At 31.3% G+C, this 55984-nt stretch overlaps 9 protein-coding genes and 1 pseudogene across 16 annotated transcripts; 7 read left to right on the top strand and 3 right to left on the bottom strand.

The window, feature by feature from the left end:
- The first annotated feature begins 14933 nt into the window (after nt 1-14933).
- LOC111295883 (putative prolyl 4-hydroxylase 9) lies at nt 14934-19176 on the top strand. Of its 2 annotated transcripts, none has more exons than XM_022889690.2 (8): nt 14934-15310; nt 15386-15511; nt 16134-16291; nt 16568-16670; nt 17575-17670; nt 18322-18387; nt 18486-18602; nt 18860-19176. In XM_022889690.2, the coding sequence occupies exons 1-8, from the start codon at nt 15200-15202 to the stop codon at nt 18896-18898; spliced, it is 816 nt and encodes a 271-aa protein (XP_022745425.2). In that variant the 5' UTR covers nt 14934-15199; the 3' UTR covers nt 18899-19176. The 2 variants fall into 2 exon arrangements, with proteins under 2 accessions (XP_022745425.2, XP_022745418.2); XM_022889683.2 differs by having other exon boundaries at nt 14948-15310; nt 18871-19176.
- Nucleotides 19177-21404: 2228 nt separating this feature from the next.
- On the top strand, nt 21405-24600 carry LOC111295858 (uncharacterized; annotated as a pseudogene). Its single transcript, XR_016328735.1, has 4 exons — nt 21405-22143; nt 22220-22393; nt 22473-24244; nt 24337-24600. The product of XR_016328735.1 is annotated as an uncharacterized LOC111295858 (transcript).
- A 638-nt stretch (nt 24601-25238) lies between these two features.
- On the top strand, nt 25239-27144 carry LOC111295851 (uncharacterized protein At2g23090-like). The gene is made up of 3 exons (XM_022889618.2): nt 25239-25493; nt 25639-25679; nt 26842-27144. The coding sequence occupies exons 1-3, from the start codon at nt 25418-25420 to the stop codon at nt 26959-26961; spliced, it is 237 nt and encodes a 78-aa protein (XP_022745353.2). The 5' UTR covers nt 25239-25417; the 3' UTR covers nt 26962-27144.
- Nucleotides 27145-27454: 310 nt separating this feature from the next.
- Nucleotides 27455-30738, top strand: LOC111295845 (leucine-rich repeat protein 2-like). The gene is made up of 7 exons (XM_022889608.2): nt 27455-28190; nt 28480-28612; nt 28786-28857; nt 29218-29361; nt 29447-29518; nt 29653-29724; nt 30409-30738. The coding sequence occupies exons 1-7, from the start codon at nt 28112-28114 to the stop codon at nt 30476-30478; spliced, it is 642 nt and encodes a 213-aa protein (XP_022745343.2). The 5' UTR covers nt 27455-28111; the 3' UTR covers nt 30479-30738.
- A 141-nt stretch (nt 30739-30879) lies between these two features.
- Nucleotides 30880-34225, top strand: LOC111295836 (uncharacterized). The gene is made up of 4 exons (XM_022889596.2): nt 30880-31968; nt 32957-33185; nt 33548-33672; nt 33809-34225. Exons 1-4 carry the CDS (start codon nt 31645-31647, stop codon nt 33896-33898), a joined length of 768 nt encoding a protein of 255 aa, XP_022745331.2. The 5' UTR covers nt 30880-31644; the 3' UTR covers nt 33899-34225.
- A 1062-nt stretch (nt 34226-35287) lies between these two features.
- On the bottom strand, nt 35288-37197 carry LOC111295827 (transcriptional regulator of RNA polII, SAGA, subunit). Of its 2 annotated transcripts, none has more exons than XM_022889576.2 (2): nt 36952-37197; nt 35288-36593 (listed from the first exon to the last, which is right to left on the bottom strand). In XM_022889576.2, the coding sequence occupies exon 2, from the start codon at nt 36420-36422 to the stop codon at nt 35400-35402; it is 1023 nt and encodes a 340-aa protein (XP_022745311.2). In that variant the 5' UTR covers nt 36423-36593; nt 36952-37197; the 3' UTR covers nt 35288-35399. The 2 variants fall into 2 exon arrangements, with proteins under 2 accessions (XP_022745311.2, XP_022745319.2); XM_022889584.2 differs by lacking the exon at nt 36952-37197 and adding an exon at nt 36875-36908.
- Nucleotides 37198-39436: 2239 nt separating this feature from the next.
- LOC111295815 (putative polyamine transporter At3g19553) lies at nt 39437-42091 on the bottom strand. The gene is made up of 3 exons (XM_022889548.2): nt 41834-42091; nt 40681-41719; nt 39437-40215 (listed from the first exon to the last, which is right to left on the bottom strand). The coding sequence occupies exons 2-3, from the start codon at nt 41652-41654 to the stop codon at nt 39708-39710; spliced, it is 1482 nt and encodes a 493-aa protein (XP_022745283.2). The 5' UTR covers nt 41655-41719; nt 41834-42091; the 3' UTR covers nt 39437-39707.
- Nucleotides 42092-42226: 135 nt separating this feature from the next.
- On the top strand, nt 42227-44612 carry ERV1 (Erv1/Alr family protein). 5 transcript variants are annotated; one of them, XR_016328733.1, is made up of 8 exons: nt 42227-42637; nt 42886-42960; nt 43089-43136; nt 43458-43522; nt 43605-43763; nt 43865-43903; nt 44082-44159; nt 44357-44420. XR_016328733.1 is itself a non-coding variant. In XM_022889561.2 (6 exons), the coding sequence occupies exons 1-6, from the start codon at nt 42440-42442 to the stop codon at nt 44469-44471; spliced, it is 579 nt and encodes a 192-aa protein (XP_022745296.2). In that variant the 5' UTR covers nt 42227-42439; the 3' UTR covers nt 44472-44612. The 5 variants fall into 5 exon arrangements, 2 of the variants coding, with proteins under 2 accessions (XP_022745296.2, XP_089601581.1); XR_016328732.1 differs by having other exon boundaries at nt 43865-43907; nt 44357-44416; XR_016328734.1 differs by lacking the exon at nt 43865-43903 and having other exon boundaries at nt 44357-44418.
- Nucleotides 44613-49582: 4970 nt separating this feature from the next.
- On the top strand, nt 49583-51310 carry LOC111298384 (uncharacterized). The gene is made up of 9 exons (XM_022893114.2): nt 49583-49684; nt 49768-49872; nt 49989-50098; nt 50298-50514; nt 50594-50671; nt 50751-50804; nt 50892-50981; nt 51065-51142; nt 51227-51310. Exons 1-9 carry the CDS (start codon nt 49583-49585, stop codon nt 51308-51310), a joined length of 918 nt encoding a protein of 305 aa, XP_022748849.2.
- A 777-nt stretch (nt 51311-52087) lies between these two features.
- Nucleotides 52088-53468, bottom strand: LOC111298688 (histone deacetylase-like protein). Its single transcript, XM_022893414.2, has 4 exons — nt 53317-53468; nt 52997-53151; nt 52662-52787; nt 52088-52554 (listed from the first exon to the last, which is right to left on the bottom strand). Exons 1-4 carry the CDS (start codon nt 53350-53352, stop codon nt 52374-52376), a joined length of 498 nt encoding a protein of 165 aa, XP_022749149.2. The 5' UTR covers nt 53353-53468; the 3' UTR covers nt 52088-52373.
- Nucleotides 53469-55984: the final 2516 nt, after the last annotated feature.

The raw sequence follows: 55984 nt of genomic DNA, 5'->3' as shown, positions 1-55984 counted from the left end.
TTGTTTGATGTTATTTAAAAAAAAAAAGTAATATAAATTAATTGAGTTAAGTTTGATTTAAATTTTTTCAATATAAATTTTAGTTTAACAATAAGAAAAAAAATTACAAACATTAAAATTTAAATTTTTAAATATATTAAATGTCATATAGTTACATGAAATAGTTGAATTAAATAGAATATTTTTTCTTTTTAAATATACGTTGTTCGTCCAATACTTTTTGCTGTTCAAAGTTTGAAATCTCTTGCTCATTCGCCATGACTGAATAAATTAAAGTAGAAAGATTAAACAAGCAGATTAACAGAAGATCGTGAGAATTTAGCAAAAGTATCTCTTGTCTTATCATATCTACTTTAATATATATATATATATATATATATTTATTTATTTATCTATCTATCAATCAAGTCTTGGAAACAGGTTGATATGGAGCTGGCTTGTCATCTTTTAAATTCAGACAAAAGGGTTAATTTTTATAGGGGAAATGTTAGTCTGTCTATTGGTTAAAGTGGTATTTATATATAAAAAAAAAAATATTAATATAATTTTTTGCTTTAAAGTAGGTAAAAATAATATATTAAATATATATAAATAATCTAAATAATAATTATGGATATATATGATAATAGATTTTAGCTTGTATACAAAGCAAGAGGTTGTGTTCTTGTTTTTAACTTCATTTTTCCATTATTTTTATTCGAAAAAAATGAGATTCGAATTCTATCAAAAAATTTTATAATAATTAATTGAATTAAGTATTCGAATGTGATTTTTCCAAATTTGATATGCCATATGAAAAATGAAAAATGCAATATAAAAAAAAATTCTTTACCTCTAACATATAAGATCTAAATGTAGAAAGTTGTTACTTCAAAATTATTGGAAAATTAATGAAACTTAAAGTTTCTCTTGTGATCATATTAAAGATCCAACAACCTTCATGGACATAATTTTGCATAACTTTTATCCATTTTTGCTAATTGAAGACTAAGTTTTAACCATTGATGAATTTTAAGATAAAAAAAGGAACACATTAGTTAAGCAAAGCTGAAAACCATAAGTTTTTTCTATATCAGATATTGGGATGATGAGGACTTTACATTTTATGGTTATAAGGTTGTGCCATTGACTTGATATTTAATTTTAGAGGGATTGACTAATGATATATAATATATTTTATTTTATTTTTTTAAAAGAAATATTCTATCATACTTATTAATGTAAATAATATATTAATAAAAATATGATGAGTTTACAAAATTATAAAATAAAAATATTATCATAATAATATTATATTTTTAACCAATGGCAAAGTTGGGGGTAGACAGGGCCACGACCCCCCAAAAAAATTTTACCTCTTATGCGACACTACTTACCCACCAAAATATTACTTTGGTCTCCCTTTCTCCTTTGAAATTATTATTTGGCACCTCTTTACCTAATTTCTATCTTACTCTCTGTTTTTAACAATAACAAAATTTACGAATAATGGTAGAATTATTAATTACACAATTTATCAATGAATTATGTGAGCTTTTTTATTTTTTGGTAATTTAAAGTGAAAATAAAAAGGAGATACAAATAAATCAATCATTAAACATTTTATCAAAGCAAGAAAATTAAATATATTCTTAAAAGAATAATGATAAAATTTTGAGATTTAAAGTTATAATTTTTTTTATCCTTTTGTAAAGTAATTCCAATATAATTTTTTTGTTAGAAAAAAAATTACAACAACATGAGATTTAGATCTAAACTAAAAGTGGAAAATGATAGGAGAGGAAAAGTTGAAGCAAGCTAAAATGAAAAATAGAGTTCAATTCTTAAACCTTGAAAATTTTCGTTTCCTAAATCTCCTAGGTTTGGTCTCTCTTGTACCAAACAAAATGAAAAGAAAAAAAAAAAAAAAAAAACTCATTTGATACTTATCGAAAATTTAGAGTCTTACGAGAGAATAAAAAATTTAATTTAACTTATATTAAATTTACATGATTGTGATTTAAAAGGTTAGTCTTTTAATTTTAAGAATTTATAAATAATGATATTTGAGTATAATAAACAAACAAACACCTATATAATTTTTAACATCTCTTAAATTGTAATATATAGATTAAATAATGAAACCACAAAAAATTCATAATTTTAATTTAAATACAAATTTAAATGTATTTAATATAAATATATATATATATATATATATATATATATATACATATACTAAAGGAATAAGGGATTTTTAAAAATTTTTGGGAGGCAAGGGCCTCACTGGCTGTTATTACCCACCGCCCTTGGTTGTGCCTAAACAAGTGAATATAACTGCAAAATTTATAAACCCTAGTGTGAAATTAACATTGCTTTAGAAGCAAAACTTTTCCATCTTAAGGACTAAACTGAAAAGAATCCAATACCCTCCATTTTTTGCAAAGAAATGAAATAATGATCGGATAAAATTTCACTATCCCATTCCCACCCCTCGGTTTTCATTCCCGCCCCTTGTTTTCCATAATCAAATTTCTAGTTCCATCAACTAAAATAGATTTTGGTAGATTTGGTAATTTTTTTTAATTATGTTGTGTTTATTTTGTATTAAATATATGTAAAATATAAAAAATATCATGTTATAATTTGTATGTTCACACCAAATACTAAATATAATTTTGTTTTTACCGTATCATAATTAAAGTTGCATAGGATTCAGTAATTTTTTTTTAATAAATGAATGTGATTTTATTCATTTGAAAAATGCAAAAAAATTTAATTTATATAATCATAACTTTTAAGAAACAATGTAAGTCTGGGTTTGGATTGCACTACACTACGAGTTGAATTAAAATGTTAAATTTCAATGAGATCTATTTAGTATAATTTTTTTATTGAATTTTTTTTATTACAGCTATAATAATTTTCTTTCAAACACAGTTATAATAACTTTTATTACTATTTTCAATATCATTAGAACTAATTTCATTATCTATCTAAATGAAGCTTATGAAATAAATCAATTAAATATTAACTCATCAAAATTTCAATTACTATAAAAAGACTGATTAATAGAATTATCAATTAGGTGTTGAATTCCGTGAAGCCGGTTACAAACAACATCTTTGATGAAATGCAAGATGGTTGTAACACTAACAGCCTGCTTTCCAAATATTCTTTTATTTGTATCCATCTAGACTCCATAAATAAAGACATTCCAAACAAGTTTAAGAATACTAGCGAAATGGGATTTATCCTTGGATCTAGTATTATGTTGAGGGCATTTTATGATCAAAAGGGTATAATAATCTTTTTTCCTTATTAGCAGCTTTTAGCAGACAACTAGGGATAATTTCGATAGTTATGTCAATCTAACATATTAGATTGATCTGACAAATTTAGTGTCACATTAGCTTGGCACTATCCTTATTGTCCCTTAATGTTCCCCCGTTGCTTATTTATACATATAAAGGTCTAAACACCATTAAGGCAAGTTCATACTACTCTTATTTCTCCTTATAACTCTCTTTCCAACCTTACTCATTCTAACTTATGCGTCAGAGTGCAAACATAAAAAATACTCCCTGTCTTTACCTCTAATTGCTCTTATCTTCTGTGATTCCAAGATCACCTTAAGATTAAAGCTCGACATAAATATTTGGAGCATCAAATATGGGCCTTTTTCACTCACTAACCGAGCATGAAATAATGCCACTGAGGAAAAAAATTGTAGAGGAAGGATAGATAGCTATCCCGACAAGAACAGAAACGCATAATAGCCAACACTCAGAATGACCTGTCCTTCCACATGCAGGTCTAACCATGAAACAATTTCAAGCCTTGATGGAACAAATACAAGCCTTTAAACAAATGTTATAGACCATAATCTCATCACAAGCTTTAAAAGTACTCGATTTAATCACTCTTAATCAAGGAGCCATGGTAAGACAACTAAGCTATGAAGAGCTAGAAGCCTCATTGGCCTTCAGAGAAAAAGAGTATAACACTTCAGTTCGTCATTACCCCAGTCACAATTCGACACATACCATAACCTAAAAATCCAAATAAATGAACCTTAAACCCTAACCAAATAAGGACTAGGAAGCTCAAATGCAAGCTATAGAGAAAGAACTAAAAATAAAAACAATGGCATTTAAGGACAAGATTAAGTTCCTAGAAACTTCACCCTTCACCGAATAAATTGATAGAGCCATGCCTCCTAAAGGGTTCAAAATGCTGACCTTAGAAACATACGGTAGTACTTCTGACCTTTGCGATTATTTAAAATTTTATAGGACTAACATGATTATGCAGGACGCAGACATAGCTCTAATATACAAAGACCTGGCTACCACTTTGAAAAACATAGCTTAGTCCTGGTATAACAACCTAAAACTGAGGTCAATTATAATGTTTAAAGAGGTCAACCACTTTTTTTCTATTTAGATTTATGAGTAGTAGAAAAGTGAAAAAGATAATTCTGAGTTTGATTTCGATCTACCAAGGACGCAATGAATTTTTGAAAAGCTATATCACACATTTTAATGCGAAAGCTCTGTAGGTTAAAAACTTGGAGCAAATGACCGTTGTAGCTACCCTGATAAGTGGACTCAATGACAAAGAGTACTACCTTAAGTTAACCTTGTCACTAGAACTATCTACAACTTTGTTCAGCATCCTCTTGAGAGGTTTATCCCCTTTGTTTGATGACCAAAGTGAAAGAAGTTCATCATTCTCCTTGATTGTAAGAAAGGTAAAGATTTTTAGAATCCTCTTCCAAGAGAGAGATGATATAAAGTTAAAAGTCTTAGTGGAGAAAGGAACTATATTGCACTGAATACCTCTCGAGAGAGATTTTTTATGCAAATTGAAAGAAATCTTGGCCTTAGATGGTCAAAACCATTGAGACAGAACATTAGAAGGGATCCGACCAAAATATATACCTTTCATAGAGATGTAGATCACAATACCAAATAATGCATAGACTTGAAAAATGAGATAAAAAATCTGATAAAAAGAGGGCAATTGAAGAGGTTTATAGAGCCATGAAGACAGCGCCAACCTAAAATATACTACAAATAAGATCTAAGAAAGCCTAACTGAAACAAAAAGAGAAGACCAAAAAATAAAAAAAAATCTAAAGAGATGAGCCAATTTAAGAAGAGATCTAAAATGATAATAATAGGTCGACTGCCGAGGTGATTAATGTGATCACTGAAGATAGCTTTTCCTCGACAAAAAAAAGTTCAATCCAAGCATGATCATGGCTGTTGGCACCCCGACAAAAAAAAATTGAAAAGATGAATCGATCTCATTTGGCTCAAAAGATCTTGAAAAAATCCAGCACCCATATGATGATGCTATAGTGATCACGATCGTAATGTATAACTATGTAGTAAAGATAATCATATTTGATAATAAGAGCTCGATCGATGTCATATACTATGGCACTGTGAAAAAGATAAGAATTGGTGAAGATCAGTTGTAGTCGATTACCACAACATTAGTAAGATTTAGAATGAACAGGTACCAGTAAAAAGAACCATCAAGTTATCGATTTCATTGAGGATAAAACCAAAGACTATCACATCGATCATCGAATTTATAGTTATTGACATTTTATCTGCCTACAACATGATATTAGGCTAATTTAACCAATCTATTATGTGGTTTATAGGCTTAGCTCTTTATCTAAAAGTGAAATTTTTAACACCTAATGGGATTAGAGAGGTTAGGGAAGACCAATCCATGGCACAACAATGTTATGTCACAATAATAAAAAGAAAAACTAAAAACTAAACTGGCTGTTCAACAAAAAATAAAAGTACTAAAAAAGGGTAAATAGTAAAAGCAGACAAAAAGCAAAAAGCCACAAGTAAGAACATAGAACCCTAAGACTGACCTAACAGAAGTGTGTTCTTAAGCTACTTTGAGTTCTTAAGCTCGAACAAAAAGAAAACTTTCATTTTATTTTTTGAATTTCTTTTTAGATAACTTCAAAGACGATCAAGCTCTTAAGCAGGTGTGAACAATTACATGTCATCTAGATGAGCTAATATACCAAAACTATACTATGAAACAAAAAATGCATACCAATTTCACTACATATATATTTAGCAAGTCATCAACAATATACTGATCATTATGTCGGGATCTATTTTCGCAGAAAATAATCTCGACCTAACCAAACAAAAAGATATAATTAATTAAAGACTAGACTCAGATGAAAATTGACTTGAACCTATCAAAAATCTCATAACAATTTTGTTCTAGGATAGTGTCCCTAAAAAAATATGCAAATCGAAACCAAACTTTAACATAAGGATCGATTAATTCAACTTTTGAGAGATAATGCCAACCTATTCATCTGGACACCATCTAATATGCTTGGAATTACTGTTGAAGTAATGGTCCATAGGTTGCATACTAATATTGAGGTAAAATCAATTTGACAAAAAAAAAAAAGAAACTTTGCCTCAGAAAGACAAAAGGCTATTGAGGAGGTTGACAAGTTACTACAAGTAAGCATTATTAGGGAGGTCTACTACTATGAATGGATAGCCAACGTAATCATGGTCAAAAAACATAATGAAAAATGAAAGATGTACATTGACTTTACTGACCTAAATAAAGCAAGCCTAAAATGCATCTTTTCTTTCCCTAGCATAGATTGGTTGGTGGATGATAGTTTCGAGCATAGCCTCTTTAATTTTATGGATGCTTATTCTAGTTACAACCAAATTAAAATGCTAAAGGATGATGAAGAAAAGACAACTTTCATTAGCTAGAAAGGCTTTTACTATTACAAAGTGATATCCTTAGGATTAAAAAATGCTAGGGTGACTTACCAAAGACTAGTAAACAAAGTATTTAAAAACTAGATCAGTCATAACAAAAAAGTATATATGGATGACATGATGGTCAAAAGTAAGAGCTTGACCAAGCATCTAAAAGACCTTGGAGAGACCTTTAACACCCTAAGAAAGTATAATATGAGACTTAATCCAAGCAAATATACTTTTGAGGTCATGTTAAAAAAGTTCTTTAGTTACATGATTAATAAAAAAGGGATAGAGGTGAACCCAAAAAAAGTTTAGGCGATTCTAAACATAAAGGTACCGACCTCGATAAAAGAAGTATAGAGGTTAATTGAAAGAATAGTTACCCTAAGCTGATTCATGTCCAGGTTGACAAAATGATGTTTAACGTTCTTTAAATTTTTTAAAAATATTTTCAACTTCAAATGGACCCTTCAGTGCTAAAAAGCTTTTGAAGAGCTTAAGAAGTTTCTATCCTCTCCACTTATTCCATCTAAGATAAGATCTGACGAGATGTTATACTTATATATAGCCACCATAGATCAAGCTGTCAACTCAATCTTGATTTGAGAATAAGAAGGGAAATAAATATTGGTCTATTTTATGAGTAAAGTATTGATAGAGCCATAAATTAACTACAGCGGTATAGAAAAATTAGCTTTTACGATTATCACTTCGGCTAGGAAATTCAAGCCTTATTTTCAAGTCTATGCAATCCACGTGTTGATGACCAACCTTTGAGATTGGTCTTATAGAAGCTAAAAATGTCAAAAAAGCTAATTAAATAGGTAATAGAGCTTAGCAAGTTTGACCTGCATATACTACCCAAGTCGACATTGAAATCTTAGGTGCGAGCGAACTTTATTGTAGAGCTCACCTTAGTTCAACTTGAAAGATAACCCAAGAAAAAAAAGGAAACCTTAGATAAAGAAATTTGGAAGCTTTATGTTAATGGATTGGCCATAAACCACAGCGAAAGAATTGACCTTATTCTAATCAGCTCGAAAAGACTACGGTAACCATACACCTTGATTTTAAGTTCAGAGCATTTAATAATAAGATAGAGTATGAGGCATTGATAGTTGGTTTAAGATTGGTAACTAAGCTAAATGACCAATAAATAACTATATATAGCGACTTTTAGTCATTAGTTGGCTAAATCAATAGGAAGTTTAAAGCTTGGAAAGAAAGAATCTAAAAATATCTAAATAAAGTATTGGCCATGGTGGTCGATTTTACCAAGGTTGAGGTAAAGAAAATATTTAGTTCAAAAAATTTACTAGTGGATTCCTTACCTAAGTTGGTTTTAGGAATAATAACAAAAAGTTTAGACCAAGTCTTGGTAAAGAAATTAGCACACAAAGGCACCAAGAAAAAGCTCATGGGATAGATCATGAAAAAAAAAAACCTGAATGACACTGATCAAAATGTATTTGATCATGGAAACACTACTCGAAGATAGGACATGAGCTAAAACATTGATGAGAAAGGCTTTTCGGTACACAATAATCAAAGAAAAGCTATACAAAAGATCATTTAGTCTACCTTATTTAAAATGTGTTGATAAGAAAAAAAATAGAGTACGTTTTGTAAGAAAACCATGAAGAAATATATAAAAGCCACCTTATTAGCCTATAAAGTGCTTAGGCAAGGCTATTATTGAGCCATCATCAGAAGGGAAGCAACCAAACTAGTAAAGAGATGTAATAAGTGTCAGATGTTTACTTACGTGCAACATCTCTTTTCCACTAAGCTCATCCCAATCATTAGTCCATGGCCCTTTATGTAGTGAAAAATGGATATCCTCAGACTGTTCCTCTAGCTATAGGTTAGATGAGATTTATCTTAGTAGCAGTAAATTACTTCACCAAATGGCTTGAAGCCAAGGCCTTAGCCACTATCACAGAGGCCTAAGTGGAGAAATTTGTGTGGAAGAATATAGTATATAGATTCAGTTGACCTCAGTCCATAATAGCAGACAATGGCAAATAATTTAAAAATTCAAGGCTCAAAGAGTGATATTTAAACCTTCACATTGACTTCAAATTCATGTCGGTTATTCACTCTCAGTCTAATAGATAGGCCAAAGAGCGAATAAGATAATATTAAAAGTCTTAAAAAAAAAATCGGATGCAGCAAATGAGAAGTGGGTCGACGAGCTAATAGTGGTGCTATAGGCCCTGAGGATGACAACGAAGGTATCAAAGTGAAACCCCATTTCATCTGGCATTTGAAAAAGAGGTCGTGGTACCTGTTGAGATTTACCTTCCAAGCTTGAGGGTTAAATTAGTTTCAAAAAAAAAATGAAAAAGTGTTTAGGGCTGACCTAGATCACGTCAAAGAACAGAGAGATGTAGCTTTAACACAAACAACAGCTTATTAACAAAAGGTATCTAGTTATTATAATAAAAAGGTCTAACGTAAGCATATTGGGAAAGGTGACTTAATGCTTAGAAAAGTAAAAACTTTAAGAGTAGACGACTGATGTAGCAAATTAGCCTTGACCTGGGAGGGACAATATGTAATTAAAAAAATCATCCATCATTAGGGATGGCATCGGGTTAGGTTCGGGACGGGTTTTGCTCGCCCCGAACCCGACCCTACCCGATTTTTTTATACCCGAACCCGACCTGACCCGACACTATGTTAACCGTACCCGACCCGACCCGACCCGAAATTAATAAAATATTATTTTTTAAAATATAAAATATTATTTTTTAAATATAAATATTTAAAAATATCATTATATAAATATATATAAATAAATAATTAATTAATTAATTAAAAAATAATTTTTTATATAATGTCAGGTCGGGTCGGGTTTTAGGCATACCTAAACCCGACCCGACCCCGATTATTCTCTAACTATACCCGACCTTACCCGATTCGAAAACCGAAATTCAAAAAAAAAAAACCTGACCCTATGGGGTCGGGTCGGGCCGAAACCCGTCGGGGACAGGGTTGATTGCCGCCTTTATCCATGATGTCACTTACAAACTACATGATATGAATGGCAACATCATCTTAAGGATGTGGAATGTGAATAACTTAAAGGTTTATTAATAGCTCAGAATAAGCCAAGCTTACAGTTGTAATTTATACTTAAATATAAAAATCAAATTACTTTCATTGAGGTCATACTTCAACCGATCTAACAAAATCTGACTTGAAACTTAGACAGATCCTTAAGTTAATTTAATTCGAGTAACCAAGTAAATTGGGCTTCACCTAATCAACCTTAACCAACTCAAACACCAAGCTCAGACTTGTCTAAATAAAGAAAAAATCATTGTGATTAATCGAGCTTAAACTTGTTTGAATAAAGAAAAAATTATAATCAGAGAACTAAGCTGAAGCTTGGACTAAACTGAATAAAAGTTTATATTTGATTTTCTATCAAGTATAAAAGTTATTAGCAAATGGTTTATCAAGTAGGTCATTATAAAAACTGGCCTCATACATTAACAAAAAATTTATAAAAGTTAAAAACTAAAAAAAATCATGTGTCAGCAACATCAGCATGAGTAACATCCTCATCAACAGAAATAGCAACAAGGACCTCAGCCTCCTCTACCTCATCCACCTTGTACTTAGGCCCCAAAGCTACCTCAAGCTCGGATATATGGCCTCATCATCGTCATCTTCTTTTTTTTCCTCATATTTCTTAGCCTGATTAAAAGAGGCTTGGATATGATATTATTGATATCAATATTAGAGAAGTCAAGGTCAAGGTTATAAATTTTAAAATGTACCTAATCTTTGGCTAGCTAAAAGGCACTGAGCACACTTTTTCTAAAGAACTCCAACTTTATCTGAAAGAATTTGTTGGAAGCCTTGAACTCCTTAATAGCTTTTTCTTCAAATCTTTTTTGTCTTTTTTTTTTGCCTCAAACTCATACCTCAACCTCATTATCTTGCCTTAGGCATTATTGAGCTTAAGCTGGGTCTACTCCCTCATAGACACAACCAAAGCTTTATCAACCAAGACGGCCTCTAGCTTCGCTGTTAGTGCGATATTCTTTTTTATTTGCTAAACCTATTTCTTATGAGACTTATTAAGGCTAGACTTGATGCTACCCAGAGCGTCTAAACTCTTTTTATGCTTCTCGGTTAGGGCAGTTACATCCTTCTTAGCCTTTAGCAGATAGGCCATAGCCAAGTCAATGTGGTGGAGGGCTTAGTTGGTGTTGTTTAAAGGCTTAACTGAGAATTTTTATTGGACTACATAGAATGAAGTTAGGCTTAGAAAAATGAAAAACAATAAGAAATTGAGCTAAAGTCAAACAGTACTTACCAAGAAGAGAGACTGCGATTTTGCATAACATTTTCGCCATGTCAAGGCTCTTGGTGGGGTTATTGGTAGAAGTATAATCCAACCTCGTGAAGATCTTTTTTGAGCTAGGCCTTAGCACCCTCGCTTTGAGATTTTCTAAGGTGGAAGAGGAGACCTCAACCTTTGGTTTTTTAGAAAGAGATGCCACGTGGAGAGTTCCTAACGAGTTAAAAACTTTATCTTTTAGGCTACTGGAGAGTGCTGCACCGAGGGATTGATAATCTTTTCATTTCTGCGAGACAAAGTCCCAAGCTAAATTTTTTTTTAGTTTTTTTTTAGGCTTAAGGTTGTACTGGTACAAGACAGAGTCAAAGTCATTGTTAGTAGACATCTTTGCAAAATAGAGCTAATTGTTAGATACAAATTAAGTTAAAATAAAATCCTATGAGGTTACCTTAAACCTACCTCAGTATTTCATTTTGTTTATGACTTCGAGGGAGGTCAACCTTTAGGCATCAATAACGAGCTTCCCCTTTATGGGTGTGCTCTATTATTTTATTTTGATCTGCTAGATCCAAGACAAAAAGAGCCACTAGTACATCTTCAAAAATGTCAGGCACATTTATTATTTCCTGTAATGCCATCGACCTCGGTCATACTACCTTTATTTATTTTTTATTTTTAGAAGTAAAAAAAGAGTAACTTTTAATTTTTTATTGGGTATAGATAATCGATGAACAATTTTTTATTAGGTTGAGTTGTTACATAATATTACCTCTTATCACTGAGATGCATTTTAATAGAAAAGAATTCCTTGAATAGAGAAAGAGAATAAAGAATGTTTAGATGTTGACAACGAATGATGAAAGTAACTATATACCATACAAAGTTAGGTGTGAGCTAAGTGATAGTTAAATTATAAGAATTAAAAATTAAAACAAACAAAGAATGAAGTGAAAACTTTAGATCGACCATGAAAGAATCCCAATATATATAGAGCTGATGTGGCTTCAGTTTATTAGTGACTTGATTTGAAGAGTTTGACATTATTATACTGTAACCCTTTCTGACAAAAATGAAGGTCGTCGTTAGAGCATAGACGTGAAAAGTTGAACATATGTTAGGATAATTTTTAAGATTTGCCATGTCTTTTAGTTCACTCATCACGTCCTTGAGGTTATACCGAAGTCATAAGGACAAAGACCTCAACCAGTTCGTTTTACTCCATAAAATTTCCCTCATCGTCATCATTTTCCTTAATCGAGGCACTTTCTTCCTCTTATTCCTCTTCAAAACCCTTTTTATTGCCAAAATCTTACTGTAAAAAAACTTTGACTCTTGAACATGAGCATGATTTTAAGGCTAAACTATAATTAAGAGTAATTCAACTTCAGAGAAAAAAGGACAAGGTAGAGACCTTTCAAGAAAAAAATGATCTTAATAAGAATTGATCAAGGCAGAATAGAAGTGACAATGGGAGTATCAATAGGTAAAAGAGCAAAAGTAGAAGAAAATTGATGAGACTGAACCCCAGAAGGGGAAACAGCTGCAGATGAGGGAAGGTTGATCAATCTTCTATGATCGACTTAAGAGATAAAAAAAGGTGGTGGATTTTATAGGTCGAAGTCTATTTAAGCACATAATTCCTTTATGCTCAGGTCCCATTTTCCTCTTACCTGAGCATTTTTTTCATTTTGTTGCTGCCTTTTCTTGGACATCAAGTTGAACTAGAAGGCTATTTTCTCATAATTATGGCCTCTGATGACTAATGAAATTAGATCGTTATCATCTTTCCTGAGCTAATCTTTTATAGGTTTTTTCTTAAAACTCACAACTTTTTTAAAACTTATATTAGAAGATATGGTTAAAAATATATACTGAAGAAAGCAAAAAAAAACTTTAAGGTTGAAAAGCTTTTGAGATCGAAAAATTAGGATAAAACTGAAAGTAAAGAAAATAGAAAAGTGGAAAATGAAAGCTCTAATAGCTTTTTATATAGCTGTATTGTAGATCAGATGAGCGGTACAGACCACGCCATATGTCAAAATAAATATGAGAAGATATATTTTCATCTTTCCTCTTTAAATTTTTTCTCTTAAACTACCTTTCTCCTCATTTTAATGCAATCATACCTGCTAAATTGAATAAATCTTAGGTCAAACTAGTTGATAAAACAAGCCTTCAAAACAAACCGGATGCCTAGCTCATCATTAGAGTTCGAAGTAAAAACTCAAATCCAAACTCTTGAAATAAAATACAAGTCTCACGTAGACCAGATGAACTTTACTACTACTATTGTATCATTTCGAACAAAAACACCTCGACGACCTTTTAAGCCAGCTATGCACTCAACCTAAGACATATGTTTAAGATCATACCTCCATAAGGTCAGATCACGACTTAAGGCTAATTGTCCCCTAATACTGATCCTCTCTATGACATCGGCTTCAAAAAATCAAATTTTACGTCATTTTCTTTTGCCTACTTGCCCTACACTAGATGCGTCAATCATACATCCAGTAGTCTGATATTCAAATTGTTTGATAGGAAGATAAAATGTTAAGAGCATTTAATGGTCAAAAGGATATAATGATTTTTTTTTTAATTAGAAGCCTTCAATAGATAACTAAGGGTAATTTTGATATTTGTGCCGACTTGATATATTAGGTCAGTTTGACACATCTAGTGCCACATCAGCTCGACATTGTCCTTATTGTTCTCTATTGGTCCTTCATTACTTATCTATAAATATAAAGGTCTAGACGCCATTAAGACAAGTTCATACTACTTCTATTTTTCCTTATCACTTTCTTTCCAACCTCTCCCATTTTGACTTATGTGGCAGAGTACAAATGTAAGTAACATTCTCTACCTTTGCCTCCAACTATTCTTCTTTTCTATTTTTCCAGAATCACCCTAAAATAGGAGCTCAACATAAACATATTGATTTAAGAAAACTCATAATGTCATTTAATCACTTGCCTTTGGATCTCCTGTAAGTATAACAGTTCAACCAAAATTGATTAATGAACGTATATGCGAGGAATATATGATATTTGGATTTAATTTTTTTGTGACAAAAAAAGTAGTTGAAAAATGAAACCTCTTATTATAAATAGTAGTTCAATTTTTTATAAGAGGTGTTCATTCGATAAATTTGATTAATTTTGAATGGAATTATTTAAAATTAAAATAATTATATTATATTATTTTACTAGCGAATCAAATATGTAAGTTTTGAAAATTAATTGACCAAACTAAATTCGATCAATTTGGTTAATTTTTTTCAATTAATTGAATATTACATATATTTAAGTTAAATTATATTTTTAATTTTTAATATTCAAAATAAATTAAATAATATTATTTAACAAAATATTCAAATACCAAATTATTAAATTAAAAATTTTAATAATTTTTAAAATAAGATGATTTATTTCATGAATTTTTAGTTTTATATTTAAGTTTTATTATATTTCAACAAAAATTTCGATTAATTTGATCTTCAAATCGAATTAATCAAAAATTTAAATTTTTTAAAAATTATTTTTGATAATCAATGAAATTAATTCGATAATTGATCAATTAACTAAATTAAATTGATTAAAACTGAATTATGAATACTTGTATTTTTTATTATAATTGAACAATTATAAATTATAATAAAAAATTATAGATAAAATGATTTTTTTTTATTTTATCATTACAAATTTTATATTATAAAAAGTAAAATGCTCTGGTTTACGGGAAAATCCTTACAATCCCAACAAGCTCCCAAATAAAAGGTCGAATTTTTTTTTTTTGTTAATTATAGTGGATTGCATTTGTAAATCCACTCCTTCAAAGTTCAAACAAAGACAAAAGCGAAGAAAAAAATCCCTCCCGCCATTGACGCGTTTGTCCTTTCTTCTTAAGCACGACCAAAAAACCTCCAGAGCATAGGAAAAAACCAAAAAAAAAAAAAAGAAAAAAAAAAGAAATAATAGTAAGAAAAGAAGAAAAACCCATATTCGAGACAACAATTATTGGAAGTCTGAAGAAGAACAGAGAGCCACAGAATTCGATAAACAAGTGAAAAAAAGAAAAATATTGGATAATAGTAAAAAAAATTTCGAAAAAAGATACGTAGATGAAAGTGAAATCGAAGAGCTCGAAGAGAAAGCTGGGGTTGGCAGCGGCCCTTTTCTTATGCTCACTCTCATTCCTTGCTGGCTTGTTTGCTTCCACTTTCTTCTCTCAGGTAACTTGTAAATATGTTATTCATTTGAAGACTTTATAAATTGGGTTTTGCCGTTAATTGATGGGACTTTTGTAGGATGTGCCGATTATTAAACCCAGGCTGAGAAGGTTGGAGGTGGTGCATGTGGAGGGTGAGGAGTATCGTGATCCCATGCCAATTGGAGAAACCGGGGAGAGTTTGATTGAATCTATCCCGTTTCAGGTTCCTCTCATCTTTTGTTTCCAGCGTTCTTTTTTCTGGTTTAGTGCATTGGATTTTAAATGATGGCTTTGCTAATTATCAGAGATTGGTGCCAAAAGTTTGGGTTTTTTTTTTTTTTTTTTTGGTTAAAGGATTTGATTCTAAATGCTTTCTCTTGGTTTTAGGTTTTGATCCTTGATAGTAGCGCTTAACTTATTAATTAAAGTATCTTGAATTTTAGGTGGGATATGGTCCATGATCCAAAAATGGAAAGTCATAATCTGTGGTAAAAACCCAGAAAAATGAGAGGATACGGATGCAAACAAATGGTGTAGGATATATGAGTAGCGATATTCAAGTTATTGTGTATTACAGAGTTAAAATTTTATGAAGGCCCGTTTAACCCAAATTCACAGAAAATAGTGATGAAAAAGAACAAAGATTTTATGTGAATATTTTACAGAATTCTATGTTCGAGGTCTGCTAGGAACATGTTAAAACTGCCCAAATGGAAGACATGTTAAGAAAACAATAGTAAATTTCTTTATGGTGCATTTCTTTCAGGTGTTGCTGGCTGAAGAAATGGTCCACAAGTATCCTTTTAGTAGACTAACTTCCTATGCCTGCTTCCCTTTAAATGCAGGTTTTAAGTTGGAAACCACGAGCTTACTATTTTCCCAACTTTGCAACTGCAGAACAATGCAAGCATGTAATTGAAATGGCAAAGTTGAACCTTAAACCATCTAATTTGGCTTTGCGCAAGGGAGAAACTGAAGAAAGCACCAAAGGAACTAGAACAAGGTGGTGCCCTTATATGAAAATATTTCTGTTTATTATCAATTTCTTATTGATTTTGAGTTAAATGGTAAATTATAAGTCGACGATTTTATTAAATGGTTCAAATTAAAACCTGCATGGTTTTAATCAAGACCAAATAATATTTTACCCCTTGTGTCAGTGCATGGTTTGAATGGGTGAATGCTGATAGCTTGCTTTCTTGATGTTGCTGTAAATTTTGTGTTGTCAATTTATACTTTACTTATTGGCCAAAAAAATTTATACTTCCCTCGGAAACAGTTCAGGAACTTTTATTAGTACATCAGAAGATGAAACTGGGACATTGGACTTGATTGAGAAAAAAATTGCAAAGGCTACAAGTATCCCTCAGAGCCATGGAGAGGTACATCTTTCTCTAATGGAACTAGCGTTATCTCATGGTTGTAACCTGTAAGTTAAGTTAGTTTATTTGACATTATTAGAGAAAGGTTAAGCAAATAAGCTGGACACTGTTTCTGTGGTTCAAGTTCCTTTTCCTGTTTCATTGATTTTTTTTCCCATTTTATATGTCTGAAAATTTAAGGGAATTTTAAACTTCGTTATTGTAAGAAAGTGCACCACAGAGTGTTCTGAATGGTACTTTGAAGACAAATCAATTTAACTTTTGAAAGACACCTTAATCATAATCATCGCACCAAACCAATTTTTAAGGCTTATAAATGTGCCACCATTTTGTTTGTTCCTGAAATATGTGATATATCTTATCTAATTCCTTAAATATATTCTGGCTTCTTTGGCTTATGGCACAAGGCTTACTGTGGTCTATGCATGTATCATTTTCTTGTAATTATATACTTACACCCTACAACAACCACATTAATTGCATTGTAGGTTGGTAAATCCTATTACATAGTTGCAGTGAAAGTAGAATCTCGATCTTTTACATTGAGGGGGGGGGGGGGGGGGGAGGAGAGAAAGATACAGGTTCTTGGAATTATACCGCAAAGTTATGGGTGTTCAAAGGTCTTTCCCTAGAAAGGGTGGAAAACTCTCATATTGTCATTATATCCCTCTGAGATATAGTCAAATACAAGTTCTGCATGTTTTTTTCAATTTCGATGGTTTTTACTGATTTAAATGTGCCAGGTAGTTTGGATTGTTGGAAAGTATGTGATCAATATGGCTATAAGCTGATATGCTACGAATAGTACCTTGGTATATTTTCTCTGTGTTGAAAATTCAAAATCACAAATCTTTCTTATAGGTTATTTTTAATTGCTCTAATTTGAAATTCTCACATATTGCAGGCATTTAATATTTTGCGGTATGAGATTGGACAGAAGTATGATTCTCATTATGATGCATTCAATCCGTCTGAATATGGTCCACAGTCAAGCCAAAGGGTACATTCTTATTATGTGAACTTCATCATTACATGCTTGTTTAATCACAGTTTCTGGTTTTTTATGTGCATTTCTGGTGAACTGAAATGATTAATGCTCTGTCGCGTTTAAGTCAATAGTGTAAATACTATAGTTGGATGTGGAATTTAATTATTTAGTAAAGTGTAAATACCATACAAGTTCTGGGTTCTATCTTGTGATTATAATAAATGAGACTTATCTTTATATGGATGATAAAACCTTTTCTTACTAAACAATAGTTATGCTGGTGTCTTTACTTATTTATTCTTAGTAAATGAATTATAAATAGATGCCATAGTTGAATTACATTATATTATTGGAAGTGACAAGAAGTATGAATACATCTTTTCAGGATGGTTTTTCTGTCACATAACTGCCTCTTGTGTAGATAGCATTTTAGTTTTTTCTTCTATGGTTGTGGTGCCAATGCGCATCTTTATGCAAGCCTCACCTTGTTTATAGGTTATTCTTTGAGGCTTCATTGTGGTGGCAATTTAGTTCTGGATACATCTCGTATGATACAATGTATTGTTCCCTCCATTTTTCTGTAATTTTCACCATGCCATGGTATGAGTGTCAATGCCAAAACTAAAACATTGTGCTTAATTAGCCTTTAACCTTCTCTCGCAGGTTGCATCATTCTTGTTGTATTTATCTGATGTAGAAGAAGGTGGAGAAACAATGTTCCCATTTGAGGTAGACATTGAAATACTAACTTGCTTTATCTCTCCTTCCTTTGTTATAGTAAACATTCATGCTGAGTTTTGGTACCGACCTCATTATTTTGGTTGCAGAATGACATGAGAATTAAAGGCTATGACTACAGACAATGCGTCGGTTTAAAAATAAAGCCACGAAGAGGGGATGGACTTTTATTCTATTCACTCTTCTTGAATGGCACTATTGATCCGGTAATTTTCGTACCCGCAAATCAAATTTAATTCATGTTGCATTGCTTCCAGTCCCACGGTTTAAGAGATTTCTGAAATAGATCTATGTTAACAATATTGAGGCATTACTATAGCTGTTATAACACTCCAAAAAGTATTACTCTTTTCGTTTCCCCATCTACTTGTGTTTAAACTTTGGGTTGCAGGTTAGAGCTAAATCCTCATTGTAGCTTTTTAATTATGGGTTACTATTTCTCATGTTCTTTCTCTGTTTCAAGATTATTTGCAGACATCTCTTCATGGAAGCTGTCCAGTGATCAGAGGGGAGAAATGGGTTGCTACAAAGTGGATTAGAGACCAAGAGCAAAATGACTAATAAAGTTGCTCTAACATTCAGAGATATCAATGTTGTTATTAATCATCATAAATCAGTGATTTGTAAAGGATAACTTTTTTATGATTTCACGCCCACTTTTTTTGTCTTTTCTATTGGCAATAACCCCGTAACGTGCCCATGTACACCTTTTATTAAGGTCGTAAACGGATTGAATATTAATATGAAAGAATGAATGTATATTTGTGGTTTGTTTATTTATTTTTAGAGGTATTCATATTTGGTTTGTGTTTGTTAAGAAAATTATTTTATTTTTTCATGTTTGATTCATTTGAATAATAAGCTATTTGTGTTTTATTCATGTTTAATTCAATTAAGTTAAATGAGTTTATTAGTAAATATTATATATACATATTTATGAATATATATAAAAAATATATTCATAAATAATAAATAAGTCATAATTAAATAAATTTAAATAAATAAATTTTAAAAGAACATAATCAAAGTTAAACAAATATAGACGAACTTCAAAATAAGATAAAGATAAAAAAATAAAAATATAATTTTATTAGTATTATAATAAATAAATAACAAATGAATAACAAATGCAAATAAATGAATAAATTTTAAATGAATTTGTTTACGAATATAAATGAATTAATCAAATTTTTATTCGTATTTAATTTTTTTAATAAATGAATATAAAAATATTATTTTAAATCATTTATTAAATTTAATAAACGAATAACAACAAATAATAACCAAATATGTTAATGAATAATTTATTAAAAATTCTATTTATTTACACCCCTTCCTTTTGTAAAAAAAATGTAATTGAAGAAACAATTTAAATTAAAACATATCTACTCTATTTTTCAAAGTTCACAAAATAACATGGAAAAGATAAAGTGATATAGTTAAATTATTACAAAAATCAACATATTTTGTAAAAATTTAAAAATATATTTCGTATTTAACGTATAAATTATGATGTGATAACTTTTTGTATAAAATTTGTATTTAACATAAATATATATAAACGAATTTCCGTGTTTAAGTTTAGTTTAAGGTCTCATTTGATCTGGGGCGAGGGATTTACTTTCCATTATCTTCCCCCACGTGTCAGTTTGTTATAAATTCACAAACCATAGACTGTACACGAGTGTAGAAGAGAACTCTCCCAGGCATATCACTTATGACCGTTGAGGCCAAAACCCTTCTTGCTATGTAACGGCTAGTTCCCTTTTTTTTTTCTTTTTTAATTTTTTTAAAATGTCATAATTGGATATGATTTTTTTATATATGACATGATACGATATAAAAATAATATAAATAAATTATGTATATATTTTAAAAAATATATTTTATATTTATTCATATTGATATAAATTTAGATATTATATAATTCGTGTCGTATATGTATTGATTCATCTAAATACTTGATATGATACGAATAATACGTTTAATTTAATCTTATCATAGGAGTATATGTTTAATATATTTAACACATTTAACATATTTTTTATATTTATTTTAATTTATTATAAATATAAAAAAATTATTTTAAACATTTAATTATGATATCTATTTAATAATTATTATAAAATTATTTTTTATATTAATAATATAAATATAATATAAATATTTGTTTTATACATTATTATTTTATTTTTTAATTTTAATAATTTATTATTTTAAATTTCATGCTAAAAATTAATATAATTATATAATATAAATTAAAATTAAAATATATATTAAATACATATTAAATGAGTATTAAATTTTTTTTAATGTGTAGGTAAATTTTTAAATTATTAATATATTAAATTTATTAAGTTGTAAATAATAAATAATTTATAATTATTTATTATTTTTGTGATGTTTTTATATATATTCTTATTAATCATATTTATTTATGTATATTTAGTGATATCTATTCATGTATATTTATATTATTTTATTTATTTATGTTATGTTTAAATAAATTGATTATATTCGTGTCATATCATATATAATATTATATTTTAAATTTGTTATATTTATATTTAAAATTTAAATATATTTTATAATTCGTATGGTATTCACACATTGCAAGTTCTACTCATAATATTTTTTGAGAATTAGAAAAATAAAATTCAGATGATTGGCAGTCATTTTTGTCGATCTTTTTCTCAAAATCCAAAAGGACAATCCAAATTAAACTTAATTTTCTTTTGTTCGTCAATATTCTTTCAATCTTCATCAAAATCTTTGCAAATTTCTCGGTCACCGAGTCACCGGAAAAAAAAATGAATCTTCGGTTGCTTAGAGGATTGCATGTTCGTGTTAGGCAAGCAAAGCTCGAAGACGGTTGTTGATTCTCAGAACGAAGATGGGGATGCTACCAGTGAGTCTTCGACATCATCTTCTTCGAGAATCGGGAAGATAAAGGGAAAAAAATTCTATTTCATTCAAGATTTGGGTTATTGTTGATGCAATTTGCCTTCATGTCTTTTTCTTGAATTAGAGTGGTGTATGTTGTTTAGTGTTCATTTCAAAATAGGGTTTTGCTTGTCTGACTGAATTTAAAACCCTGAAAACCCTAATCGGCAATTCTATTTGGTAACGGGTTTTTACAGGTTAATTTGTTTGCTAAATTTCAATTTATGTATTGGCTTTGAATGAAATTTGTTAGGGTGATGGGGGTTAATTGAGATTTTGAATTTTGGTGAAATAAGTTTATAATTGATAATTGATCTCTAGTTTGTAGTAAATTGAGTTTATTAAGGTTAAAACAAAAGAAAAAACAATATTACTTGTGTTTTCTAGCTGCTAAGAAATGGTTTTCTGTTTATTGAAATCTTGTGCTGGAGCAGATGATGGGAGTATCTGATCCTGATTATGCTATGCCTGAACGATCTATACCTTAAAAAATGCCTTGATGTTTGTGTAATTGCACTTTATAAAAGTAACTATAATAAAAGAGAGAGAAGAGTGGGATGTTTCTGTCTGCAATTTTGCATTGTTTTCATCTCTTTTTATAAGTGTGCTCTTCTGAATGGTGCAGAATAAATCATCAAATGACACCAGTCCGTAAGCATTGAATACTCTAAACAAATTTACATCTCAAATTAAGAAGCCTACACACCGCAATTATTCTCCTCTGAACTAGGTCCCCCCGGAAAAAAGATTGATTCTCACTTGAAAAGAAAAATAAATATGCATGCTGCAGGTTATATCGCAGATGTAATATATATATTTTTTTCTGTTGAGCATTTTTTTTAGTTTTTGACCAAATGCTAATGCAAGTGCTTTATTTCAGGAAAGTAGATGGCATGAATTTAACTCTTGATGAGACCCTAGGAGATTCAAATCCTCATTACTGCAGAGTTTTGAGAGAAAAAATGACAGCAAGAGAGGCTGCACACAAGGCAATGAAGGCTTGTAAAGCAGCAACGGTGGAAGCATCTGGGTGTAGATTACTCCAAGAAGCCAGGTAGGATTTTGCTTGCATTCAGGACATAATAATGTGGTTTATTTTCCTTCCTCTCAACTTATTCATTCTCATCTTGAAGGATTTGAAGCAAAGAAGCGGAAGAACTGCTACTAAAAGCTGAGAAAACTGCAGCTGAGGTTTATGAATCAGCAGCAGCCTTGGGAGTGATAATGTATGATATACCTAACTGTCCTCAGAGTACTTGTCAGATTGAAACATCTTCAGTAAATATAGCAGGTTCTGCTAGTCATACTGTTAGAGCATGTTTTATAACAGCATTTGAGTTCGATAAACAAGTGGCTGCAGCTGTAAAGACTGCATTCGTGAGGCATGCATGTTGCCCCTCTTTTAGTAAAGATGAATTTAAAGACCTTTTAAAAAAAATCAATGAGAATTCTGATACAGGTGATGGCAATCTAGAGTCATAGGAGTTCTCTTCAGAGTGTGAATCAGAGCCAATGTCAGAACTTGAGACATTGACTCAAAAAGACAGTTTTAATTCTGAAGACTTCAATTGCAAGATGTCGGATGTGGAGTCTAGACAAAGGAAATTCAAGAGGAGGAATTCTCTTGAAAAGTTTAACAGTAACACGGAAAAACTTGTGGAAATCATTCCTAAGAGGCGTAAATGTTTACAAGAGGATGAACTTTCATCACTTGCTACAATGGTTGCAACATGTGGTTTAAATGCTGCCTTAGCAGAAGTAGAAAACAGTAAGCTACATAATCCATGTTTTATTGCTGATCATCCCTCTGCTTCAGCACTTAATTTTTCTCGAAGAACATCTTCAATTCGAACAGGAACAGTAAGAAAAATTAACCAAACTGGACAATTTGACGTGGAACTCCCAAGTCTAGACAAGGTTTTGGCACATGACCAAGCTTGAACGAGAGGTCCAGGAAGGAAGAAGCCGGAGGAATGAGTCTAAAGATGAAAGTGCTGAGGAAGAGATTGAAGAGAAAGAAAAAATTTTCAAAGAGAATTCTGAAGTGGACCATAAAAACTCAGCTACTTCTGTTGAGGCCATCCCTCACTTGGGAAGTATATGGGTTAATCACTCATCAAACTTGAAAATGAAATTCAAGAGGTGAAAAGGAATTGTGGTAACACATATGAGCTCAATGAGGTGCCTAGTCATAAGAAAGGTGATATTTGGGAAATACCTAGTCTGGATAAGTTTCTGGTGAGACATGTCTCAAGACTAGAAAGAGAAATTGAGGAAGCAAATAACAGAAGAAGAAACAATGATCAGGTTGAGAAAGTCAATGTGGCTAATTTGGGGAATGAAGTTCTATCCGAGAAGAATGTCCCCTGCGCTAATGGAGGAGTATTTGGAAAAGAAAATATCAACTTGAATAAGGAAGTTAATTAGAACTGAAACCGAAGATAGCCTGGACAAAATCCTGGTGAAGCCATTGCATAGTTGGAGAGGGAAAACATTCATACCGTGTCATCAGGAAGCAGTTATGGGAACCCTAGGAACCGCAAAAAGACAAGGAGGAACCCATGTCACAGATTCAGCGAGCTTGGACAAAGTATTAATGGAGTATGCTTCTGGACAAGAGAAGAGAAAATGAGGTTCAATGCAAGTGAAGAAATGGTGAAGGTAAAAGAAGGGCGGTGTAAACGTGTCATCTATGAATGAAGATGGTAGCCTGGGCCAAATTTTGGTTAAACACAATTCAAGATTAGAGAAAGAGAAGATGGGCACCACTGAGCAAACCACAAGCCAGATTAGATTCTCTATATCTCGTAGAGAAGCAAGGGAGAGAGAGTTGCAAGAAGCATGGGGATGCTTAAGCTTAGGAAACTCCATCCGACCACATTTCTCCAGGCTTGAACGAGACCAGGCATGTTTCTCTCAATGTTACATGAGTAATTTTTTAGTCTTTCTGTAATTTTTCATATTTTAATGAACTTTGGTTGGTTCTTTTCTTTTCAGGCTGCTTGGAGAAAAGCTGAAGAGGAGGAAACGATGCAGGCCATGAAGGTGTGTAGCCCATTATCGCAGTTTGATCTCTGCACTTAACAATTTGTACAAAAAATTTGTAATATATACTGCTTTTTTAGATTAATTGAACGCTTTCTATCTCTGTATTTAACAGTTTCTCCCAAATCATCCCCTTTATTCGCACAAATATGTCAAATTTTGTCTTTCCATAATAACCAGCTTTTTACTCTGGAAATCCAAATTGTGAATTCACTAGTACTCTGTGTTTCTAATTTTTCTTGTTACTCGCATCCTAGCTAATGTATTATAAACGAAACTCTTCAATTTCAGGGAATCCACATATGCCCGACTTAAATAAAACCTGGGATAATACTTGTAGCAAAACTTTAATGTAACTTTTGTCACTTCTTGAAATGGTTTATCCAGTACTGACAAATATTAGAGGAAATTTTGTTAAGAAAAATATAAAAAATATAAAAATGATACGATTTAAAATTTTAATAAAAATTAAATATAAATAAAAAATATATATTTTGTGTTTAGTACATTAATACAAATAATTTTTTATATTTTACATATATTTATAATAAAATAAATGCAACATGAAGATCTATTTTTTTTTGTATTTTTAATATAATCTTAAACATCTTTATCTTATTTTTTATTTGGATGAAAAAAATATTACATGCATAAATTTTTTTAAAATTCATAATCTTCAAATATTAATTTTTGTAATATATTAACTAATTCAAGAAATAATTTACAAGATCTGTTTAAATCTACCATGTTAGTGAGTTTTTTTTATCAAATAAATAAATAAGCTACCGCAATTTCTAACCTCTATACCCTGTTGGCCCCACATGCATTGCTTTATTATTTGCAACTACTTCATTGTACTTCATTGTTTGTCGTGTCTCTGCATTCCCTTATTTCCCTTCCTTTGCCTCTTCGTAGTAACAATTTCATTATCTCTCCAGTTCCTTCTTTCTTCTAAAACTCATCTTCTTCCAACTCTTCCTTCAAAACCTCAATCCCGTTTGATCAAACCTTTTCCCTCATCTTATCATCCACCATGGGAGGAGGAAATGGCCAAAAATCCAAGATGGCACGTGAGAAGAACATGGAAAAGCAAAAAGCGGCTGCCAAAGGTGTTTGCGAAGTTTCTCCTTTCTTCTTTTCTATCTCTTATCTGTCTGGCTCTTATTATTATTATTATTATTTTGAGAACTTCTATTTTAGTTAGATCTATCCCTCATCTTAAGCTTTGCTTTTGTTCTATTTTTGTTTTGATAGGAAGCCAGCTTGAGTCTAACAAGAAGGCCATGACCATTCAGGTAGTATCTTCGCATGTTCTGGTTTCTCTTGTTAGATTTGTCACTGTCTTTGCTTGATCTGTTATTTTTGGCAAATGATTCATGATTATTTTGTTTCCTTGTGTATTAAGATTAAAATTGAGAATTTGGGATGAATATCTTTTCACTATGTTTGCAGCTTTCTTTAAAGTTTGTATATTTCTGGGTTTTGAGATATTAGGATGTATAGTCATGAGCATGATCGAATAATTGCTCATCCCTTTGTCACCCTTGAGAAAATTAGATCCTGGGTTAATACCCATTTTCTTGTTAGTTTGTTTTTATATTTGTATTTGGACTATTTGCAGTGATGTATTGTGAGTGAGGAGATTGGTTGTTTGCATTCTTTAGGTATTCTTAGCTTAAACTGTATAATTGCTGGAACTCATTGCCTAGTTCCCCTGCTTGAAATTATAATTGTGATTGAGGCTGTTATCACCTAACAATATCAATTGTTGTAAAATTCTGCGCAATTTTCTTCCACTGAAAAACCGTGAGAAATTATGACTTGTGTTTAGCTTCTGTTGCATGCGCTATGACAAATTAAAAATTTTGATGAGAAGAATCTGTTAGATTGTGTGAGCCTTCCTGAGATTTGCATCTCTTACTATAAAAGATTATTGGTGGCAAAAAATGCCTAACCATCTTTTTTGTATTTTGTATATCTCTAGATACTGTCTTATTTTTCCGTTTGCATGAAGTATGGTGATAAATGAAGACTTGCTGCATGGTGGTATCTGGTTACTAAATTCTATCTTCTTTGTTTTAGCTTTGGACCTGCTCAGCATCCATTTCTTAACACAAGATCATCTACAATGTAATGAGAATTCCACATAGATCGTGAAGATTACAGAATTTCTGCATTTCAAGTTTTTTTTACTCCTTCTAACCTTTTGTTTTCTTTCTGGTTTATAGATGTTGTTGGTTTTTTTTTTTTTAATCACTGATCACATGAAAGTGAAGCGAATTTATAACTTTCAGTTAATCTTTCTTAGCTTTGATTATGCATTCAGTTATATCTTTAGTTAATATTGTTAAAATGAGTTAGGTGTGACTTGGCTTTTGATTGTTTTTCACATCATTGCTGGCCTTCCCTATGGTTCCTCTGATATCATTTCTGCTGAATGATGGTGATTGAGTACAGTGCAGGGTGTGCATGCAAACATTGATGTGTACCACAACAGAAGTGAAGTGCTACGAGCACGTTGAGGCAAAGCATCCTAAGTCTGATCTATACGCATGTTTTCCTCATCTTAAAAAGTAACATACGAAACTCAGCAAAATGAACTGGGAGATCTAGACATCTTTTAGCGTGTATCTATCTTGTAACTTGCTACTTTATAATTAGCTTCTTCAAATCTCTTTCACAAGCTGATTTTACTGTTGTAATTGTCATGTTGTGTTCAGTCATGGGTGCCCATTGAATCTATTTGGATTTTTAGTAGTCTCTCTTGCTTGTTGCTTGGTAGGGATATAGTTAATGTGGTAAAGCTTGCAACTGTTGTTTGCACTTTTCACTGAAGCCTTTTAAAAGCATTAGTTGCCATGTAGAGCACTAAAACATTCATCAATCAGGACAGGCTGGTTAACCAATGGCAAAATGCTTTTGTCTAACCTAATTGACCTATTCAAGCGGTTAATAGTTGTTGCTTTTTCTTTACTGAAGGTACCGCTTGCATTATGAGATTTTATGGGTTCCTTGGCATTGAACATTGTCATGATAAAAACCGTCTGCTGTCGGCTCTAGCAAGTAATCGCATAAAAACGAGGAAACCTTAAAGACAAAATCCAGGAGGAGCTTGTCACTTTGTAAGGCAATTACCAGCGGCAATCACAGTCTTGAACTTGATGCCCTCTCAATAGGGTTGTAGCTTCATGAATGGTCTACTATGGATCCATCAAAGCCCGAAAGTTAAACGCCTTTGGGCATTTACTGTTCTTTAAATGAGTGCAACTGAGAAAATGAGGTAGCAACAAACAATTTAACCCGCTGCCAGTAAACATTGGTTCTTGTCTGCTTCTGTCTTTATCTTCTCGTGAGTTTAAAAAAAAAAAAACCCAAGCAAACACGCAAGAAAATCCGCACATTCCACACCAGGGAGGAAGCTTCCTTGTTCCCTGGTTTCAAGTTAACTTCAAGAAAAAAGTCAGCGAGAGTTAGCTAGACAGCCTCCAAGTTGGATCCACACCACACGGCAGAAGACTGAAAGGCATGACCTTTGTGTGAACTTTCCACAGTTTTACCCCCATGCTTACCAATCGCAAACAGTTAAAAACTCTTCCAACGCTCTTCCACTGCCTCTTCCACAAAGTTGACTTGACTTACTTTGCTTCCTTCCTGCTATCTTCCCCTTTTAACGTTTTCCTTGTTTTTGTGTTACTTATTCTTCCTTACCTCTCTTTGTCTCTCTGCAATGGCTCCTCTTTCTTTGTTTTCCTTGTTTCCTTGTTTCTTTCTACTTCTTTCCCCTGCCATTTCAACCAACTCTGAAGGTACTTACTAGTTCCTATCCATGAACTCTTTACTCTTTAGGTTTCAAATTTCCATCTTTCTCTCCATTATTGTTTGCAAAAGATACCCTCTTGAAAGACGAGAGGGGATTTTCATTTTAATAGAGCGTAGAACAATTGTGTTAGATGGCTGAAGATGGGTTTTTCTTTTTCGTTTTAAATTTTTCTAATTTTCATTTAAGCTTCAGAGTTGTTTTTGTTTTTTAGGAAAGCTACATAATAAAGCTGGGTGTTGATTAAAATTTACCATTTTGTTGGTATCTGGTTTCAGGAAATGCTTTACATGCTTTGAGAAGAAGGCTTTCTGACCCCATCAATGTGTTGCAGAGTTGGGACCCTACTCTTGTCAATCCCTGCACTTGGTTTCATGTCACCTGTGATTCCAACAATCATGTGATTCGTTTGTAAGATTCCCTCTTCATTTCTCGATTTTCTTTTTATAAAAAATTACAATTTCTGTTTTTGGTCTTACCAGTCTTCATTGTCTTTATTATTTTCCTCTTTCTAGTTCTTTTGATTATTTTCTTAAAATTTATTTACTTGATTTGATGCTAACTTTATTTTCTTTCAATTACAGGGACTTAGGGAACTCTAATATGTCTGGGACTTTGGGGCCTGAGCTAGGTCAACTCCAGCATCTGCAGTACTTGTATTGCTCTCTCTTCTGACAATTGCTTCTTGATTGTTACTATGCTTTGTTTGGTTGAACAGATAACTAGTTAAACCAAGGGAACTTAAATTTAAAATTCTGTTTTCCATAATTACTAGTTTGAAGATGTGTTCTTTCAGGTCACATGTCATTGCATCCCCAGTTGAATTAATCATGCATGTTTAGTTTCAAAGTCCCCAAAATCAGAGGAAAATTATGGAGTCAAATTTACTATATTTGCCTTTATACATCATTTAGTTTTACCACACTTAAGCTTTTTTTCGTGAAATAAAAAAAAAAATTCCCCATTTGATATACTTTAATATAGTAATTAGGTGTGAAATTTTTGAATCTCTGCAGGGAGCTTTATAAAAATGACATACGAGGGAAAATTCCGAAGGAGTTGGGAAATCTGAAGGACCTTGTCAGCTTGGATATGTATGGTAACAGATTTGAAGGAGAAATACCGAAGTCTTTTGCCAAACTGAAGTCACTGAGATTCCTGTAAGCAACTTAACATTGATCAACCAAAAAGTTTGCTTCAACAGGTTGCTTGAATTAATTTGTTGTGCTTGAATCTATTCTACAGTCGTCTTAACAACAACAAACTGACGGGATCCATTCCAAGGGAGCTCACTACCCTCTCAAATCTTAAAATATTGTAAGTTCAGAGGAGAGGGGAAAAAAAAAATCCAAAAACCTTTTTGTTCCATGTTTTGAATCTAATTTTTTTCACCTTGTTTGTTTCATTTTATGCGGTTTAATTTCAACTAACTGTCTATATTACTAATGCAGTGATGTTTCTAATAATGATCTCTGTGGAACAATTCCAGTTGATGGCCCTTTTGCAATGTTTTCAATTCAAAGGTACCATTTTAATTCCAGTCATCATAGTTATATTTACAATCTTTAAGCTCTTTTTAACTCTAAGAACATAAGACTTCGACGTGGTTGTACATCTCTGCATTATTCGAAGGAACATTGCTTGAAGCAGAAGTATAAGGATGAACAGGAGGAAATAACTGAGTCCTCTATTCTATTTGCATGAATGCTAGGCATAGCCATTTGGAGATGTATTAATGACACCTGCATATGTATTTTCGAACTATTAGAGTTGTTTGAAACAGTAATTTGGCTAGTTTTTGCTACCCTTCAATGCATATTGTTGATGTTCCTGGTTCTTGCATCTGATATAAGTGCACTACATAAACAATTGCTTTTGGACGAGTATCTTGGGAATGAAACTTATTTTGAATTAATAAGAAAGTCATCTGAAAATGCTTGACACCTGGGACTTCACCTTAAACACAACTTACCTGTATAAGGTATACGATATGGAGGCCAATTAGTTATTACTTGTAGTAGAATGTCGGGCCATGGAACAGAGCTTTATAAAAAGTCGAAGAATGATTCAGTTCGAAGCTTAAGCTAATATGTTAGGGCGAAAGAATAAATGTTATAATCTACAACGAAGGCAAAAGTGCAGTTACATATTTTGTTTGAATGTCATTATCGATCTAACTAAATCGATTGTTTTCTGTCTTGTTTCAGCTTTGAAAACAACAAACGCCTTAATGGACCGGAGCTGAAAGGACTTGTTCCTTATGACTTTGGCTGCTGAAGAAGCTAGCGTTCATGGAACTTACATACCATGACTGCAAAAAATGTGATGCCATGCCATATGCCGATATCTATGATTTAGCGGTGGGACTGACCGCAAGTTTTATGTAGTAGTTGATAATGGTATTCTGTATCTATATAGCCTGCAAAAATAATATGGTTTGAGTTTTAAAATCTCAAATTTTAACAAGTTTTGCAGAGAAATATCTTTGCTAGAATTAGTAATGATATGTCAACGTGAATCTAAAATCTTGAACTTGAGGCTCAGATCTTGATGAATGGAGTAGGGGACAAGGGGCAGGACAGGTGCACTTACTGTCAATGATGTAACTACAATGGATTTCAAAGATGATTCATCACCCCATCTAGTTTTTCTTGTGTTTTCACAAATTTTTCTCCAATTCCATGCTTCACTTTTCCTAAAAAGCCCAGAAAGTAAAAGAGGATAGAGACAGAAAGTTTAGAGGCTGGCCTTAGCCTAAATCTTTGCTTCAAAGCAGAAAAAGAGGGGAAAGAGATCCCAAATAAATACAAGGGGAGGGACATTAGTGCAGAAAAAGGAGTTGGGTTTGAACTTACCAGGTTGGCGTAACATATAACTAAAAGACGCGTGGCTAGCAGGGAGAGGGAGAAGAGTGTTTGATTCAAGAAAACGACTGGCTCAGCTAAACTCCTAAAGAGGCTTCCAATTTGATTTGGTAGCAGCCATCACGTGTCAAACACGGAAGCGGACCACGAGGTTTTACCCGTACTCGCTGCCCTATTAATCCATTATTAATAATAATTATTTTTCAAAACTTTTAAATGACCTACTGCTACATAAGCGGGTATAACTTTATTTAGTAATCGCGAAAAGAGCCTGAAAAACAAACAAAGGCTCAAATTTCTCACCTCCGCTCGTTTATATCATGCAAAAAGAACATACCCAAAATTAATTTTCAAAGCTTTTAAATGACCTACTGCTACATAAGCGACCATAACTTCACGAAAAGAGCCTAAAAAAACAAAACACCCACAAGTTTCCCACTTTCGCCTGTTTATAACATGTGAAAAGAACTCGCCCAAAATTATTTTCCATTTGTCTTCAAAACCTCCCAAAAGCCTCTAAATATAAAAGCTTTAACTTAGCATTCAAAAAGAAAAAATAAAACCCCAAGAAAGAAAAAAATGAGCGGTGCTTTGCGTAGAAAAGCAGGCATCGCTCGTCTGTTACAAAAGCAACCATTCACCGACTTCACTGACCCAATCCACCCCTTTCGGAATCAAACGCAGAAACAAACCAGACAGTATTTTCGGTTCTCAAATGTTCTAAGAAAAGTGAGAGAATATGAGATCTCCTCTTCTCTTTTTTATTCTTCTTCTTCATCTCCTTCTTCGACGGGGAAGTTTGGATTTGTTGCCTGGTATTTAGGAATGGTGACTTCATGCCCCGTTTTAACAAAAAGCATTACTTGCTCGCTTATCAATACAGCTGCTGATTTGTCTTCTCAGGTAAATTGATTTGTCTCCTCGTAAATTTTTTTATGTAAAGATAGGATTTTTATTGCTTGTTGATTAAAATAGGTGCATGTGCATTCTTCTTTTTGGTTAATAAGAAAGTGGAGGAAAAGGGAAGAAAATCTTTGAGGGTTAAATGGTGTCTTGAAGCTTCCCCACGTTTTTGTAAATGGGTCATTTTCAAAAAACTATGCTTTTCTGCATAATCACATGTGAGCCGTTGTTTGATTTTTGACTGAGTAATGTATGTGAGCTTTTGAATTTTTGACAAGTCAAATATGACTAATGTGAAACAGTAAATAAGTGTTAATTTCTTTTGGCATTTAAATATAAAGTTTCACAATTTGTTTATTTATTTCACCAACAAATATCATGTCATAATTAATCTTTTGAAAAATATGATATATGTTGATTTATTGGTTTTTTTAGTTGTTTAATTATCATTTGAACTTTGTTATGTAATATTGGGTAAAATTCAGTCTACTTTCTTTTCAGTCTTTCTTCCACTTATAATTTCATTACTTTATTTGGTGTGCTACTGTTCTTTTTTAAAATTAACTATTTTCAGGCAGCTCTTCCGAGAACAATACTGTTGAAGAACTAAAAAAAAAATTTTATATTCTATCACCTGGTTAAACTTGTTTCATTCGAAATCAGCTGCCCTCTGTTTTCTAGTTCTTTCCTTGGTGGCTAATTCTCACACTAACATATCTTGCACTGCTCATCGTGAAATCAATGCTTACTTGTGTAAAATTGTTCCAAATATCATAGACTAATTTTTATATGAGTAAATATGTCGGTTTTTATAGTGTCTGGTGTATGCATGACATTATGAACTATTTGCCTGCATTTTATTATATACTTATACACTTTTGTACACATGCAAAATCCTGTTTGTATATGTGTGCCCATGAGTGCCTTTTAATTAGTTGCATCAAGACTTGCATTTTTATTATTTTTTACTGTGGACTTCTATGGTCAGACAATTTCGAAGCCATCTTCGGAACCTTATGATTTTGTGAGGACGTTACGTATGGCTGGATATGGGATGTTAATATTAGGACCATCAGTGCATTTTTGGTTCAACTTAATGTCAAAACTCTTCCCAAAGAGGGATTTGATCACTACTTTTAAGAAAATGGCCATGGGTCAGCTACTTTTTGGGCCTGCCATGACTGTTGTTTTCTTCTCCTCGAATGCACGTCTAAAAGGTATGCACAACCTTTCCTTAAATGTTAAAGATGAACACAGCTTTGCAATTCTTTAGTTACTCTATTATGCTGATTATCCTGTCATAATTTTCATTTGCTCTACCTCATTTTTATATGAACAAACAACCATATTGCAAGGCATATTGAACTGCATCAATGTATAATGTTATTGCTCACGCAGCACTTTTTTTTTTTTTCTAGCCATAGTTGTGATTGATAACTCTAACCTTTAAATAATTTTTAGCCTTATTCAACTAGGAGCCATGTTGCTTTTAACAGAATAATGCATTTACCTTACACATTCGAGAAATAATTGCTCTTAAGTACTTTGCTTAAGCAGTTGCAATGGTTGTATGGCTCAGGTGAAAGTGGTGAAGAAATTGTTGCCAGATTAAAGCGTGACTTGCTCCCTACAATGTTAAATGGTGTCATGTACTGGCCCTTTTGTGATTTTATCACCTTCAGATTCATTCCAGTTCATTTGCAGGTATGGTTGATCTCCCTTACTCTGCCCCTCTCGCTTACTCTCGATTCTGTTGTGTTATTCTTTTCCCACTTTTCCTCCTTTGGCTTTGGGTAAACTTCTATTCTTGAAATTTATTCCTGGTGGCATTCTTTGACAGCCGCTGGTGAGCAATTCATTCTCGTATTTATGGACTGTCTATGTGACATACATGGCAAGTCTAGAGAAACCAGCCACAATTACCAGCTGATTGATCTGCTGCTATCACTTCCCTTGTGTTCGAGATCCGACTTTCTACAACAGATAGAAGATCCCAAAAAAATTATGTGCTCACTGGAATCTAGTCCTAATATAATAGTGCAAGCATGCTTAAAGCGAAATTCACAGGGATGACTTATCTCGTTTTAGTTGTGAATTTTCGTCCCTCCCCTTCTTCCACCTTAAATATTGTAATTTTAGAATTTGATGCAAAAATCTAGTGATAGAAAGGATATTGAAGCACTTTGTAAAGACAATATTCGCTGTTATAAACTCTGAAGAGTATTATTCTATGAAATTCTTTTTCTTTTTCTGGGTAGCCCTACTGAGTACTGACAAAATTGGTGCCAATTCTAGTTATACTAGAGGAGAGACTGGTCCAAGCATGCCATCCGAGAATCATTGTTACATTTCTCAATCTAGCAGGAGATGAAGTATCATCTTCCGTTTTTAATTGTATGAATCTATCATACACAGCAGATCATTAAATTCTTCGCCAGACTGGTGTCGTGTTAACTGGCTGGTCATATCTTTCACACTGTTATCATACTCAACCATGTTATTCCTCGTAATGAAATGGAAAATTATACCGCTTCGTATTGGAAAAGCAAACCTCGGAAAAAAATAGCAGGTTATCATCAATTACTCTAAATGGAGGCAGAAGACATTAGTGTCCAGAAACGTGGGAAAGTAAACTGATGCCAATATAAAATCTGATATCAGAACTTCTAAATGATCTGTACAAAAGATATGCTCAAAATAGTTGCCCACATCTTCAAACAAACGTGGGCATTCGTGAGAAGAATTTGACCACAATGAAGTTTCAGAAGTAGAAAACATATTCAATTCTCTGTCAAACAGGGCTAAACTTGTTCAGCGCTGTTGTCCCACCTGCCCTATTCTCAGAATGCCAATAGTCCTGGATTGATGCAAGATATACTCCTATATTGTACCGTATATCAGAAATTATTACAGCTTTATTTTATCCGAAATGAGTAGTTATTTAAAGCAAACAACTTGGTTGGTAATTGAGCAGGTAATCTTCTGAACAAACAATATTTATCTCTTTTCATTCATAACTCGGTACATGTGGGAATGGTTAAAAAATGATAAATGAAGAAAAACATAAAGCAGATATCAACTGAAGAATGATTGAAAAATGGGATCCCAATTGTATCTAGAATTGTACATTCCGCATATAAACATGTCTCCTAGTAATCACTGGTTCTATAATCTAAATGCAAGTTCGTCAACTGGATCCAAAACTTCCGCAGCTGCCATAATGTTCCCTTTACTCAAGCCCCCCCCCCCCTTCTCTTCTCCAAAAAACAGAAAGTATTCCTTTGGCAATGTTGGTAGAGATCACAAGACGAGATCAAAATTCGAGTAAGGCTGTAAGCGTATAAATTTGACTGAAAAAAGAACCTGAATCATACATTCATTCTAAACATTAAGTCACATATGATAATTTCCTATGCTGCTATATTGCTGGTTTATTGAATCAAGTTCTCCTCAGAGCTAAGACTAATTTTCTCAAGCTGCATAGCCCAATCTTCTCCAAGTACCTGAGGATTCAGTTCCATTGCAGCACGAAAGTCCAACATGGATATGTAAAAACATTTTGCTGATTGTCGCAAGTAATTTTGAGGTAACCTTCCAGACCTTAACCCAGCCAGTCTTACAGAGGCCTCAATCAATCTTTTCATGTATGCATCCAAGCCATTATTCAGTACGTTAACACAATCCACAGAAACACCAATTCCCTCCATCTCCAACTTCTGCTGCAAACGACTTCTTAATGATCTTGTGTCAGGTAGCTCACCTTTATTTTGACAGGTCTCTAAGTGATAATTATTACATAAGAAAGCATTCGAAAGAGCTTTGCGAGCTCCACCAAAATTTATGGAGATACCAAGAGGAGCGGTAACTGGACTTCTACTCTGAACACCTGGGCTTCCAGCCACCTGCTCAACCTCTTCCCCATCTTCCACAGATACAACATCAGCAGGAGGCCTGCTCCCAAGTGAAAGCAATTCAGTTGCACTCTGCTCTTGTGCCTTGGAAACTGAATCCTCGCATACAACACTTTGTGGCTTTCCAAGTGGACCTAGTGGACTAGGGCGGTCCCGAAACTTTCGATCCTGTTTGACAAGAGACCTACCTTTGCGAAGGGAAGGAGGAAATGCATCCCCGTAAAGTGACTGAAGACAATTTCGCTGATAACCATTTCCAACTTGGAGGTTACTTCCTACTTTTCTAATAGCTTTCAAAGGTGGAACTTTAGAGATGCAAGCATTCCTGATAATGGATCTAATAAGCCGGTTGTGAAGAGGTATATTTTCCCTCCCAATGATCTTAATGCAAGACTTATCAAATTCACACTTGCCAATCTTTAGACTAAACAACCTTGTTAGCTGATCAAAGTACTTCTCAGCTCTTTGACGCCCAACCTTTCTTACTATAAGAACTTTTAGCTCTAAGGTGTCAACACGATCATGATTTTGGTTGAGCATCATCTTCCACTCCAACTACCTCAATTTCACTCAACAAAATACCACCATCAGAAGACAAATGCTAAAGCAGAATTTTTTCCATCAAAATCTCCAACTTTCAATAAAACCCAGATGGCAAATCACAGCCTCCTCGATAAAAGACCTAAAACCCTGATCCCGAAACCCTATTTACACCTGCAAATTAACCATAATTCAATCAATATAAAATCAAAAAAATACACATTTACAAAATTTTAAGAAAAAAACAACAAAATACAAACAGAAATTTAGCTCAAAGAGGCGAAAAGCAAAATTCTATTAATTGATTAATGCTTATATTACTAACTAAAAACCAATATAAACAATAAAAGGGAAAATTTTGGTGAAATTAAAGAATTATCGATACAAGTTATCAGAGAAAGAAATCGAACAAATTCGAAAGATTTAAGCAGTGATAATAAAAAAATAATTGATACCTATTTGAGATTTCGAAAAGAATCGAAAACCCAAAAGGCGAATTGGGAATTGAATAGAGATCGAGTGAGATACGTACCAAACTCGGTCGATACCGGTGTTCTGTTTGGCTACGAACTCTGAATTTCTTTTTTCATTTTTTTTTCCCCTTTTCCCCCTTTTCCTGTATAAGTGTTTGGTGATCAGTTCTTTGTCTGTTTTGTTTCTTTAATCTGCTATTGATGTCAGTAGGGAAATGCCAAACAAGGCTTTAACACATGAAGGCTGAATATTCTTGGGACAAGAAATGTCCGCCTTTTTCACGTTTGTAGTGAGTGGCTTGTTAGGGGCGGTTTGTTTAGGTCGTCTTATAGTTATTATAGCTCTTTATCTCATTTCGGCTTTGGATTTTTTTCGGTCCACTACAAAGATGATAATAGGTTGGGCCGACACAATCCGATTCAATTTTATATTTATAATATTAAAATTAAAATTAATATTATTTTTTATTTTTTTATATCTAAACTTAATCCTCTTTATATTATATAAAATTGTATATAATTCAATTTAATTTAAAATTAATGAAATATTTTTTAATATAAAATATTTTAAATATAAAATAATATTTTAAATATAAATATAAAATTAAATAAATTTTATATAAATCAAATCGAGTGATAATAAATTTTTTTAAAACTCGATTTTAATTTTTTTGTTATTATTTAATTTAACTTAAAATTTAATTAAAAAAATTTACCCTATAAGATCTGACCAAATTAAATCCCGTCGAAAATGGATTAAATTATCATCCTCAATTTACTAGGAATCGAACACTGTCTTATATATTTTCTCGAGTCATCTTAATCATTAGTTCATGAAGTCGAAGGCTTGGGTTTTTTCTTTTTCTGTTTTTGGCATGATTATGATTCTTTGCTTCACTATTAAAACAGTCTCATCCAAGTTGCTCAAGGAATGCAAAAAAATTGAACCTAGCAATTTAGAATAATGTAAGTCATGAGAAAGGGTCACCTGAATTTCTTTTAACTAAAAAAAAATTGATAATTTATATATCTATATTTAATTTATTTTGTGTTAAATATATATATAAAATATAAAAATTATTTATTTATAATTCGTGTTGATATATTAATATATTTTTTTATTTTTATCAAATTCATATAATATTTGTTAAAATTTTAAATTAAATTATTTTTATTTTTTTATATCGTTTTTATATTTAAAATTATAATTCTAACACAAAAGTGTTTTAGAAATTTTAAGATGACATTCAGGCAATGTGGACACAAAAGAAAAACAAGAGAAAAGCTATTTTGACAAAAGTTAATATCAAACATGCATATCCCATGTTTTTAACTTAAATTATTCGTATTTGCATGTTATATAAGTTACATTTTAGGACCTTTAGTTTCATGAAACAAGTAATCAAAATTCTGGGTTTGGGTATTGATTTTGTACTAATAGGGAACAAAATGTAGCTCAGTCTAAACACGAGATTTTTTGTTCCCTGCCAAATAACTCATACAGTCAGTCATCTGACATCTGATGCGCTCTCTCTATTGATCTACGCTTTCATGCTTTACACACTGGAATTTATGAAATATATGGCAAAACTGTTGAGTGCAATTTCAAATCCCTCCTGCAGTTTATCCGTGCCTTTATTTATATGTAAATTAAAGATGTGTTTGGTATATAAAATTATAATAGTATTAGATAAAATAATATTATAAATAAAATAAAATTAAATAATATCATTTTATTTTAGATTTGATATGCACAAGAATTAAAATAAAATAATTTATATATTAATTAAAATTATTTTTTTTTAAGTTTATATAATTTAAATATTAATATAATTTTTTAAGATATAATAAGATATGTAAATTTAAACTTATGAATTAAAAATAATCATTTTCTTTTAGGGACGATTAAATCATTTTATACAAAAAATATAATTAATCTTTTTTATAATCTTATCACTTTTTTTAGATACAAATTAAATATAATATAAAATTATTATTATCATATCCTCTCTATCATCTTACACACCAAACATAACCTAAATACTTGATTCAATTAGTTTATAAAATCACATTTAAGATGCTATATAAATTTGAGACTAAAATCTCAACACCTACAAAATTTTTTATCTTAGATTGTGGTCAAGGCCTATTCAAAGGTCAAGTGAGTTACCCAAATCAAAAGGCTCGCCCAAATTTTTAAAAAATACATTATATAAAAAATTAAAATTTATTAATCAAATTTAGACATAATTTTTAAATTTATTTAAATTTCGAAATAAACGTTAAACAAAAAAATTAAAACTCAAATCTAACCCAACCTAAATAAAATATATAATTAAAATATTATAATTATAAAGTATATATATGCAAATTTTTGTTTATACATGTTATTTTTTACAAAAAATTTTAATATTTATTATATAAATTAATTTTATTATGTAAATTTAATATTTATTTTTTTAATTTATGTCTGACTTAAAAAATTATAAAATTTTAAATATCAAATCAAAATAAATATATAAATTATTAATATCACACGTGAAATTGACTTAACCCAGCCCATTAACCCCTCTGGGTGTGGCCTTCTTTAATAATAATAAAAAAATACAAAGTTGCGTAAGTTTGAAGTACAATGGAACAGATTTCACCCAAATTACCTTGGGTAGAAGATTTCCTGTTCTTCATATAAATTTAGAACCATACCCTACAGTTGTATAGATTCCAACTTCCAAGGAATCTGTCAAATATCAAATTAAACCGTGAATTATAAATGCAGAAGTATAGAATGGCGATCCTACTATAATTTGAGAACTCCTTAAGCTGAACTTTCAGAGACTTCTTGGTCAACCTCGGACGGTGACATAACCGGAAGAAGACTAACTGAGGCCTCATCTGTAACCTCTTGATGCGGTTGCAGCACATCCAACTTATCTGAAGGAACCACCAGTTGTTCTATATCAAACTGGGTCCATTTCCTATTCTTCGCATGAACTAAAGCGGGGTACAGGAAGATCCCAATAACAATAACTATACCACTTACAACGAATGTCTTTATAGAAGCTAGGCACATGACAAGAACAAGCAACAAGGAAGGGGGCAAACAAAGCATTGTTACCCCAAATGTTTGCAATGGAACCCTGTAAGGCCTATGCAGATCTGGCTTTTTCATTCTCAATTTTATAAAAGCAGCAAATTCAAGAAGCATTCCTATTGAATATAGGAAATTCAGAAATTCCAAGATCTCCTGAAAACTCATCCAAGACAAGAAAATAACTCCAGTGGCAGAACACAAGATGCTAAATGTTGGTGTCCCATACTTTGACCTACAATATTAATTTTAAAGAATATGGTGTTATGGAACAGCTCATAATCATATTAATACACCACTTCTCTCGAAATGAACAGTGTGCTTGATTATGTGCTGAATGCCAGTGCAAAGATATGAAAAAGGAGTTCAAAATTCAAACCAAACTTCCATGGCAAAGTTAAATTGTAGGCTCTTGTAAAAGATTTTGAGGAAACGTCTAATTTAAATGCTTTCAGTCAATTATGAAGATGAGTAAGAAATTAGATATTTAGTTGCAAAGTTAAGCAAAACAATCAATTTGTGTGTTGACATTGAGGTAATTTGAGAGCCAAGCAACATTGTGTACCTTTCTTCCTTTAAAATCATAGTGGAACAAACCATCAGATTCAGAGGTTAATTTCGATAGATCTGCTTCCATATGGATCTATAAATACTCATAAATCAGCATAATTACGGAAGCAAAATCAGAGAACTAACTTACCTTGAAGCAAAAATGGCTGGAAGCAATCCCATTTCACTCATTCCAAGAAGTTGGTAAGCATCTCCACTCATCTCAGCTTCAAACAACCCCAAGTTGGACATTGCAGCAGCAGCTTGAATCCAGCATTTGAGCCAGAACCCTCCTATCAACATCCCGACTTCCGCAAAATACCCATCGGTCCACTCACCATAAGAAGAATTCAAAGCCCCAGTCCCAGCAAGGAGCGGAATTAAGTATGAAGAAACCACCAAAACCAACGCCCCAAGAAGTGCCTTTGGAAAAGTCTTACTTGGATTTTCAACCTCCCCTGCAAGAGTACTTGCCTTGTCCCAATAATTCAGATTCCAAAACATACTATTAAAGTAACCCCTCCAATCCACCTTCTTCAAATCTACAACAAGCCACTGCGTAGGCTTTATTTGAGGAATTGAAAGAATCCCCATTACAAGAAAGGGGAAAAGTGAGAAAGCAGCAAGGGAAACAGCAGAAAACCCAACAATGTGCAGTCCTCTATAATTCAAATATGTCAGTGAAACTGTGATTCCTAAAAGAGCCGGAATGCGAGCAACTAAATTGTTAAATATTGGAAATGAATGTTTCAAGTAATCAAGAAACAACACAGGATATAAAGCATTGTCCATAACTCCACTAAACCATTTCCAAAATCCTTCTTGAAACCCCCAAAAGGGTCCAAAAGCTGAAGATATCCAAATAACATAACCGCCATTTTCAGGGAAGCTTGTAGCAAGCTCAGCTGTGACTAGAGCTTCCGGGATGCTCCAAATCAAAGGGAATATTAAGAAACCAAGCAAAGACAAAAGAGGGCCACCTCCTGCCCTCACTGAATCCTCTATACCAAAAGGACCCCCAGATACCTCATAGAATATCAAAGCAATAAGTGGCAACACCGTTAGTTTTGGATTTGCTTTAACAAAACTGTTCTTGTCATCACTTACTATTTCCTCCTCACCCATCCACAGACAGGAAAAGAAAGAGAAAAAGAATTAGAGATGAAACTTAAACACAACAGATCGCTTCCCTGAAAATGGAAAAACAAAAATCAGATCTTTTTGGAGTTCGAAGGTGGCTACTTTAATACCCTAGACATCAAAAAGTACATAAAAACATCTGGATTTTGTTTAAGAAAGCTAACCTGTTTTCTGCTTCAAAGGATTACTGAATTTGATCTTGCCTGAACTTCAAAAAGAAAAAATCTTTCAGATCTTCAACAAGAGAACATGTTGTGGGTTTTGGTCCTTGAAGTTGAATCTGCCAAAATTCTTTTCGGAAACTACTATTTGTAGGGGGTTTGGTTCATCCCACACTTTGTTGCAGAGGGTGTCGGATACTCAAAATTGAGGTGATTACGATAAAAGAAATACAAAATTCCGTGGACAGATTCTTCTTGTGCAAATATATTTGCTCTTTTCATTATGATATATGTTTTTCACGGGAAAAACAAAAAGTCAAAATTTTTTAGGGAATGTGGGTACAGACGCGGGTTGATGAGCGTGAGATGACTGATGGATACGGTTCCAGCCTCCAGGGACTTGGCAAAGCACCAACTCCATGACTTTTGGTCGTACTAAAATCGGCTTTCCAATCTTGACTTGCCAAATGGCAGGCTTTTAGCAGTTTCGTTGGCCAAAAGTAATGTCATTGGGGTTTTTTTCCCGCAGAGTTATTTAGCGAATTACGCGAACAGCACCTTAATCCAACTTCCTCTTTTTCCCCTTTGTCTGTTGTCAGTCAAGTAAAAATGACTGAAAATCCAAACCCATTCCAAGCTTTGTTCCAAACAGTTGAAAGAGTCTCGAATTGTGTCCAAACCCACCTTGCCAATTTCACCAGACAGGCTCGTCATTCATCAGCCACCAAGAAAGCCCCTTCCATCTCTCTCTCATCATCAAATATAAACGCTGAGTCCCCTCCCACCACTACCCATCCCCTCGTCAAGGTATCTCCGTACTTGCATTCCCCATACATTCATATATCATATGCTTACTAACTTGGTGTATCGGTCTCGAAGCTCGTAAAACTATTCAATTACTTTGCTCGAAGCTTGCTCATTAACTGTTCGACAAAATTTCCATATCAAGCCTATTTTTAGTATGCAAGCTTCTTTTTATGAAGTTGTTTTTCATTTGTGAGACCCAGTTTGTAGTTGTATGAAATTAACATGCTTGGTTGAATTTTTTTTAACAGAAGTCTGCTGCACCGGTGACTAAAGAAGAACTTGGAAGAGCTACTTGGACTTTTCTTCACACTCTTACTGCTCAGGTCTTCTCATTAGTTACCTTAATTTTTGTTTCTTTTTGTTTTTCCTCTTCTTCCTTTCAGTTTTTATGTCTACGTTTTTTGTACTGATTGTTTAGAATGCAGATATTTAACCTCTTTTTTTTCCCCAGTATCCTGAAAATCCCACAAGGCAGCAAAAGAAGGATGTAAAAGAGCTGGTATATTCTCTCACCCTTGGTAAATATCTATATTATTAAATCCTAATCACCTTGTTCAAGCTTGTAATTTTCAAGCTCAAATGAAGCTCAAGCTAGATGTGAATTTGATTAAAAATTAAATGAGTTGAGTCCAAAACGTGTCAAAGCTCTGTTCAGCTTAATTACACCCTAAATGCCAACCATATCAGTCTTTGATTGTTTATACTTCTGCTGACATAAAGGGATTGCATAAAATTAAAACTGGATTGTAGAAGTAACTTATTGTCCTTATCAACTATTGGAAGTTTGAGACCAACTAATGACAAGGTGTTTGGCTTGCAGATGTCAATATTATCTCGAATGTACCCCTGCAAGGAATGTGCAGATCACTTTAAAGAAGTTTTGAGGTATCTTTTTTATCTTCTCCTCCTCCCTTCCTGCCAGGTTAAGAATTTTAGCTACCAGTACTTCTGTTGGCATCTCTTTTAGATGGTATCATCAAAAGGACTGCTGAGCAACACCAGAAAGCTATTCTGCTTCTCACCCTATCGAGTTTTGAAATTGAAGTACCACTAGTATTTGCAATAAGAGCTAAAAACAAAAGGAGAAGAAAACAAACATAGTCAAGTCCTGAAGTTATTGGGACTGGTGAGTGAAATATCATGAAATTCAAAGTCAAGACCTCGTTAAATCAAAATTGATAGCTCTTAGATGTTTTAATTAATTTGTTTGTTTGATTATATCAACAGTTATTCATCATTCATTTGGGAGGAAAGAATTGGAAGGGTGTAGGTGATTTTTACTGTTGTCCTGTTTATTCATAATGTTCTACAATCTTGGATTTTTCTCACTTTATTCAATAAAAATATCGGGGGTTCTTCCTATAGATGTAGTTTGCAAAGACTTTCTCTGATATTAGAAATATTAGTCTTTACTGATGTGAATATCTTCATGCATTCTTCTCAGAGCAAACCCTGTACAGGCTGGATCTCATGATGAGTTTTCTCAGTGGCTCTGTCACGTGCACAATGTTGTTAACAGAAGGTAAATTTTATCTTCTTTGTTATGCTGCGCAAAAAATGTATTGCAGCTCATGCTTGCATGTCAACTAGCATACTTGCCTATGCAACAGTGCCCTAGCTATTCTTCTGAAATTGCAGGTGCCCTAAGCTTTGAGCCGTATTAGTTTGACCTTTTTTATAGCTTTATTCTAGTTAGTTGACAGTGGTTTTTTCCAACAGCCTTGGTAAACCGGTATATCCATGTGAGCGGGCGGATGCAAGGTGGGGGAAGCTAGATTGCGAGCAGCGCACCTGTGACTTACAAGGAACTACAACGAACCATAGTGGATTCTGAGTAGACATATTAAAAGAGCAGTCATTTGCCTGAACCCTGGAGTATACTGAAATTCAACAATGAATGGCGGTTAATTTTGTAATCTTTATTTGTACATTAACTTAAGTAACCATGTGATATAAAATCTCATTCATTTCACCTGTTGGTTGAAGCTTGTCCGAAGCCTCTTTTAGACCAATACTTTGGTGGATTTGAATTGTGAGGTACAATAGAAGGCAGCATGCAGTTAGAATTTTCCATGCGAGAGATCTATTAAGTTTGATGATTATGCAAATAGTTAGAAAAATATACAGCCAAATCTCAAATGTCTACGAATCCTTGCTTGATAGTGGATTGTATACTGCTAAATGAATTCTTACATTCTTTTACAGAGTGAAGAGATTTACTCTTGATTAACCATGATATACAACTCAAATAGTTAGGCATTGGCACCCAGGAAGAAAAGAGAGTGAAAGGGCCTTGTGTCATATTGAACTCAAATTAGTGCTACTTTAGTAGTAATTATGTACTGTTACATATGTAAAACTGTAATAAACTTTTCTTTAAATTAAAAAATATCAATGTCAATGAAAATATTTCAATTTGGTATAACATTTACAGTTCAAACAAGTTTTGGAGACTTAATGGAAATATTAATTATGTGAAATTAAAAAATTACACTATTTAGTGTATAAAAAAACAAATTTGTTTCATTTTAATAATTCCTTATTTCTTAGGATTATGTTTGGTGCATAAAATGATAAATTGAATAGTATGATAATCATTTTATATTATGTTTGATTTGTATTTAATTGAAATGGGTTGAATTATAAGGAGAAGTATCATGTTCTTAATATAGGATGATTCAATCCTTCCAAAAAGGAAGAAGTTATTTTTAATTCATAAGATTAAATTTATATGTCCTATTATATCTTTAAAAATTATATTAATAATTTAAATTATATAAATTTTGTGAAAAAATAATTTTAACTAATAAATAAATTATCTTATTTTAATCATTGTACACATCAAACATAAGATAAGATGATATTATTTAATTTTATTTTATTTATAATATCATCTTATCTTACCATATCTAATATATATATTATATTATAGGATACAAAGTTACCAAATAAGATGTGCTAACATGGATGCCTATGTGGATAGTCTTTCTTTATGACACGTAAGATAATATTTATATTATATTATTTATCAAATAACTTTATTTAATAAATTATTTAAATTTAATATGTTTGGATAATTATTTAAATTCAAATCAAAATGTATAAAATATTAAAAATTTTACATAAATTTTAAAATCAAATATATTAAATTATAAATTATCTTGTTTTAATTTAATCATAATTCCAAACATATATAGGCTTAATAAACTTTTATTTGCTTTCAATTAATTTTATTTAATAAATTATATAAATTAAATATTTTTGGGTAACTATTTAAATTCAAATAAAACTTTATCAAAACTTGAAAATTTTACATAAATTTTGAATTTAAATATATTAAATCATAATTTATCTTTTCTTTTCAAATTTAATCATCACTTTACATATATATACATATATTTTTTTATGCTTTTATTTTTTTATTCTTTTTTTATTTTTTTTTTAGTTTTAAAAATAAGTTTGTGATGCTGTTAAATTGTTTTTTTTTTGTTTTTATTTTTTTTTAGATTTCAATAATGAAAGAAAAATGAGCACACATTTAGATTGGTTTCAACTAGATAATAGGTATAGTTCATTAATTTTTTCCTATTCTATTTCTATTTTTTCCTTTATTTGTTTGTTTCTTCCAACCTCTTATTTAGTTTTATTTACATTATATGATGTATACATTTAGATTTGATTTATTCTAAAAAAAGTTGGTTCATATGTGTGTGTGTGTGTATATATATATATATATATATATATAAAATTAAATTGGATATTTACTATACATAAATATAAGAGATTTAAATTATATATACGTTTTCAATTTGTATATTTAGTAAAATCAAAATCTATAAAATATTAAAAATTTTACATAAATTTTAAATTTAAATTTATTAAATTATAAATTACCTTTATTTTTTAATTTAATCATAATTCCAAATATATATAAGCTTAATAAACTTTTATATGCTTTCAAATAATTTTATTTAATAAATTATATAAATTTAATATTTTTGGGTAACTATTTAAATTGAAATCAAACTCTATAAAAAATTATAAATTTTACATAAATTTTGGATTTAAATATGTTAAATCATAATTTATCTTTTCCCTTTTAAATTTAATCATAAATTTACATATATATATATATATATCTATCTATCTATGTGTGTGTGTGAGTTTAATAAATTTTTATTTGTTGAAATCAAAATCTCAAAATAAAAATAAAGAACTCATAAAGTGGGTGGTGCATTACCTTTTAGTCAATGTTATTTTATTTGTTATTATTAGAATTAGAAATTGAAAATTACAATATTATTTTTTATTTGACAATTATGATATATGAGTTTTGACAGAAATTGACAAAATCTAAGAAGAATAATAACTACATCATACTCATAAATAAGGAAATTCATTTTATGCTTTTATTATTCTTTTATTTTTATTTTTTAGTTTTACAAATAAGTTTGTGATGGTGTTTGATTTTTTTTGTTTTTAGATTTCAATAATGAAAAGAAAATGAGAGCATATTTGGTTGGGTTTCAACTGGTAATAGGTATAGTTCATTACTTTTTTTTTTATATTATATTTCCTTTTTTGTTATTTTCCTCTATTTGTTTGTTTCTTCAAACTTATTATTTGGTTTTATTTGCATTATATGATATATGCATCTAAATTTGATTTATTCTAAAATAAATTGGTTCATATGTTTATATATATATATATATATATTTAGTTAAATTGGATATTTACCATGCATAAATACAAGAAATCTAAATTATTTATAATTCTTAATTTGTATATTTAGTTTATGTTCTAACAAAAAAAAAAAAACAACTATGTATGTTAAAGTGTATATGTAAAAAAATAAGAACTAATAAAAAGCAAATGGTTATGAGCAAATTAATAATTATATTTTGTAGTTCAATCATATATTATTATTATTATTTGATGTTTTATTTTTGGTTTAGCTTTATAAGATTTAATAATTTAAGAATATTTGGCTAATATAAATGTCTTTTACAATTTAATCAAATAATATATTTTTTATATATTCATATCAACATATAAACAATTATTAATCTTGACTATTTTTTTTTAATAAGTCAAAGTAAAATTTTATTAAAAGTAGTGAAATGGTTACAAATATCCAACTACAATTAAGACTAAAATAAAACACAGAAAGAATATAAACCCTAAAAAAATTGTACCAAAATCACGTGAGAAATCTAAAAGTGTGGATAACAACATTTTTAACACTAAAAAAAAACTATAAACCAATAATAAAAACCTTGATTATTTAAAACTAAACTTTGCTTTTATGATCGAATAAAAAGAAACGCTTACCAAAATTTTCATTGTTTAGTAAATGAATTGAAAAAATAATTTTTATGAAAAAGAAAAAACTTTTATAACTCTTTGAAATTTTACAAAAATTTTGACTTTGAAAAAATATTACAATATATATATAAACTCTTAATTAGTTATACCTTAATATTTATGAATATATGATTATATCTAATAAATCAATAAATGTTTATATATTTATTTATTAAAGTAATATAAAAATTTAAGGTTAATATAATTTTTTTAATTATTAAAAATAATTAAAAAATCCTCTGCATGGCACGGGTTTAAAAATTAGTTATAATCTTATATTTCAAATATGAGGTAAACTTCTTATGCGTGCCTATCGTTGTCTGTGTTTGTTTATTTTACATCTTTAAACGAATTGGGCTTTACAAGAACCTTAAGCCAAATTAAATTAAAATTTGACTTTGACCGCATAGATAGCGTATAGGGAGTCCATGCAAACCAAGATATTTAATTATAATAATTAATTTTTCTATAAGTATTCTCCAATCATAATTGCTGGTGATTACGAGAACGTGAGGGGAAGAACGGCTTGTGCTTTCGGCATCGACCTTGTAGTAGCAGCAGCAGCAAAGCATTATCTGTTTTTCTAGTTCCTCCAGAAGATTTTATTGACGCCAACACTTGAACAAAGATGAGACGAGGTATAAAGTTTTCGTCTTTTAACAATTTGTATGAAGTATTATCAAGATTCTTATGCTTGACTGTTTGAGTTTTACAAAGTACAACACAGAAGTTGTCAGGTTCTTTTGGTTTTTTTTTTTACCTAGAAAAAATTTTATTTGTATGTATTTGCTTGATCAGGTATAGCACATTCAGTCAATCCGATGAATAAAAGTTCTATAAAAATCAATGATAATGTCCGGCACCATAAAAAGGAACAAAAACAAAAACTTAATGATAACCTTGAAAGAAAATCTGAATATATGAAGGATTGTTTTTGTTAAGATATGATCAATGTAAGTAATTTGTATGGAAAACTTTAAACTGCAGGTGCTGCTGCAAGTAAAGAAGTTTGTCTTGATGATGATGATGATAGTTGCGATGTGGGTGATTTTCAGGATGTATCCAAGGGTATTCTGAATCGACATCTAGAATCTTTATTTGAGAAAAGGTATTTGGTGTAATAACCATTAATTCTACTTGATTAGACTTCATGTTTCTATTCGAATCTAAATTTTTTTTCCACCCAAATTTCGTTATGTAGTGCTTCTGTAAGAGAGGAATCACTAGCAGCAATTGTTACGGCCTTAAATCACAAGCCACAACATGAGTTCGTGGAGGAGAAGTACATAATTTCTTTAAAATACATCACCCTTTAAATGAAGAAACAAAGATATATATATATATATAGAAACATATACTTCATCAATCAAATTAAGGTTTTTTAATCTTTTTTTTCTTGCAGTTTTGTTACGTTACTATATCAATGCTTGAATTTCACAAAGAAAGGGTCTGCTCAAGTGCTACTGCTAGCATCAACGGCCGTTGGTTTGTTTGATTTCCAACAATAATTATTCACTTTTCTCATCCAGTTTAGATCATATGCATAGTTTGGTCATGTCACCATATATTTTTGTAGGGTTGATGGCAATGTCAACTCGTTGCGCAGATAATGAACGTCAAGTTTATAAAGATTCAATTCCTGTACTTTCCAAACTTCTCAAAACCAAGTCTAATAACTCACAGGTAGCAACAGATAAGCCTTAAGATTAATAATTCTCTGATTCAGGATATGATTGATGGACTAATTTGTAAATATTTATCTGCAGATACTACATTGTTTGGCCATGGTTGCTTTTTTCACTGCAGATAACTCAGAAGAGATTGAAGAAGCAATGCTATTGATATGGAATTTCATAAATCCTGCATCTCAAGTTCGACTTCTATATATATATAGAATTATATTCTCTTGGACTTTTTCTTGATTCGAAAACAAACTAATGACTAATGATTATTGGAAGTTAAAAGTGCAAATTTATTATCTTCTCAGATTGATTCAAGTAAACATCCACCAGCTGTTCTAGCAACTGCGATATCTGCTTGGTCCTTACTTCTCTCAACCCTTGATGGAAGGAGAATCAGTCATAAGTATTGGCAAAGGTAAGCCTTATAACCAGATTGTATAATTTTATTGTTCTTAGTTTAATTATGATTGTTCTATGTTGGTTATTTTCCCCATATGGTTTGTTGTCTTCCATCCTGTAAATAGTTTTCAAACCCTGCAGTTGTTGGAAAGTACAAAGTTCTTCTGATATACTTAATTGTAAAGTAAAAATTGTGATTTTGCTAATGGATGCAGGGCAATTTCATATTTTTCAGACCAACTAGACAATAAGGATAAAGAAATCTGTGTAGCCGCCGGTGTGGCTTTAGCTCTGATATTTGAAACCAACTGTTTGCACAAGTTCACAACTCATGAAAGTGTTATTTCAGAAAAGCAAGAACAGAAGAACAAAATTATCGACAAACTGAGAAGACAGTCCTATGTTCTATCAGATGTTGTAAATTATTTTGAGGTAAATGGTAAGGAAATGCTATATCAGATGTTCATGAAATATTTTGGATACTGATATTACTGAAATTGTCTGATATCAGGAAGGGGGCCGTCCAAATAAACATGTCACGATTGGTGAACATGAAATCACTTTAACAACATGGTCTCAGATGATACAGGTAATTAAATTAAGTCGCCTTCGGATATGTCAGTAATTCTTATGATGCTAATTGATATTTCCTTCTCTTTTTCTTTCAGCTAAACTGTATGAGGCTTTTTCTAGGAGAAGCTGGGTTTATCAACCACATGATGGTAAGTTTAAACTGCTTTCCTAATCACTCTGCATTTCATATATCATAGTTTTCCATCTTTTGTTCACTGTATTTGTTATATAAACAGGGAAATGAAAACTTCCATGATCTTTTTGAGCTTATCCCGAAAGAAAAGCATCCTCCAGCCGATATGTCATACATACCAGAAAGAGAAGAGGTTAATTGGTTTATGAACTGAAATTCTATTATGTCCTGTATCAAATTGTGCACCATAAGGATACATTATGTCCAACCTTGTAGGTCAGTGTTCGCGTTTTCTTGCCTGGGGTTCTAAGATCGAAACCAATAAGCACAGCGAGACCACAGCTTCTTCCCACGGTAGGACGGATTTTTCTTTGCCTTTTTAGTTCATGAATGAAGTAAAGCTGTTGACTGAGATAATTCTTAATACTTTCGTTTCAGAAAATGACCAAGTCTTGCTTGAGTAAGGGAAGGACCAAGTTGCTGAACAAGCAACGAGAATCTTCGAAGGTTGTCTCTTCTTAATCTATGTTTATTTTTTTTTAATTTTTAATTTATTCCTAAATGACTGAAAATAACATCCTTTGGAACCTGCAACTTCTTAGTATTAGTTCCAATAACATGCCAACTTATGCAAATAGGTCGCCTTTCTTAAATATTGTTTGAAAATGATACCTACGGCCCCTTGTCAAATGAGAACATGCGTCTTAGCACTCTTTTTGTACTTCAACAACCAAACCATAAATTTTAAGAACACCGGCAGCCTCAAACCCAGATTCGAACAGTACTCTACGGCTAGAGATCATCATCTCTGGTGTCGGAGATCCAAAATCTCTTTAACCAAGCTCAGATTTAACCCAAAACCCTAAATAGTCTACTTATTGCTTGTTGCAATTTCAAGTTACGAAACTAATGACGATTAGTCTGTTATAACTCAAATGATTAAGACTATTTTTTTTCCTCTTTGCATCTTGATTGATGAAAACATAAGTCTAATCACTTTTCTAACTTATTCTGCTCTTTGAAGAATCGTTTTAGTTTTCTAATAGCTGTCCGCGCCTACTTTACATGCAGGGGGGAAATGTTAGCTATGTTGATGATGATTGAAGAGATGAAGCCTGAAAAAGAATAGTTGAAGTGGAACTGACCACCGCTCTGAGCAAAAACTTCATTTTTTTAATTCTTTTTGAAACGGATACTACATTTACTATTGATATATTTTCTTAATAGATTTTATTGTTTTAGTTTATAAATAAAATAATTGGTTTTTAGAGAAGTAGAAGACATTTGATGAAGGCAGTATGAACGAAAATAAGCCATTCTAGCTCTATAATCAGTATGCATAGAACAGAAGACAGCATCAATTGCTTGCTTAGGCAGTAAATTAAACCGCCACAAGTTCAAGATAGATTTGTATACTGACCAAACATATACTGAAATCCAACTAGTTTTGAATTAAACTTTGAATTAATGAAAATCGGAACCATTTCGTTAAATCTCAAACCAAGTACCAACCTTTTTCTGCCCTTCTCCACAGCCATAAATACAAGACAAGCAGTGGTCTGAACCCATAATGCAACCATCTGATTCAACTGCCTGATGGCATATCCTTGGCCTGTTTATCTTCCATCTGAGGGGATTCAACCATCAAATAAGGAGGGGCTTCTCCGAATTTCAGTATGTAAGCAGTCTCATGAACAGTTCGCAGTTGCTGAATCACTAGAGCATCCAGATAAGAATCGCAAGCGAAACACCAAACTGACAGGTCACTGGTTTCACACAACCAAATAAAAAGTTACCCACAAAACTTTCCAAAACGCCATGTCTCTCAAGGATGAAAGATAGCAAAAAAGGAAAAGCGATATTGGATACATACCTGTAGCTGAGTGCTATGGAATGGGTTGTTTGCTTATAATGCTCAAGCATATGTTTATTCACAAAACGACTACACAGCACATCCTTACAGCATAAGCATAACCAATTCTCACTTGGGTTCTGGCACCTAAAAATCTCCATTAAAGTCAGAAAATATATGTGACCAAAACCAAATTTCTAAATTCAACATTTTGATGAAAAAATAGAACAGTACATCAGAATAATCAATCAAACATGGAAAAAACCTTAGTTTGACCAAAAAGTTCGATTTTTTAAGAGACATAAAATTAAAGAAGTTGAATAAGAAATATAGAGTTAAGAGGAAAAAGGGAAAACCAGTTGCAGGGAATGTTAGGGGTTGGAATATGAGCTAGATCAGACGACAAAGAAGCCAAATGATCACACTGCGTTCTAGCTTCCACCCATCCTGATTCAGCCCCGAATATTAAGTCATAATCATCATCCTCTTCTTCTTCTTCAAGAGTGATTTTCTAAAAGTATCAAGAACCTTTAAAATTGAAGGCAACTACCGGGAAAAAAATACTCAAAAATTAAATAGTAAGAATGGTTATAAGTTACGAAAGTAGAAATGGTCGGCGGGTATTTTCAAATAGAGAAGTACTTAGAGATTAATTAGGGATAAATTTGGTGATTACCAGGTGAGAAGACGAAGAGCCCGCTTGGTCCGCCATTGAAAGAGCCTAACGATTCAAGTTTCTGCCTCCAGTTTTGCCTAAGAGGAAGAGCTCTCTTCTTTTTAGAGAGGGTAAAGTGGTAAACCGTACACGCAGCATTTTAAAGTGATAAATTGATTGTAAATCCCGAAGCAGTATTTTTTTTTTTTAATGGCTAAAATACTGAAAGAACGCTTGAACTCTTCACCACTTAAATAAATCTTTACACTTTTTATTACACTCAAATAAATTTTTATTTTTAATTTATATCTAAATAAATATTTATTTTAAACAAAAAAATTTCTTTATGTTTAAAGTTTATTTAAGTAAAAATTATAAATTATTTAAATGCAAATTAAAAATTAAAAATTTATTTAAATATAAAATAAAAGTAAAATTTTATTTGAATGTAAAAAATATATAATATTTATTTAATTAAAGTAATAAAATTCCAAATTTTTAATATTTTAGTTGTTTTTTTTTTTAACGACAAAGGATTCTTGAATAAAGTGCATTATATATATTTTTTAAATCGATTCAAGTAAGTTAATTTACATTTAGTCTATTAAATTTATTAAAAATTATTTTCTTACAATCTTCAAATAAATTTTAAACTCAAATAATAAAAAAATACTCACTTTACTACTTCTAACCAATCCAAATAATTTAATTTTAAAAGATCATTATTAGTAAAGGTGAGCAAAAATCGATTTAAATTGACTAAATCGATCGAAATCGAGCGAATTCGATTGAATCGATTCGGTTTATTCAGTTTTAGTTATAATCGATCTTTTAAATTAATTAAATTGATTAATTCGATCGATTTTTTATTTTTAAAATTAATAAACACATTAACCGAATTAACCGACTTTCTAATAATTAAAAATAAAAAAATTTGAGATAAATATTTTTATTTTTTATTTTTTGTAAAATATTGTTGAAATTATTAAATTCTTTAATAATTTAGTTTGAATGATACTAAAATTTGAATTTTATTTAATTGAATTTATGGTTAAATAATTATTAATAATAGTAAAAAAAATGATAAAAAAATCGATTATTTAACCAACCGATCGAATCGAACCGAATCGATTTTGATCAATTCGGTTATAATTAATTATTTAATAATATTCAATCGATTCGATTATTTATTAAATGAAAATCGGTTAAATCGATTATTGATTTTTTCAAATCAAACGGATCGAACCGATCATTTACTCACCCCTAATTATTAGATTTATTTTGTTGTTTTTCACCAAATATACTTACGTGAATTAATATGTTTAATAATATATGCATCATTAAGTATTTAAATATAAGTAATAAATGTGTTTCAAAATTTTTGATATATGAATCAATTTAAATTAACAAGCTTTAGAATGATAAATTTTACTTATTTTAAAAAATTTTAAATTTATTTTGTTTGTAGGCTTATAATTGATAATATGTGTTGCATTTTAATATGTCACGAGGGCAATAACTCATGCGACACTTCGAGATCTATATAATTTTTATGTAAATTTCAAGATCCATATAATCTTATGTAAAATTTTTAAGTAAGACATTAAGTCAAATTTTATATATTTGTAAATCGATACAATATAACAGGAATGAAGCAATAAAAGTATCAAAACTAATAGTATAAAAGTACTTAACCTACAAAGCAAAACATACATATCTCAATAATTCATATTACAATCCAAACTTGTATCTTTAAGATAATATTTATTACCATTTATTCAAGTTCATAACGACCAAATTAAAATTAAAATTTTATTAAAGATCTAATAACTAACAACGCAAACATATCCATTAATTTTGACTCATAAATACACAAAATTATGAATTGATCTCAAATTCATAAAAACCCAAAATTTCTTATAAAACAGTTATATAACAATAGCTTATAAAACCAAAAAAAAATTAATAACCCAAAGTGGAAATCACTTGGATTTGGTTCTAGTTATTAATGGTGTAATAACTTGATGAACAACAGTTACCAGCCAAGCATTGATAAAATACATCTTTAGCAAATACATGAAAATGTTTACAACCATTAGATATCACTATAGCACAAAGGAAAAATGCTTCGGAAATCTTTTTTAAAAAATCCTCTAATGCATAAGCAAGACATGCACGTTCCTTGCTGTGACCCACCAAACTAGCTAATCTACGTATAATTCATAAATCGAAATAAATTAAAATATGATAAGGCTTTTTTTTATCAATAAAAACTCAAGCATGATATCAATATACCTTATCTTTTTTTACTTAAAAATCACTTAAGCACTAAGCTAATACTATGAGAAAATAATACCGTATAACAAATCTTCTCTAACAATAATCAAAAGTATAATTTAAAATCATGATAGCAACATTACATATTCTTGACTAACCTATACTCATGAATTCTAGAAATCATTCATAGTAATAGCTAATGTTGGTCATATTCTGCTAATACCTGTAAGTCCAGCAACAAATTAAAATTCATAAAAATAAGATACATGTTCCAAACTTTTCACTTTGACAATCAAACATAAGGAAAAAACTATGTAATCCCCCCCCCTTTTTTTTTTTTGTTTCTTTCAATCACAAACCAGTAAATCATGTCTAAATATATTAGAATCAACATATACAAAATAATATTTAA

Source organism: Durio zibethinus, chromosome 16 (assembly GCF_047325235.1).
Source record: "Durio zibethinus cultivar Kanyao isolate XHJ-2024 chromosome 16, ASM4732523v1, whole genome shotgun sequence".
NCBI classification, from domain to species: domain Eukaryota; kingdom Viridiplantae; phylum Streptophyta; class Magnoliopsida; order Malvales; family Malvaceae; genus Durio; species Durio zibethinus.
Note: the sequence above shows the minus strand (reverse complement) of the source record. Positions and strands in the feature narration are given on the sequence as shown.

Excerpts from the sequence above, each read along its gene's own strand:
- LOC111295851 (XM_022889618.2), top strand. The coding sequence starts at position 25,418 with ATGGGAGGAGGAAATGGCCAAAAATCCAAGATGGCACGTGAGAAGAAC. Across the intron at positions 25,494-25,638 it reads GCAAAAAGCGGCTGCCAAAG|GAAGCCAGCTTGAGTCTAAC; the intron begins GTGTTTGCGAAG and ends TTGTTTTGATAG. Across the intron at positions 25,680-26,841 it reads AGAAGGCCATGACCATTCAG|TGCAGGGTGTGCATGCAAAC; the intron begins GTAGTATCTTCG and ends GATTGAGTACAG.
- LOC111295827 (XM_022889576.2), bottom strand. The coding sequence starts at position 36,422 with ATGATGCTCAACCAAAATCATGATCGTGTTGACACCTTAGAGCTAAAA.
- LOC111295883 (XM_022889683.2), top strand. The coding sequence starts at position 15,200 with ATGAAAGTGAAATCGAAGAGCTCGAAGAGAAAGCTGGGGTTGGCAGCG. Across the intron at positions 15,311-15,385 it reads CTTCCACTTTCTTCTCTCAG|GATGTGCCGATTATTAAACC; the intron begins GTAACTTGTAAA and ends GGACTTTTGTAG. Across the intron at positions 15,512-16,133 it reads TTGAATCTATCCCGTTTCAG|GTTTTAAGTTGGAAACCACG; the intron begins GTTCCTCTCATC and ends CTTTAAATGCAG.
- ERV1 (XM_022889561.2), top strand. The coding sequence starts at position 42,440 with ATGACTGAAAATCCAAACCCATTCCAAGCTTTGTTCCAAACAGTTGAA. Across the intron at positions 43,137-43,457 it reads AGAAGGATGTAAAAGAGCTG|ATGTCAATATTATCTCGAAT; the intron begins GTATATTCTCTC and ends TTTGGCTTGCAG. Across the intron at positions 43,523-44,081 it reads CACTTTAAAGAAGTTTTGAG|AGCAAACCCTGTACAGGCTG; the intron begins GTATCTTTTTTA and ends CATTCTTCTCAG.
- LOC111295836 (XM_022889596.2), top strand. The coding sequence starts at position 31,645 with ATGAGCGGTGCTTTGCGTAGAAAAGCAGGCATCGCTCGTCTGTTACAA. Across the intron at positions 31,969-32,956 it reads CTGCTGATTTGTCTTCTCAG|ACAATTTCGAAGCCATCTTC; the intron begins GTAAATTGATTT and ends TTCTATGGTCAG. Across the intron at positions 33,673-33,808 it reads TCATTCCAGTTCATTTGCAG|CCGCTGGTGAGCAATTCATT; the intron begins GTATGGTTGATC and ends ATTCTTTGACAG.
- LOC111295845 (XM_022889608.2), top strand. The coding sequence starts at position 28,112 with ATGGCTCCTCTTTCTTTGTTTTCCTTGTTTCCTTGTTTCTTTCTACTT. Across the intron at positions 28,613-28,785 it reads AACAATCATGTGATTCGTTT|GGACTTAGGGAACTCTAATA; the intron begins GTAAGATTCCCT and ends TTTCAATTACAG. Across the intron at positions 29,519-29,652 it reads CTCTCAAATCTTAAAATATT|TGATGTTTCTAATAATGATC; the intron begins GTAAGTTCAGAG and ends TTACTAATGCAG.
- LOC111295815 (XM_022889548.2), bottom strand. The coding sequence starts at position 41,654 with ATGGGTGAGGAGGAAATAGTAAGTGATGACAAGAACAGTTTTGTTAAA. Across the intron at positions 40,216-40,680 it reads CCAGCCATTTTTGCTTCAAG|GTCAAAGTATGGGACACCAA; the intron begins GTAAGTTAGTTC and ends TTAATATTGTAG.
- LOC111298688 (XM_022893414.2), bottom strand. The coding sequence starts at position 53,352 with ATGGCGGACCAAGCGGGCTCTTCGTCTTCTCACCTG. Across the intron at positions 52,788-52,996 it reads CCTAACATTCCCTGCAACTG|GTGCCAGAACCCAAGTGAGA; the intron begins GTTTTCCCTTTT and ends GGAGATTTTTAG. Across the intron at positions 52,555-52,661 it reads TCCATAGCACTCAGCTACAG|TGACCTGTCAGTTTGGTGTT; the intron begins GTATGTATCCAA and ends GTGTGAAACCAG.
- LOC111298384 (XM_022893114.2), top strand. The coding sequence starts at position 49,583 with ATGGCAATGTCAACTCGTTGCGCAGATAATGAACGTCAAGTTTATAAA. Across the intron at positions 50,672-50,750 it reads CATGGTCTCAGATGATACAG|CTAAACTGTATGAGGCTTTT; the intron begins GTAATTAAATTA and ends TTTTTCTTTCAG. Across the intron at positions 50,982-51,064 it reads ACATACCAGAAAGAGAAGAG|GTCAGTGTTCGCGTTTTCTT; the intron begins GTTAATTGGTTT and ends CCAACCTTGTAG.